Source organism: Ascaphus truei, chromosome 3 (assembly GCF_040206685.1).
Source record: "Ascaphus truei isolate aAscTru1 chromosome 3, aAscTru1.hap1, whole genome shotgun sequence".
NCBI classification, from domain to species: Eukaryota; Metazoa; Chordata; class Amphibia; order Anura; family Ascaphidae; genus Ascaphus; species Ascaphus truei.
In genome coordinates this window covers 312,049,381-312,121,469 of record NC_134485.1, presented here as the reverse complement: position 1 = coordinate 312,121,469, position 72,089 = coordinate 312,049,381, and the positions used below count along the sequence as shown (strand labels likewise).

Here is a 72,089-nt window from a genome sequence, read left to right as displayed (position 1 = left end):
TGGGGCCAACCCAAGAGATGTAAGAACTGTCAACAATATGGACATTTGGAAGAGAGATGTGGGGAGGTGGGAATGGTGTGTCACAACTGTGGTAAAGAGGGTCACGTGGCTGCAAAATGCAGAGTACAAAAGAAATGTGACTTTTGCTATGAGTCTGGACATTTGGCGAGAAAGTGTTTAAAGAAGAGTGAGATTTGGTGCACAAAAAGGACAAGTACGATGTCATCAATTGTGGGTAATCATGCTAGACAAATGACGAGACAGAGTCCGGAAAAGACTAATGTACAGGTGCAGAATAGTGAGAAAGGTCAGCTCAGAGGTTATGTCAGTGAGGATGGAAAGGGAAAAGAAGGAGAGGCGGGAAAAGTTTTGGAGTTTGTGAGTGAAATATTGTGTGAGTCTGAAGAGAAGGAAGTATATCAGCTTACAACAGAGGAGAGGTTATTTTGTGACTTTCTGTGTGATTATAAAGAGAATGAAGAATGTCAGCCTAGAGTAGAGGAGGGGGTAGAGGTTGAGAGGGGAAGTAAGAAGGGTCGTTCTATGGAAAGGAAAAAGTTAGTGGAGGAAGACTGTGAGGACGATTGGATAATTAGACATGCAGCAGAGGTAGAAGCAGCATCCTGTAAAGCAAAAGAAGAGGAGAGGAGGAGAGAAGAGTTTTGTTCAGGGGAAGAGGTGGAAAAAGTTTTGGAGTTTGTGGGGATTGTAAATGGGGAGGTAATAATGGAATGGGTGTATGTTAAAAAGCAGGAAAAGCAGAAAAAACAGAAAAAGAAAGCAAAAATAAAGAAAGGAGGTTTAGAAAAGGAATAGAGGTATAACATTATGTAAAGAAATGAAGAGGAAAAAGAGAAAGAATGTAATGAGAATAGTATATATAGGGAGAATATGAGAATCCAGGTGGTGTTAGTTGAAGGTGTGGAAAAGTGGTTTTGTTGTTGTGTGTTTAGAAGGAAAAGCTGTGGAATGACAAGATAAATTCTGACCTTTTTGTAAAGAAAGTAATGTATTTACAGTATGTGTTTTTGAAGAAATGTAATTATGTGATTTATTATCTTTTGGAAAAGTTCTCATTTTCTGTTTGTAAATATATGTGATGTGAATAAAACATTAAAAAAAAAAAAAGTGGTGTGGGTAATGCTCCTCTCGGCCTGCACAGCTATGACCAAATGCAGTACCATCCTATCTGGGGCTTCAGTAGGAAAGGTCTGTGGCAAGCATTTGGCTCTCTAGCTCGTTGAGAGGTGGTGTCCAGGCCCCGGACCACAGAACCCCTGAGCCTTCGGGCTAAGGGGGGGATGGCATTCGAACAACCAGCCCTTCGGGGCTGGGGTGCACCCGCACAACCCTCGAAAGAGGGGAGATGACGCGAACTCCCTTGCGGGCCTCGGGCCAGAGGGAGGAAGAGACGGATGTCCTGAATCCTAACGGAGGAGGGCATTAATGTCCCTGAAGACCTAGGCTTTCGGGCTGAAAACTTCAGGGAACCCGTTGCGAGAGCAGCTCTGACTTCGGTTGGACAGTCCAAGGGCATGCACCCGAACCACTGAAGTGGATTGGGATCTGATGAATGAGAGGGGAGGGTACCCCCCTCGCGGGAGGGTGGAAAAAAAAAAAAGCTGTCTGTGGGTGGGTTTTCTGGGTATGCACCTTAACCCTGGCTGTGCTCAAAGCTGTGACCATGCAGCAAGCTTAAGCCTATAGGGAACCATGTTAAAAATGGTTTTTGAAGCAAAAAGTGTCACTGTGTGCTCATTTGCATGTAGTTTCCCAGAATCCCTTGCTGCAGTGGAAGTGCTGTGTGCTGGGTGATAATGGTGAAAGGTGGGGTTGCAGACCTGCCTAAGACATGCAGATGAGCATACAGTTGTATTATATATATAAAAAGATCACTTGTGAGCACATTCACATGTCTTAGGCGGGTCTGCAACCCTGCCTTTCACCATTATCACCTACCATACAGTGCCTCCATTGCAGTACGGGATTCTGGGAAATGACATGCAAATAACCACACTGTGTCACCTTTTGCTGAAATCCATTTTTACATGGATCCTTGTAAGATAATGCTTTTAAGCACAGCATGGGATTAGATACAAAGCAATGAAACCACTCACAGACAGCTTTTTCAACCTTTTGGGTTTTCAGTGTGAGGTTGGTTGTACTGGCTTTGCCATTTTCAAGGCTGGGTAGGATTTACCATACACATTTTAAGTTATTGAGGGTGAAAAAGGTGCCTTTTTTACCCAAAATACAAAACCCCAGCAAGCTCTTTTTGGGAAACCCTGAGCCCCCACAAAATATATATATATGTATATGTGTCAAAAAGGAGTGCTATTGAGCGTGGCATATGTATAAAACAGATGACAGAGAAGCCCAATGCTACATCCAACATGACAAAAATATACAGTAAAATACTTATTTATTTTCTTTAAAAAGGGTCATTTAGTTTCACCCTTTGGCCAAAGCATTGTAAGCTTGCGAGCCACGACAAGGCAGACCCTGTTCACAAGTCCTAACACTACCAGATAAAATACTAATATACCTCTATTAGGATTAAAATTCTCTTTTACCTCTATTAGGAGGGAGAAAGACCACAGTGTGTCTATATCCAGCAGATTGAAAGGACTTGCAAACTAGTGAAGTTGGGAGGGGCGGGCTTAAAACCTGGGAAGGAGGAGCCACTAACCTCCAACAGCTGAAACAGCTGAGAATGGGTTAACAAAACACAGAAACCCAGCAAGCACTTTTTGGGAACCCCTGAGCCCCCACAATATATATATATATATATATATATATATATATATATATATATATATATATATATATATATGTGTGTGTGTGTCAAAAAGGAGTGCTATTGAGCGTGGCATATGTATACAACAGACGACAGAGAAGCCCAATGCTACATCCAACATGACAAAAATACACAGTAAAATACTTATATATTCTCTTAAAAAAGGGTTGTTTAGTTTAAGCCTTTGGCCAAAGCATTGGAAGCTTGTGAGCCACGACAAGGCAGACCCTGTTCGCAAGTCCTAACACTACCAGATAAAATACTAATATACCTCTATTAAGATTAAAATCCTAATTTACCTCTATTAGGTGGGAGAAAGACCACATTGGATCTATATCCAGTAGATTGAAAGGACCTACTAACTGGGGAAGTGGCGAGGGGCGGGCTTAAAACCTGGGAAGGAGGAGCCACTAACCTCCAACAGCTGAAACAGCTGAGAATAGGTTAACAAAACACAAAACCCCAGCAAGCTGCCGGCCACACCTCTCGCTGGCACGCTCTCCCATTGACTGAGGGGCGGGATTTGCAGGCCGGGGTGACATCACCAACAGGGGCTCACAGGCGATCTTCCATCTTCCTCAGTCGGCTCTTATCCTCCTCACTGTTTGAACCTCCAGGTAACCTCCCCTGGCGCTTCTCCTCCTCACCCCGCGGGCCCCACACGTTCACCGGGGAACGTCGTGGAAAGGGTGAAAGAGCGCCGGGAGGGGGGGGGGAATGACCGCCCAAGGACAGGGGGTGGGGGAACGAGTGCCGGGGACAGAGGCAACAAGCACCGGTGCGCCGGGGACAGGGAGGGACCGGTCACCTCTGCCGCTGCTTTCCTCACCCTGAGGGCCCCGTATATCCTAAACCCGCTGTAAGTGCCGGGGCCGGGGGGGGGTGGAGGAGCATGGGGTTCTGGGGGGGCATGGAGGGGTGGGGTAACGAGAGCACCGGTGCGCCGGGTACAGTGGGGGTGGGAACGAGCGCCGGCGATAGGGGGGTGTATGAGCGATGGGGATAGCGGGGGGGGGGGGGGTGAATGAGCGCCGGGGATAGCATGATTGAGCGCCGGGGATGGGGGGGGGGGGGAAACGAGCACCAGGGATGGGGGGGGCAATGAGAGCCGGGGACGGGGGGGGAACGAGCGCCAGTGACAGGGGGGGTACAGTGGGGGAGAGTGATGTGAGGTGCAGGGGGGGAGAGTGATGAGAGGATCAGGGGGGGAGAGTAATGAGGGGTGCAGGGTGGAAGAGTGATGTGAGGTGCAAGTGTGGGAGAGTGATGTGAGGTGCAGGGAGGGAGAGTGAAGTGAGGTGCATGGGGGGAGAGTGATGTGAGGTGCAGGGGAGGAGAGACTGATGTGTGGAGCTGTGAAGGAGGGGAACAGAGCTTAATGGGGGGGGGTGAATGGAGCTGTGACGGGCGTGGGCACTCAGCTGTGAATGAGGGGGGGATAGAGGTGTGCAGGGGGGGAACTGAGCTGTGAAGGGGGGGAATGGAGCTGTGAAGGGGAACAGAGGTGTGAAGGGGGGAACACTGCTGTGAAGAGGGGGAATCGGAGATGTGAAGGGGGGGCCACAGCTATGAATTGGACAGAGCTGGGAAGGGGGGGAATTGAGCTGTGCATGCGGGGAGAGGAGCGGAGACAGAGGGGGAACGGGAAAATTCAATCCCAGGCAACGCCGTGTATCTCAGCTAATATATATATATATATATATATATAGCCCGTTTTCCCCGGTGTCAGGACGTCTATGTGTGCTGCTAATAAATGCACAGCAAACAGGAGGCCTGATCCTTCGCCACGGGGACCCTGGGGTGTGCCTCCACCAGAAAAGGATCCTTATGCAGTAGGGTGGCCCCTCCCAAGACAATATACACAGTAATACACACACAAAGTATGGGTAACAGTATTTACTGGAAGGTACTAAACAATAACCATGAACACACAATATACATATTCAGTATAGCTTATACGAACCCACGGTGTATTCCCCATGTAATTGGGGGTACCAGTGTCCCAGTGTCCAGACCACGAAGGCCTATCCCGCCCCAAGTGTGAGACAGTGCAGCACCACGATGTGTTGTTGCACTTGTGGAAAATACCTGCCTGGAGCTCCAGCCCCGAGGGTCACTGAGTAAGGCCAAGTTACGGTCAGTCTGTTCCACCGAAGATCCGCATCTGTGTGGGGTGGCCTACAGCCTAGATAGTCTCTGAGATGAGGGCCTGGTCTGGTCCCTGATTCAGGCCATGCACACTGTGTGCATCTATCACCGGTATAAGGGTACCAGCACTAATAGGCTAAGGGGCTCGTCCCTATCTGAGGGGCCTTCCCTATAGCACCACAAGCTAGAGATGGTCGGGGTATAGCTGAGACCAGAAAGAGGGATACTCTGGCCTAGTCACTTCTCTCTGGACCTTTCCTATCCCTTTGCTGTCCTGCACCCGACTGACTAACTGCTCTAACTGTCCTAACTGTCCTAACTGTCCTAACTGTCCTAACTATCCTATTGGCTGCTGTGGATCATGTGGTATAGCAGTGCCGGAGGCTGCTGGGAACTGTAGTTCCCTTGGAACCTATTCCCCTGGTGGCCGCCGCTCTTAGGGACACTCTGCGCATGCTAACATCGTATTTATCCTGCGCCAACCCAAATATGTCCACCGCTGCCTCTAGCCGCACTGCACATGAGCAGCCACATTAATATGGTGGCACACTGCTGCCCCGCGCCACTGCAAAGTCTCGGTGACCGGGTCGCCAGACCGTCCGACGCCACGCTCCCTGCCCATCTCCCTGCCTGACCAGCGGGTCACCTTGATGTCCGACGGTACCCACACCGGCCACAGCCTCTCACGCGTCAGAGGAGGTTAGTGGGGAACCAGTGGGTCCAAGGACCAAGGGGGAAGCCCAGAGGGGACCTGGGCTATACATATACAGTATATATATATATATATATATATATATATATGCATACATACATATCGCCCGAAGAAGAGATTACTGTATCTCGAAACCTCGCACAAATAAAAGCATTTAATGTATATAATATCATTTTTGCTTGTTTGTTTGTTGAAAGCATGTAAGATAAGGATGATAACTTTAATAGCTAACTGATGTTATAGGAAAATAGCAAGACTTCAGAATCACTAATGTCCCTTCTTTCAACTTCTACTGTAACACTTGGCAGAATAAGGGACTTTAGTGATCCTAAAAGCTTGTTCTCTTCTAACATCATTTAGCAATTAAAATATATAATGTTCCCCCTAAATTTGTTTTTATATGAGAAACTATTTTTGTTAATGTTGTTACACTAAGGGTAAGCGGTGAAAAAGCAGCACTGTGTCTTTAAGAACTACAAAGAAATTAAAGTGGTTTTCTAGATGTACAAACAAACAGCTTGTATAATAAATAAATTGTGTAAACAGTCCCAAATACAGTACAATCTATTATGTGTGAGCTAATATATTTTATTGGGGTGACACAAAACTTACACATATATGCTATACTCAACCCTTTCAGAAACTGTATGGCCCCAGTTTGGAGCACGATTTATGAATATGAATATGTCTGTTAGGCCCTTATTCAATATAGTGAAAAGCAGGGTAAATCACATTAACAAAGAATTATCCTGAAAATCAAAGTTGATGTTTCATTAACTGCAGATCCTGATTTTCATCATATTGTATAAGGGAGTTAGTGTTGTTCCATATAACCCTCTCCTCTAATACATTTAGCCATTATGGAACATTTTTGAGCAATCATTAATATTCTTTTAGTTTAAAAAGGTCAGCTTCCTATGACACGTTACAAAGGAATGAATAAGTTGGACAGGGCAGTGAAATAAAGGGAATATTTACAGTATGTGAAATATCACATCTTATGCCATGTATAACTGTAATTCAACTAACTGAATTAACTACTGCATTTAATACACTTAAGGCTAAGTATTAACTTTTACCAATGCTCATGTCTATTTTCCTTGCACTAATTATTGTATTGCATTGCAATAACGACTATTTTGATGTTTTGTAAAACAATTCATAGATTGGTCATCACTTGAGTCTAGGCGCAAAGTTCATCTTTCCTGTCTTGCCTTCAAATACATTCTGGGCAAGCTATCCGCCTATCTGAACAAGCTCCTCATCCCTACCACATGCAGCACTTATCATCTGAGATCTGACTCCAAAAGACTGTTCATGGTCCCAAGGCTCAACAAAGTATCCGGCCGCTCCTCCTTCTCTTACCGTGCACCCCAAAACTGAAACAACCTACCGGAGACTCTCACATCCACCACCAGTTTAAGTTCTTTCAAAACTAAAGCTGTCTCACATTTTAATCTGGTCTGTAACTGTTACATACGCCTATAATATATATTTTCTTTAACTGTGCATGCAATGTCTTGTATATAATGTATGCCCTCCTCACTTATGTAACTTTATTTGTAACCATGTATTATTTGTCAACTCTGTGCCCAGGACATACTTGAAAACTAGAGGTAACTCTCAATGTATTACTTCCTGGTAAAATATTTTATAAATAAATAAATAATACATGGTTGGCCCAATGAATAACTAACGACACAAATACATACATGAAGGCAGATATTATATGTACAATTGTAAACTATTATTTCTCATAGCAATACCAAAAGTGCAGAATACTCAACATTTTAAGATCATCTAGGAAAACAAACTAATTATTTTATATTCAACTACTGGGGATTGAGATTGCAGTTTTACACCTCACGCCAAGACCATATGTCCCTTATCTCATTGCTATGTGATAATGCAGAGTTAATGAGATCTCATATGCCAATTGTCAGGAACAGATACCATGTGGCTATGATTTAAGAGCTCTCCCTTAAATTTAGTGTTCTGCTGACATCAGTGTTACATCGAAATGCTGCAGTTATATTGAAAGCAGCTTTTTATAAAAGTTGTACTCTAGCTTTGCCTCAGGGAAAATTGCAAACAAACATATATTTGTCATTGAAACAGAATCAGTTTATTTATAGAAGCAAACACCAGTTACAAAATGAGTCAGTTCAGCTCCGGAGTCTAATACCTCCTAATCTGTGCAGTGGAGAGCATGCAGAGGACATTGGGGATGTTTAAGAAAGTTAGGTAAAAAATTTGAGATTTCTTAACGAAATAGTAAGCAAATAATGGTGGGTATCATACAGTACTACTCCCTCTCCCTCCTTTGTTACTACATTAACAAAATGGTGTGAAAATAGAGGATATATATTTCCAACATAGGTATTATTCCAACATAGATCTTACACTCAAAAGATAATTCCAATAATTCCAATATTTGCAAAGAAACACCCCACCCTATTTATCTTTAAAATGAGAATTATTCATGTGGTCCGATTCTTTACTGATTTCTATTGACTACGTGTGATTCTTTACTTCCATTTTAAACAGTAGCATTTGGGAGATACACACTTTTAAACCTTTATTTTATTTGTATTTATTTATTTATAAAATGTTCTACCAGGAAGTAATACATTGAGAGTTGCCTCTCGTTTTCAAGTATGTCCTGGTCATAGAGTTAAGATGACAAATAATACATGGTTACAAATACAGTTACATAAGTGAACAATGGTATACATTATATACAAGACATAGCGTGCAGAGTTAGAGATAATATAATATAGGCGTATGTAACAGTTACAGACAAGATTAAAATGTGAGACAGCTTTAGTTTTGAAAGAACTTAGACTGGTGGTGTCTGTGAGAGTCTCCGGTAGATTGTTCCAGTTTTGGGGTGCAGAGTAAGAGAAGGAGGAGCGGCCGGATACTTTGCTAAACCTAGGGACCATGAACAGTCTTTTGGAGTCAGATCTCAGATGATAAGTGCTGCATGTGGTAGGGGTGAGAAGCTTGTTCAGATAGACAGGTAGCATAGTGAAAAGAAGGGGGTGCAATCAGGCGCTCCTAGTGTACAAGTGACAGTGTGAATAACGTGATAATAATGATAATAATAAAAGTGAACTCTTCTAATAATATCACATAAAATAAATAATAACCAAATCTGTACAATATGGCATCAACCACCACCAATAGTGAATACGATTTAAATGTGATAGAAATTAGGTAGCAGCTACAAGAATAGATCTGTTCCAGAGGCACAGAAGACAGGTAGCATGTCCAGAAAGTATTTGAAGGCAAGACAGGAAAGATTAACTTTGCACTAGACTCAAGTGATGACCAATATAGTTCTTTGAGCATTCCACAGTGATGTGTGTTGTAGCTGCATTGGAAAACAAAATGGCATATTGAATTGTAGAGCGTCAAGTTTGCTAAGGTGGGTTTGGGGTGCCGAGCCATATACTATGTCCCCATAGTCTATAATTGGCATTAACATCTGCTGTGCAATATACTTTCTGACCAGCAGACTTAGGGTGGATTTGTTCCTATAAAGTACACCTAGTTTGGCATAATGCTAAATGGGAGTCTAACCATATGCCCAAGTATTTAAAACTAGTAACAGGAGTTAGGGTGGTTTTTGCGTTGGTTTTAATATGGAGCTCAGTCATTGGAAGCTTTAAAAATTTAGCCTTGGTCCCAAATACCATTGTTACAGTCTTGTCAGTGTTTAAAAACAGTTTGTTTTGGGAAATCCAATTTTCAAGTCTCAACAAGTCAGATTGAAGTATAGTAATATCCTCCTTAGTGATATTACTTGGTTGTTGATGGCTAGAAGGCTGGAATATATTGTTCATAACAAAACAAAATTGTGATAAACAGCACTTTTCAAAATCCGACAGCTGTAGGCTAAATCCAGGTTGTAGACAAGGAACAAAAGAAGGACCCGATTTCCTCCTAATCAATTAATAAAATATTAATAATAGTTTCAAAAATATATATTTAATACAAGCACAATGTATATACATGGAGCAGTGCGACACAAACAAAATTATTTAGCACAAAAAACTCAAAACATAGGTAGCATAGGGACATACCCCAGGGATAGGAAGTGTAAAACAAGGGTAGATGGGGGGGGGGAGGGGGAAGGGGGGGGGAAATGAGGATAATAAGGGGGGCAGCGTTTCAGAGAAAACCCCTTCCTCAGGCCTATTCCCTCATGACCCAAAAGGACATAAACACAAGAACAAAAGAGCTCTATGGTGCTCTAACACAGACCTAAAAGGCTGCCAGGCTTCTTATGATGTAATAGCCATAATTTTATATCCTTGAAGTGTCCCACACTATGAATAGACCATCTATGAAATGATATACCACATCCAATAACATCAAAAAACCGGAAGAGTAACACCTCTTGATTGGTGAATACTCACACTTGCTTGTGTCCAGCTATTCATTGACTAGGATTCCTGTGGTGTGTAAAGGAGCAAATAACTCACTATTCTGTAGACTGGTCTTCAGTGGGTCTTTTCCTTCACAGGCGTGTGCTGCCGGTTCTCCAGAGGTTTCAACAGGTTCGGCGAGTGAGAGATGGAGCACTACTAAAAGATACAATTGCTAGAGAGTGGGTCCCCAATAAAAAGGTTTAATGGATCAGATCATGGTACAAAAAATGAGCCCTAGGGCCCCCACCAACGCGTTTCGAGCTTCCGCTCTTTCACAAGGTGCATAATGATCTAATTAACCCCCTTACCTTATATACGTTCATTTTCCCGCCATTCACCATCACTAACCCGTAGCTTAGCCGCGTCACAGGTGGCGCGCCATGTTGCCAGGACGCGCCACGAGTTGTGCGCATCGCGCAGGGTAGAGTGGTGACATCAGCGCGTCTATGAACAAAACCAACTTTATTAGTATCTATATGGCTAACAACAATAAAAAAACTTTAAAACAACTTTATTAATACTTAAACTGTAGACAATAAACATAATCTCCATTGATTTCGGAGTAACATTTAATAACATACATTTAAAACAACAATTCAGAAAGAAATTCTTGAAGAAGTTTTCCTTGTGAGTTAAAAAGATCTATAGAATAGTTATATATGACTCCCTGTTTTATAAAGCTGAAGCCTACATGCATATATGCAATTAGCATTGAAACGTTTGTAGAATTTATCAATCTCAGAAGAAAATAACAATTGTCACATTCTATATGCATGTATGTTCAATTTACAATAGTTGATCTGGGGTCATATGTTCAAATTGTTCTGAACCAATGTATATATAGAACCGAAGATGTATGGACCGATAAACCTTTATTCATTATTGTTTATTTATTTTATTTTATTTTAATCCAATATTATAATTTATTATAATTTTCTATGTTCTAATATTCATGATGTATTTATACAGTAGGTACAAATATTGGATATGTGACATTAATTACCCAGTGTTTTCATAAACAAAGTCCTACATTGTCATCATTATAGGACATGCAGTTATCATGGATATTTGACTCATATTAATTGTTTGGTCTCATTATTTTATTTAAGAAATGGACCTAGATCCCAATCTGAATTTAAACCGAATGGAATCCTGGTATTCAGTGTGAAAATCCATCAGTGTTCCCTTTTGTCCAACAAATCTAGCCTGTTGCCACCCCTGTAGGGTTTCTCTATATGTTCAATTCCTCTGTACTTTAGTTTAGTAATATCCCCAAACTTACAGTTGGTAAAGTGTTGAGATACTGGGTGTGTGAGGTCCGATAGTTTGATCAATCTAATATGCTCTCTCATTCTCACCTTCAAGGCTCGTGTAGTGCGCCCAACATACTGTTTGCCACATCCACAGTCCAATAAATAGACTATGAATGTGGCATTACAGTTTATGAAGGACTTGATGGGATATGATTGTCCTGTACTAAAGGATACAAAGTTGGGAGATGGCATCATGTACACACAGGAAATACATTTTAGACATTTGAAACATCCTTTCGGGAGATTTTCATTTTGGGTTTGACCTGAGGATGAGAAAAGGCTTTTCGAAACATAATTAGCTATTGTTTTCGCTTTTTTGAAAACAAACCGTGGGCCTTCCAAATACACTTTTTTCAATAACGGGTCTGCAGACAGAACATTCCAATGTTTTTTAACAATATCCTTGATGTTATTAACTTGAATGTTATGTTGTGTAATAAAAATTGGATTGTTTGCATCCCATGTTTTTTGTTTTTTTCGATTTCTTTGCTTATTCAGGAGATCATCTCTATTCATATCCCTACCTCCTCTAGTGACCTCTTGAGACTGGACTTTGAATAACCCCTCTCTTCAAATCTTTTTAGGAGTTCATTGGATTGAATTATGAAGTCTTCATTTTTTGAACATATTCGTTTCAAACGTATTAATTGTCCCTTCGGAATTGAATTTAGGAGGGATTTAGGATGGCAGCTGTCAAATCTTAAATATGTGTTGCGCAAATTTATTTTTCTATATACATTTGAATTGATTTTCATATCCATATCGATAAACAAAAATAAATCCAAATAATGTAGGTGATGATAATCATAAGTGTAAGTGAAATTCAAATTTAGCTCATTGTGATTAAGGTGATTAATAAATAATAAAAGTGAATCTTCCCCTCCTTCCCAAATAAATATCAAATCATCTAAGAACCTTCTGTAAAAAGTGATAAACTGTCGATAAGGGTTGTTGTCTCCAAACACGTGGACCGACTCCCACCAACCTAAAAATAGGTTGGCATATGATGGAGCAAAGCTGGCACCCATAGCGGTTCCACGTGTTTGGAGATAAAAAGTGTCATCAAACAGAAAATAGTTGTGTGTTAATAAAAAATCTATACAATCTAAAATAAAGGTGCTCTGTGTTAGTGAAAAAGTGGAGTGATCAAAGTAAGTTTTGACAGCTGCCATACCATGTTGGTGTGATATGATGGTGTATAAGGAGGTTACATCTAGTGACATCCAGATGTAACCTTCTCTCCAATCTATACATGTGAGTTTGTCCAAAAAGTCACCACTGTCTCTGATATGTGATGGCAAAGCACATACAAAATCCTGCAGAAAATTATCCACATATCTAGAGACTCCATCTCCCAAAGATCGAATACTAGAAATTATTGGTCTCCCTGGAGGGGAGTCCAAAGTTTTGTGGATCTTTGGGAGATGGTGGAAGATGGGAATGATAGGATGTGTCTGAAAAAGGAAATCACACTCCCTCTGATCTAGAACTCCCAGGAGGGAGCCCTCATCTAAGAGAGACCTGAGCTGTTTGAGGAACATTGGAGTTGGGTCGCCACGTAGTACAGTGTAGGACGATACATCAGATAGTTGTCGAATAGCTTCTTGTCTATATTGTGTCCTACTCTGCACTACAATGGCTCCCCCTTTGTCTGCACCCTTTACAACTATGGCTTTATTGCTTTTTAACTTTTGTAAAGCATCTTTCACTGACTTGCTGAGAATAAAGGTTTATCGGTCCATACATCTTTGGTTCTATATTTACATTGGTTCAGAACAATTTGAACATATGACCCCAGATCAACTATTGTAAATTGAACATACATGCATATAGAATGTGACAATTGTTATTTTCTTCTGAGATTGATAAATTCTACAAACGTTTCAATGCTAATTGCATATATGCATGTAGGCTTCAGCTTTATAAAACAGGGAGTCATATATAACTATTCTATAGATCTTTTTAACTCACAAGGAAAACTTCTTCAAGAATTTCTTTCTGAATTGTTGTTTTAAATGTATGTTATTAAATGTTACTCCGAAATCAATGGAGATTATGTCTATTGTCTACAGTTTAAGTATTAATAAAGTTGTTTTAAAGTTTTTTTATTGTTGTTAGCCATATAGATACTAATAAAGTTGGTTTTGTTCATAGACGCGCTGACGTCACCACTCTACCCTGCGCGATGCGCACAACTCGTGACGCATCCTGGCAACATGGCGTGCCACCTGTGATGCAGCTAAGCGATGGGTTAGTGATGGCGAATGGCGGGAAAATGAACGAATATAAGGTAAGGGGGTTAATTAGATCATTATGCACCTTGAGAAAGAGCGGAAGCTCGAAAACGCGTTGGTGGGGGCCCTAGGGCTCATTTTTTGTACCATGATCTGATCCATTAAACCTTTTTATTGGGGACCCACTCTCTAGCAATTGTATCTTTTAGTAGTGCTCCAAAAGGACATAAGGTACTTCCCTACCCCAGTACCCCCAAATATATTGAGCAATGGATGGGGGATGGGGAAAAGCTGACTGCATACATGTAGACTAATACTCAATGAGCATGTCCCCGTGTGGACTCACAGAGGAGTAGCCATCTTCATGTAATGATCCATCTCTCATATATGGTTGTCCCCCCCCCCCACATCTATCCCAGGACATTTCTTTACTCTACAGGTTGTTGGTTATATACACTTGTCAGGTGGTGCTCTCCAGTCATTTTTCTTTATTAATACGTATTTATGTTTGGACAAAGTTTCACACGATAGAGTTGTTTTAACGTTCTTTATCTATGCTTTTATTTCATTTGATTTTAGGTAGTTCTTCTGGATTACCTGCTTGATTGGACAGTTTCAACTTCTGATGCTTATGATCCTGTGTGGGGCTGGCATGAAGACCACAAAGAAGGTGATTCTGCATAGTATTATGTACCAATGGACATGTGTGGGTGTGGTTTTGAATAGGCCCACCCACTGAGGAGCGTGATCCAGCCCCCATTACCCTGGACTACTTGATTATGCACTGCACATGCGTGCACTTGGTTCAGATGCGCGCGCACAGTTCTCCTCTCCTCAGTAGTTCACACGGGGACTACTACTACGCATGCGCGCACGCAAGACAGATGCGCGCTCACAGTCTGCCTCTCCTCTGTGAGTCCACACAGGGACATGCGCATTGAGTATTAGACTATGTGTATTCAGTCAGCTGTTCCCCATCCCCATCAGTTGCTCAATATAGTTGGGGGTACTGAGGTAAGGGAAGTACTTTATGTCCTTTTGGGACATGAGGGAACGGGCCTGAGGAAAGGGTTTTCCCCGAAACGTTACTCCCTTTATTAGCCCCTTTTTTCCCCCACCTACCATTGTTTTCCCTCTCCCTATCCCTGGGGTATGTCCCTATGCTACCTATGTGTTGAGTTTTTTGTGCTATATCATTTTGCTTGTGCCGCACTGCTCCATGTATATACCTTGTGCTTGTATTAAATATATATTTTTGATTTGGCATTTATCCCACTTTTGAGATTTGTCCTAGTAGTGAGTGAGTGCTGGAACTATTATTAATATTATATTGTTCATAACCTTCCAGAAGTTAGCTGGATTTGATGGATTCTGGTGAAGATTGTCAGAGTAATATTGTGCTTTTGAATGCCTTGTTTGCCTTGTGCACATGTTCCGCAGGCATCTGTAGTTATTAAGATCCTTGGTAGTGCCAGTTACTTTGTAGCTTTTCCACAAGGCATTCCTGAAATGGTACAGTGCTATAAGGTCAGTTGTAACCCACGGAAGGTGGCCCCCCCGTACTCTTATTCTGCTTAGTGGACCATGGGTATCACAGAATTTTAAGAACTCGGATTGGAAATAGTTGAACGCAGAATCAGGGTTGGGAATTAAGTCGATTCTGTACCAAGGGCAGTTGGTAAGATCAGCCAAAAACTGTTGTGGGTTAAAGTTTCTAAATGTTCTAGTGAGGAGAACTTTAGGGTGGTTTAATTTTCCTTACACAGTACACTATTGCATGGTCACTGAAAATGTCAGGAAGGATGCCAGAGGATTGGATTCTGCTGGGATTTGAGGAGAGAATCTAGTCTAGCAAGGAATGGTTGTGTGATTTCAGGTTTGTCCGTGTGGGTTGGTAAATGAGTTGCGTAAGGTTAAGTGACTTGAGTTGTATCTGGATTTTGTGGTTTATAGGGTTGAGCCAATTGAAGTAGAAATTCCCAAGAACTAGCAGCTCACTCTTCTCATTCAGAGAGGAAATGGAGCCAAGAAACTGGGTGATATCAGTCAGGGACTGGAGAGGGGCTTTAGGGGGGAAGTAGATACCAACAACCAAAATAGGCTTAGAAAAGGGAGGCAGATTTTGCCAACTAGGATTTCAAAAGAGGGTGGGTTTGGGGGGCAATTTAACAATGTAAATTGTAAGGTGTCTGCAATATAAAATAACACCCCTCCTCCTCTCTTTGACCTATCTCTCCTAGAAATGGAGTATCAATGAATGACGATAAATACATCGGGGGTTTTAGAGGTTAGCCATGTTTCAGTGAGAACGATGGCTTTGGGTTTATGCATAAGGCACCATGCCCTTAGTTCATTCAGTTTGGGCAGCAGGCTCAGGATATTTATATGGGCGACAGATAGACATTTTTGGAATTTGATGAGTGTATTCTCGGGGGTATGGGACAGAGTTGAAAAGAGAGGGCCTGGATTGAGTTCAATATCACCTGTTAAAGAGAGTAATAGTATGAGTAGAAATTTGAGTAGTTGTTTGCAAGTTGTAAATTTGTGATGTTTGCCATTAGAGTGACTGGTGGTTGGTGTGCTGGTTTTCAGAGTTCTCCACCAACATTCAGTAGATAGTGCAAGGCTTTTGATTAATCCAGGGTGTATGGTGATGTTGGGTGTGGGCCAGGAGGGAGGAGTTTGTAGTGCATAGAGAGAGTAACATTTCCATGAGGTCACGAGAAAGAACAAAGTTGAGGTACATACCATGTTCATTATCACAGAGTTAGGTAATGTTGCATGAAGCTGTTGTGAGCCAAGTGAGTTTGTGCAGACTAAACAGCAGAGGTGTGCCTTTTCCTTGTCAATTTTTTTTCCTGAATTGCAATGCTAGGGCCTATTTAGGGTTTGCAGAGGGTCAAGGGGGTGAGGGTTGAGGAGGGGGCGTGAGGGCAGATGTGTGCAGTCAGTGTTTGGAGAGGGTGCAGTAAAATAAGGTGTAAAGTGGGGGGGGGGGTAAGTGTGCAGGCTAACAAGCATGGGATCATAGTGTGGTCAGAGTAGCTCACCCTTTGTTGCAGTGTGTGGAAAAGTTTGCAGAAAGATGCTGTCCCCAGTCAACCTCTTGTCAAACTATAGTCTAAGTATATATTGTCACTTAAAAATTATCACTTTAAAATCCATCACTTCTTAAGATGCCAATGCTAATGCCAAACCCTGCTAATGCCTCCCTTAAAGTCCTGTACAAGTAGTAGTAATAATAATAATAATAATAATAATAATAATGATCCTTTGCTCATTAAATAATTATTGCATAATTCCCATGGAATATTGGAGAGACTACATTCACCTTTGTATGCATATGATAAAAGTCCCTTTTACAAATTAATAAATGAATTCATCTTCATAATCACTTAATTGTGAATTAAAAAGTGCCATAAGTATTCAAACTTCCACTGTTTTCCACTCTTCTTGTTGTGCTTCATAAAAATTAATTTACTCACAATAAGCAACTTTGATGGGAATACAACAACAACAACTTTGAAATAGCCATCCTCATAGTGATACACAAAAATGCTTCCTCCCCCCCCCCCATAGCATGTTTCTATAAAGTGGATTATCTGCATAGATGGGTATGCAATAATCTATCATATAAAATTCATTACATAAATAGCACATTATGACATGGTAAAACAGAGAAATAGGTAGGAGAGATTAATGATCTCTTCTAGCTAATAAGACCTAAATGTATAAACCAATATAATTGGGAGGTGCATACGTGAACTGGGGATACAGACAAAACAAAAAAGAAAATATTAAGGTATTAACTAAAAAGAAATTCACTAAGTAGCACACCACAAAATAATATAACTTAATAGTACCTTTATTAATAAATGGGTTACATAAAACATATATCTATGTACAAGGAAAACAGGGAATAAAATACATAGTATAAGAGCGTAACTCCAACCACTATATCTTACAGTAACTGGTTGAAAAAATACAGTACCAGTGTAAGAACAAATGATTGTGCACTAGAGTGAGTAAATGACACAATCAAATGAATGTGGCCCAATCATAATAAAAATGGTAATATTGTTGCTCATAAATGGGTCACAGATCTCCCTATAGATGACTCAGTAAATATAGGAAAGGGAGACTCAACATAGGGACTAGTGTCAACTTGCACATAGCAAGAACAAACACAGCCTTGGTGTACACACTACACTCAGCTAGTATACAGCTTCATGTTATGGGCCAAAGGTCCACATATAGATGGCACATAAAAAATAGTAAATGCAGATGCGCATGCGCGGCTGGTTGAGGATGGCTGCATAGACACACAGCTCCACCAACCGCCGGCACAATAAAGCAATTAATCACTAGCAAAACCAGCATTTTCGGAAAAAAAAACATAGCGACGGCTGTCTAAACCCTTACCAGTCAAGATAATAAGCCCCAAAAAAGGATGGCAGCTACAAGACAAAAGACCCGACGCAAGTCAGATGTCAGGGCCTACTTCACCGGCCAAAGCAAGGCAGGGACTGCAGAGATGTCGGCAGTATCTGATTCAGATTCAGCCCAAGACGCGGAGGGCTCCAGAGCGGCAGCAGAGCAAACAAAAGTCATTAAAAAAGAAATATCACGATTATTAATCGATCTCAAATCTTTCTTCAGAGGAGAGGTGGAGGGGCTCAGGCACGACCTGGTACAAATAGGGACGAGGACCAACGACCTGGAGGAGCGCATGGACGCTAGCTCCAATGCCCAAAAGGAGACAAACTCCCGGGTACAGGCGCTGGAACAGAGAGTGGCAGAGTTGGAAGCCAGACAAGAGGACGGGGAGAATAGAGATAGAAGAAACAACCTCAGAGTTCGGGGGATCCCAGAAGAAATTCTGGACCCAGAAGCTTTACTATCCCGCTGGATGGCCTCAATACTACCAGGCAGCCCGGCCTCAGACTTTAGGATGGACAGATGCCATAGGGCCTTACGATCCAGACCCGTGCCCTCCAACCCCCCTAGGGACGTGATCCTCCGGCTCCACTACTTCTCTGTCAAAGAAGAGGTGAGCAGAATAGCCCGTGCCACCCCACACATTACCTTTGAGGGGATTACCCTTCTGATCTTCCAGGATCTGTCCCCTCTAACTTTGGCCAGACGGAGAGCAGTAGGGCACATAACCAAGGCCCTAAGGGACAACGAGGTGCGCTATCGCTGGGCATTCCCATTCGCCCTAGTAGCCATTAAAAACGGCAGACCGCAGGTGCTCAAGCACCCCTCAGAAGGGGCAGCCTTCCTTAAAAAACTGGGAGTGCGGGGACCACAGGACAATGGTGCGGAGGGAGCCCAGCAGAGGAAGAGGACAGACTCCCCGCTAGGAAAGCAGGGCAACTCTCCCACGCCGGAGAGGAGAATAAGCAAGGAGGGGGGAAGAGGGAAAAGCCCGTAAAAGCGAGACACTATAACGTTCGCGAGCTGCAGTTGCGCCGTTGCGCAGTTTAAACACACCCTGACACACAGGCTACGCCAGAAATCCCCCTACCGTGAGACTGCCGAGGATCCAGAGTCGTCCCGCTACCGAAGATGGCAGCATTCAGCAGATGGCCATAGCACATGGGTCCCCAAAATGGCGGATTTCTACCTACTGGTGAAGAAGAAGGACGGAAGGGCGCGAGCTCTACAATGGCGGCGGGGGTTTCGGCGGGAAGGTCTGCTCTGCCGGCTGGATCCGCCCAGGGAGCCTCCCCCGATCCAGCCCTCTCGTCCTGGCAGCCCGCCGCGGAATGAGACTAACACGCCCACACCGGTGACGTCACGGGACCCGTTCTCGCGAGAGCTAGAGGAGAGGCACGGCTAATAGCCCTGGTAGACGACAAGATGACGTCAGATGAGAGGCGACTAGCAGGAAGTGCAGCGATCTCCTCTGGCGGGGGCACGCGAGCTCCTCCGCCAGGGAAGCGACCACGGGGCATGCGGAACTCCTCAGGAAAGACCTAGCGGTGCAGAAGGAGGCTGCCTGGCCGCTTGAGGGGATGCACCTGAACGGGGGGGGGGGGGGCGGGGAGGGGAGGGGGAGGCGAAGGCCCCCATCAGTGACAGGAGGCAAAGGGGAGAAGATAGCATATACATGCATAGCAGTCATACATACAGCATAGTATAGTAGCAAGGTATCGTATACAGAGTATATATAGTATAGAGTAGATGGGGGAAATAGGAACATGAGTGAGGACAGAAGGGTACAGGAGTGATGCAAGCAGAGGACTCCCACTAGGGATAACAGAAATGCGGCAGCGAGGGGCTGGGTATGATCCCAGGGGGAGGGGGAGAGGGGGAGAGCACCCAAGCCTGGAAGCAGGGAGGAATAGATGGGGTGAGGTAGAAGCAGTCAGCGGTCGAAAGAGCAGGAGGAGCACAGGGTGTGAAGTTGTAGTTTCAGTTTTAGATAAAAGATAAGAGCTCACGATTAGAGCTCAAGGTAGTTAAAAGATTAAGTTTGGGTTAATAAGAGTTAATAAAATAGATAGAAGTGAAGACAGTTGCTAGGTTTTGTAACGCACAGAGCGGCCGGCGGGAAGGAGTGCAGCCACCACTCTGCCTGCAGGCATGTGCGTCCGCGCCAGGAGGGGGGTCATATCCCACCTACCTGGTTCTGACCCGGAGATCTGTGGCGAGTTCTGGAAGCCACAGAGAGGGACCAGGGGGGAGGAGGGTCCAGGGAGAAAATATCTCCTCCGGGCATTGAACCCGAGGTCTCTTAAGACCAATACGGTTCTCATGATGTTTATATGTGTTATATGTTTGTATTCCTCCCTCATGTTATTTCCCTTTCCCTCTCCAGTCCCAACAGGTGGTGGGTTGAACAGGCGCTTCTGGAGTCTACACTACAAAGTTCACGAACAGAACATGTCCAGGGTCTGGGGTAAGATCAGATCGGCTTACATATTAGGTCCACACAGACACTACTAAATAAAATGGAGTTAATTTTTATCTCGCAAAACGCCAAAGGGCTCAACAGTCCACGCAAGCGAAGAGTCGCTTTCACTGAGTTCAAGAGGAGAGGGGCTGACGTGGTCTTCCTACAGGAGACTCACTTCAGCTCGCGTAATAATCCGAAATTCCTCGATTCTAGCTTTCGGAAGTTCTTCTTAGCATCAGGGGCAGAGAAAAAGAAAGGTGTAGCTATCCTGTTTCAAAATCACACCCCCTTCCAGGTTGAAAAGGTTAAAAGGGACCCAAAGGGAAGGTACCTGGTGCTGGTCGGGCTCCTTAAGCAGGTCAGAATGACCTTAGCGTGTATATATGCACCAAATGAAGGTCAAATAGACTTTTACAACATATTCTTTCAGAAGCTTCAGCTATGGGCTGAGGGACAAATAATTCTAGGTGGCGACTTTAACACAGTCATGAATGCAAAGGTAGACAGATCTACGTCCCAAAAAAATAATAAGAGAGAAGGGAATATCTCACTACTGAAAGGCCTCAAACAGACTAGCCTGGTGTACATATGGAGAGAGCAGCACCAGGGAGACCGCAGTTATTCTTTCTACTCCCACCCTCATGACAGCTACAGTAGGATTGACCACTTCTTTGTATCGGGCAGAATGGTCCCACAAATTTCCGATACAAGCATACATGATATTACTTGGTCGGACCATGCATCGGTAGAGCTGAGATGCATTCAATTGAATAATGCCAGCCCAGGAGCAAACTGGAAGCTAAATGAATCAATAATCAAAATCCCGGAGATCCAAAACAAAGTGAAATCTGAAATATCAGATTATTTCCGGATAAATAGTGGCAGTGTGGAATCCCACTCACTGTTATGGGAGGCTCATAAGGCCACGATTAGGGGGGTATTAATCGGTATAGCGGCAAATAGGAAAAAGAAAAAGGAAGCCAAATTATCCCAGCTTTATCACAGGTTACATGAGCTCTCTATCCTACATAACCGGACAGGTAGAGATGATGCTCTGAGGGAGTTGAAGGATGTTAGAATCCAGCTAAACCTCCTCCTTACTTCCCGGGCGGAGAAGGACATGAGTTGGACGCAGAGGAAGTTCTATGAGAAAGCTAACAAACCGGACACTATGCTAGCCACCAGACTCCGTAATAGGAAACCAAATTTTAACATTCAATCTATTACGACAGCAGGAGGCCAGAGTTCCTCAAACCATAAAGTCATAGTAGGGGAGTTTGCGAAATTCTACGAACAGCTATATAATGGAGAGAAGGTAGTTCACAATGCTAGGACAAGTAGTAATCTACAGAAATTCCTAGCAGACGCAGCCTTGCCACAAGTAAACAGAAAGGAGAGAGAGGCTCTTCAACGAGACTTCACGAGGGAAGAACTAGAGGCGGTAGTAAAAAACTTAAAAGCATCAAAAGCCCCAGGCCCGGATGGGTTCTCCAACCTGTACTATAAAAAATGTATCGGAGTCTTAGCTCCACACATGCTCCAGCTGTTTAATGGAGTGTTGGCGGGAGAGCCCTTTCCGGGACAGATGCTCCAGGTGTCAATCTCGGTAATTCATAAAGAGGACAAGGATCCCACTAGCTGCCAAAGTTACCGGCCAATATCATTAATTAACACAGATGTAAAAATCTACGCTAAATTGCTGGCCAATAGATTAAATGTAATCCTGCCAGGGCTCATCCACCCGGATCAAGTTTGCTTCATTAGAGGTAGACAAGCGGCCGACAACACTAGAAGAATTGTGGATATAATAGACTTTATGGGAGCCAATGAGATTCGGGGTGTGGCCCTAAGCTTAGACGCGGAAAAGGCCTTTGACAGGATTGATTGTCCATACCTGGAGTCCACGCTTGGCGCATTTGGGTTTGGAGGCAAATTCCAACAGGCTGTCAAAGCACTATATACGGCACCATCAGCCAGAGTAGTTCACCAGGGATTCCCCTCGGAACTATTCCCAATTAAAAGTGGTACGAGACAGGGATGTCCGCTTTCGCCCCTGCTATTCGCCTTATGCATCGAACCACTCGCAGCACAAATTCGGAGTAACGCTGATATCGCTGGGGTACAGATCCATTCGCAGGAGCACAAAGTGGCTCTGTACGCGGATGATATCATTCTAACCCTTGCCAAGCCGCTTATCTCGCTGCCTAATCTGTTCGAGCTTCTAGAGCGTTTTGCCCAGATCTCTGGCTTCAAAATAAATCAAGCTAAATCAGAGGCCTTAAGCCTATACATGCCAAGAGAAATGGAGAAGCTGATAGAACTCAACTTTAAGTTTAGATGGCGTCCATCCGCCATGAAATACCTAGGAGTGCAGATCACAAAAAAGGCGAGCTCCTTATATTCGGCTAACTATCCCATACTGTTGAGGACTCTCAAAAAAGAGCTGCAGGAGTGGAAGGCATATGGTATTTCTTGGTTGGGGAGGATCTATAGTGTCAAGATGAACATCCTTCCCCGAATTCTATACCTGTTCCAAACTCTCCCGGTTGCCGTGGTTAGAGCAGACATTGCAGGGCTCCAAAAAGCTATTTCTCAATTTATTTGGAAAGATAAAAAACCACGGATTAAAGGGAAAATTATGCAAAAAGCCAAGGAAGCTGGTGGTCTAGCAGTTCCGAGCGTCATATCCTACTATAAAGCGGCACAATTGTGCCAAATCACACAGTGGCACGGGGACCCGGGGCTCAGGAGGTGGGTGGCACTGGAGAAGGAGGTGTGCGCCCCGCTTGAGCTCAGGGACCTAATCTGGTACCCGAGGACACGGGTGAAGGATATGCTTATTCCACTATCCTCTGTGCGCAACTCACTCTCAGTCTGGGAGGCTTCCAAAAGTAGCTGCTCTTTGACCTCCAAACACACACTGATGACTCCTTTATATGGCAACCCGGACTTTGCTCCTGGGCTGGCAGAAAAATGCTTCCCGCGCTGGCGGCAATTAGGGATTAGTCGATTGAAGGACCTGGAGGTTAAGGGCAAGATCAAATCTTTTGAACTATAACAGTCAGAAACGGACTTACCTAACACTGATTTTATGAGGTACCTCCAGGTTCGGGCATTTTATAACGCACACCCGGTGAGACCACCGCTGACTAAATTTGAACAGTTCTGCGTGCGCGGATCGGACACGCGGGGACTGATTTCTGCCTTGTACAGAGAGGTGGTGAATACTGACTCAGACAGGACAGTCAAACCCCGCTTCGTGACACAATGGGAAGAGGATCTCCAGACACAACTAGAGGACGAGGACTGGGCTGCGGTGTTCAAAGCTGCGGCCTCGAGCTCCATATGCACGACATTGAAGGAGAATTCATATAAGGTATTATTAAGGTGGTATCTCACCCCAATCAGATTAGTTAAATTCGTCCAGGGGGCTTCCCTGCTCTGCCCCAGGCGGTGCGGGGAACAGGGGGATCTGGTGCACATGCTGTGGTCTTGCCCGAGATTAGTGCCGGTCTGGACCCAGATCCGCCATTGGCTGCAGAGGATCTTTTTAGGGCTCACAATACAGCTGGACCCGTGGCTATTTTTATTAGGTAAACCTACAAACGAGGTATCTAGATCGGGTAACAAGCTGATAGCACATTTTGCTACCGCTATGAGGTGCGAGACCGCAGCACTGTGGAATCAGAATGCAATTCCTTCTATTGATAAAATCAGAAACAGAATTTGGTTCATTTGTAGAATGGAGAAGTTAACGAGTTTAGTTAACGACTCAGCCGACAAATTTGAAAAAGTATGGTCATTATGGCTTGCCCAGACTGATATTCAGGGGATGAATGAGGCCACAATATGGCTTTGATAGTGATAGGTGGGTTCTCCTTGGATGTTGGGCTGGGAGCCGGACGGGACGATCGGACAGTAGGGCTCCCCCCGCGATACAGTGGTGAATCGGCTCACCGACCAACGAAAATCTGATGTGATCCGGATTTGAGCTCCTCTGAGAGGTGAACTGGAGCAGAGCAAAGGCAGTGGTGGTGAAAGACTCCTGCGAAACGTGGAATCAGCGCTTCTCCCAGGCCGCTCCCCCCCATCCCTACCCCCCGCCCCCCCTCCCCCCTCTTTTTCCTTGTCCTTAGATGTTGTCAGTCTGTCTGTGTACTGTCCTGTGGTCCCCCCAATGTTCGTCCGTTACTTGTAAAGTATTCCTGTAAGTTTGGTGTATACCTGATACAATTGACAACATCCTGTTTTCTATGATGTGTATGCACAAAAAACTAATAAAAACAAAGTTGAAAAAAAAAAAAATAGTAAATGCAGAAACACTGTGCCCTGAATATAATTGGCAAGTTGCCAATAGACAGATATATCGGTTGGAGTTACACTCTTTTACTGTGTATTTTATTCCCTGTTTTCCTTGTACATAGATATATGTTTTATGTAAACCATTTATTAATAAAGTACTATTTAGTTATATTATTTGGTGGTGTGCTACTTAGTGAATTTCTTTTCAGTTAATACCTTCGTATTTTCTTTTTGTTTTGTCATTATGACAGGTATAGAAACACAAACATGCATTGAATAAGTATGTTAAAAGTAGACACTTGCTTCTGAGGTGTTATAATCATCAAAGACACGAAAGTGAATTACAGTGAAGGGGATTTAATTATCTGAAACGGTTTTACTAGTATGAAGTAAGTATAGATTCTATTTCTAATATTTTAATGAAGGTCACACATTTAGAAATGACACCTACACAGACACACATATTAATCCTGATTAACATAGGAGATAGGAGCAATTACCCAATCATTTCAAGCACAGTAGCTGAGAGTATAATACCTAAATGTGATGGCAGTGCCATGTCAGTGTAGGAGTCTAAATCACCACTGAATTTACTGTAGGCCTTGAATACAAATTAAATATCAAACAGTAGGGTGATTTCAGTACAATTTCCAACATGATCTGGAAAATATAGATAATGGGGCATCCCTCCTATGACCAAAGTGTACAAATGGCAGTGTCCTGTTTTTGGGGTTATATCTGGGGGATTTATGTTTTTGTTTGTTTGTTACCAAAATCTGTAACCTACAGGCATTTTTAAATGATTTTTTAATGTCAGTATATAACTATGGTGAGCTGGGACTTGGAAGGAGTTTGAAGGAGTTTGATTTCCCCTGTCTGATGTCACTGTGTTTTGAGCAAGTGTTGGCACATTTAGAGAGCCTACTCTTTCCATCTTTTCGACTTTCTGATAAGGACAGGGTGAGATGACACTGGATGGAAAAATACTTCTCCATTCAGAGGCTCCTAAGAAATTCAACTTTAATTAATTTCCATCAAAAAATGAAAGGAGCCAAATCTTTGCTACCAGCAGGGTTATATTGGGTAAGGAAAGTCAAAAGAACTGTTCAATTATATACAGAATACTGTTTTCTAGTCGTCACAGTGGGATTGTACCTTTAAAAATCTGGATGCCTGTTTTGTCCAGGCACCGGTCTGAAACAGAACAGGGGCCCTGAGTAACTATTGTACAGCTATTATTCTATTTGTATTGTAATTTAGCAGCACTGGAGATGTTAATTAGTCCCATAATGGATACCTTGGTCATTTTAGTAAATGAACATAAAAACACAGCCGCAAATAAATATATATATATACACACACATACATACATACATAAATACAAGCAAATGCAACCGTGATATAGTGATGAAGACTATCAAAGATAAAAGAAGATGAAGCAGCAACTTATGATTGGAAGATGCAAATCATTGCATTCAAACAGGATGATTGATCAACAATAAAATACTGTGCACTTATGAAAGAAATTGAGGATTTACACGTGAAATTGTATGAGAACACAGATAACACGGGGCTTAATCCAGCAGAGGAAGAGCAAAAAGAAACCAACATGTACCATGTGTCTTAACAGAAGAAGTAGAAAAGGCAATCAAATCCATGAAGAATGGGAAGACATCTGGGGAAGATGGAATTACAGCTGGAATCTTGAAGGAAGCTGGGGAAGAAGTAGAGAAAATCCTTGCAATCCTTCAGATGCTGCGAGATGAACAGGAAAATTCCAGAACAATGGAACAATAATTATAATATTTTTTTGTGTGGCTCTTTCAGTGTACGCAGAGTGCATATAGAATTTTTGAAGGTACCTCTCCCATAAAGCTTACATACTATTTTTTTTAGTGCCGAGGCATTGGGAAATAAAGTGACTTGCCCAAGGTCACAAGGCCATAGTTATCCTCATCCACAAGAAATGAGACAAAAAAGACCACTAGAACTACAGACAAATCAATGCACTTCCAATTACTTCCAAGATTTTTAACCTTATGGGGTGCATATCAAAATGGATTTGAAGAAAAAGTTGACATTATGTGCTCATTAGTATGTCATTTCCCAGAATCCCTTGCTGCCGTGGAAGCACTGTATGCTAGGCGATAATGGAGAAAAGCTAGGTTGCAGACCTGTCTGAGGCATGTGAATGTGTAATTTCATTTGCAAGATTTTTAAGAAGCAAGTCCACTGGTGCAACAGACATTATACTTTTCCCAGTCTAGAAAACAATTGGGATTTCAAAGAGGATACAACACAATAGACCACATTCAAGCAAAACAAGAAGGGATTTCGCATAGTAATTAGTATGATTTACCACTAAGTTTAGGATTCATAGATTACGAAAATCATTTGATTCTGAGCCTCAAGAGGAAAGTTTTCAACCAGTGTATTCAGTCTGTGCTCACATATGGATGTGAAACAGATATAACTCAGGAAGAAATAACCATTGTTGGACAAAGATGATACTGGACTGGATTCCAATGGAAATGGAAAGACACAGATGACATCAAAAGTAAGATGGGTGGATGAAATCAGAAAATTTGTTGGAGTAACATGGAGGCTTGCCACTGCTGTACCTGAAAGACATTGGGGATGCCTTGACACAGCAGTGGATCGATAAGGGCTGAAGTGTTTGTCTATATATTATATATATATATATATATATATATATATATATATATATATATATATATATAAATCCAATAAATAATATCACTTGTGAGCACATTCACATGTCTTAGACAGGTCTGCAACCCTGCCTTTCAACCATTATCACCTCACATACAGTGCTCCCACTGCAGCAAGGGAATCTGGGAGATGACATGCAAATGAGTACACAATGTGTCACCTTTTGCCTGGAATATCCATTCACATGCCGTTAAAATAACAGCACAGGTATGTCAGCAAATATGTGGCCTGAGTGCTACAGCAGTGACATGATACTATGCTCATGAGGTTATGCTATATCCCCTTGGTGCTCTTGTTCATCATTTTCTAGAGGCCTGAGTAAAGACTACTAAAAGTTACAAACATTAGTTTCTTATGTAGATTCAATGGCGTACACACCACTTAATATTATACAATAGTGAATGCAATTTTTCATAATCAGGAATACTCCATTTGATACCGGGACATACTTGAAAACGAGAGGTAACTCAATGTATTACTTCTTGGCGAAACTTTTTATAAATAAATGTATTTATATAGTTATTTATTTATAAAATGTTTTACCAGGAAGTAATACATTGAGAGTTACCTTTCATTTTCAAGTATGTCCTGGACATAGTTAATATGACAAATAAAACATGGTTACAAATACAGTTACATAAATGAACAGGGTATACATTATATACAAGACATTGCATGCACAGTTAAAGAAAATATATATTATAGGCGTATGTAACAGTTACAGACCAGATTAAAATGTGAGACAGCTTTAGTTTTGAAAGAACTTAAACTGGTGGTGGATGTGAGAGTCTCCGGTAGGTTGTTCCAGTTTTGGGGTGCACGGTAAGAGAAGGAGGAGCGGCCGGATACTTTGTTGAGCCTTGGGACCATGAACAGTCTTTTGTAGTCTGATCTCAGATGATAAGTGCTGCATGTGGTAGGGGTGAGGAGCTCGTTCAGACTCAAGTGATGACCAATCTAGTTCTTTGAGCATTTCGCATGATGTGTGTTGTAAATCCATTGGAGAACAAAACGACAAATTGAATTGTAGAGGGTGTCAAGTTTGTTAAGGTGTGTTTGGAGTTATTTAAATAATTATTTAAACAATTAAATAAATAAGCTACAAGGTATACCACAGGCAAAATTAAGACATTTTATAAAAGGAATTCCTGCTCATGCAATAGAGGTAATATAAACCAAATGTACGTGGAGCTACAAAGCACAAATATCAAATAAATGCAAACTACATAATTTAAGTACTTGCAACATTTTCTGGGGCTATTTAAGTCTAGAGACTATTACAGATGCTTACATGATGCAAACTTTGTAGCATTGCCTTTTGAAAGAGTACATTTATTTATTTGCAACTTATAATACATGAACAGAACAGGTACATTGAGATTTAAATTTTGTTTTTTTAGTTTAGTTTAATACAGTGTCACAAAATACAGAAGAAAACATTCTGATAAGCTGAAACCTGCAGTGTTTTGCCACAGTTTTGCAGCAGGAAATTTAGAATAGACCCCATTGTATCCCCATTGTATCTTTGACACTCCATTCTGCTCTGATTGAGGCAATCTTCTAAATGTTGACCAAGCAGAGAAATATGAGTTTAGGAGTACAAATAAAAAATAGGATCTTCTTGCTGCACACTTGACAGCTCTCTATCGGTGTATACCCAGTATCTTTAAGTTGTTTTCTTCATATATAATAAACTTTTTCCAAAGAACATTATTTCTCACTTTTAATTGGATATATCCTAAATAAATATGATCCTGTTTTTCCAGGAGCTCAGATGAAGACAAACTAATTAATTATGTATTTTTTTGCCACCAGCTATCATGCCACTAAAAGGGGATATCATGTATTCCATCTCCATAGAAAAATACAATAATAAATTATTTATTTATTTATTTATAAAATATTTTACCAGGAAGTAATACATTGAGAGTTACCTCTCGTTTTCAAGTATGTACTGGGCACAGAGTTAAGACAAAGAATACATGTTTACAAATACAGTTACATAATGAGCAGGGTATACATTATATACAAGACATTGCATGCACAGTTAAAGATAATTTGTATTATGGGCGTATGAAACAGTTACAGACCAGATTAAGGGGCCAATGCAGTAACTTGCGAGAAGGCTGAATTTGGCTGTTTTATTGCGAGATTGGCATGTAGTATGCAGTTGATGGCGGTATGTGTGCGAGTTAACTGAAAAACGGCATATGCAATTGTTGCCGGAAATCAAGCGCCGGCGAGGTGGCGAGAATGGCTATTTCGCCATATTAAGCAGCACTCAGAATTCAGTAGATGCCGAGTAAGATCTCAGGGGTGCGCGGGAGAAACTCCTTGCGAGAAAAGCGCCAAAAAGCTGCGGCAATACAAGAAGGCACCAACAAGCAGCCGAGAGCCGAAAATTTCAGCTGCTAGTGACATTGTTGTGTCATTGTACTGTTGCTGCTGGCAGCGCAGCTTCAATTGTATTACATGTCATTCAGAACCTGTTACATGTGTTGTTTATAATAAAATACATTATTAATGTTAGCCAAAGGTGTCTGTCTTATGAATGACAAGAAGCAGGTATGTTCCTAAAACTATCTATTGAGGGACAGCGCTGTGAAAGCCTTGCTAATGTCACTAGCAGCAGGAAACACACTGCTGTGAGTAACAGAATGCTTCAAACTATCATGAGGTGATTTTTTCATGTTCAAAAGTTGCCGCCAAATTCTTCTTAAATACAGATGCATGACGTCATCCCCCTCTTGCTGCATGCACGCGCTACAGTACACACAGCAACTCACTGAAATGTAAGCTTTGCAACAGAGTCCAACACACAGACACAAATGTACATGAAATGTCACAAGTCACATGCACACATGTAACACCTCTTCACGTGTCAAAGAACAGAAGACACAACTGTAGCACTGCACCAGGTATGTTTCTAAAAGTATCTAATTAGGGACAGCAGTAAAAGGTTTGCTAATGTCAGTAACAGCAAGACAGTCACTACTGTGAGTAACTGAATGCTTTAAGCAAGAAGGAGGTTTTTTTTATTTATGTGCAGAGGTTGACGCCACATTCAAGTGAAATACGGATACATGCAGTCATCCGCCACTGACTGCAGGAACGCGGAGCGCTGCGCCTTGTACTCGCAACATGTGCAACTCACCAATTTCCCTCACAATCGCCATTTACTGCATTTAGCGGCAAATTCCCGCCAAACACAGGAGATGTAAGCGCGCTGCCGACACACACATATCGCAAATTGCTGCATAGGCCCCTAAATGTGTGACAGCCTTCGATTTGAAAGAACTTAGACTGGTGGTGGATGTAAGAGTCTCTGGTAGGTTGTTCCAGTTTTGGGGTGCACGGTATATGTGTGTAGTCAAATGTAATGTTTAATGCAATACTGTATTACAATTTTGACATGTAGTTGCTTAAATACTTATGGTAAACATTTGAGTAGATATGTAATATATTATATCTACACCCAACTGTCATATTGATTAAGAATTGTTATTTGGAACAATGAGACAACTGAAAAACTTCCAAACACATCTGATCGCATGCAAAACCATATGTCAAACAGTTTAATAAATGACATATAGCAAACAGTGCCATAAGATAAGCCTACTGGGAAACAAAATAATGTACTCCTTTCTTATTTAAACTTTCACTGATTGATACAATGTAGTTCATGGGGATAACTTTACACATGCCCCCACACTAAGCATAAGAACCATGTAAGAAACTATTCCTCCTGCTTCATTTTAAGTCCAAATAAAATTATATGTTTAAAAATTAGGAAAACATTGAAGTTTGAAATATAAACTAAAGCAGTGGGAGTTTTTATTCCCCTTTGAATGCATTTGGTGCTGCGTGTATGTCTTTTGAAATGCAATTTTGTATGCTTATTAACGTGTACAGTAGGATATCATGCTCTCAGCTTCGTCCCCCCTCCCAACTCCCCCTCCCAACTCCCCACTCAACCCTCCCTCCCCCTCAACACACCCTATTGGCATAAAAAGTTTCAGGTTATTCACATTCTTGATAACAAATACATTTAACCCAAGGAAATGTTTTAGGGCAGTAAAACCGAAAGTACTCTATTTAAATCCAGGACCTAACGGAAATGTAAACTATGCGAATTATCCACTTTGCTGCCAGGGGGAGGAAGGGAGTTACAAAGCATTTAACAATAAAAACAATGGCATTTTGGATATATTCATATAGAGTGTTTAGCCTCCTATCCAGGAGACTGCATTTCTTGTACACTTATTACAATGGCAAGCTATAAGGATTTTAAAATATGTGAATAATAAACTTGAAGTCTTCCCCTTAATTGTTTTCCTACGTAGCAGCTGCAGATTTGTATCCCAAAAGCTCAGCTTTCTATTAAGTTAATAAACGCTTTGATACCTTTTTGGCATCGTTAAAATCCTATTTTATGGTCTAATTTACCAATGGCTTGAAGAAATTAGTGTATCACTAGCTCTTGTTTCTGAGACAACAGGGAGCTCTGCGGGGGGCTTTGTCTTGTGTTTCTTTGGCTTGCTGGAGGCAGCAACTTGCCTGATAGCAAATTGCACAAGAGGAACAAATTGCTCTTTTCCTCTCGTGGCCAGATGACACTTTTGTAGTTTATCTGTTGTTTCTTGGTACTCTTTCTAAACAAAATTGATGAATGTCATGTCTGAAGACAGTGCCCCACAAAAGTTTTTCCAACAAAAGTTTGAAGAACTTCGTCTTGCCAAAAGATGCAACGTGTCACATTTGCTTGTTGCTAATAGACCATATGTGAGATGGATCCCCAAATGGAGCATACATGTATATATCAGAAGCATTGCCACATCTCGAGAGTACACACGTTATTTAACCAATCGACTCATTTGGTGTATATCATTTGTGAAACACTGACCAATTCAATTTGTGGAGAAGGCATTTGCAAGTTACCCCATTAAATATCAGGAGACGGCAGGGGGCTGCATCGCAGTTGTAGCCCCTCCGGCATTAAAGTGATCAAAATATGATTTCCATTAAGGAAGTGCAACACTTTGGGGTCAATACATTCCTGATGCGCTTTGACAAGCAAGACTTCTGTTTTAAGAATGTGTGTAGTCTTTTGTATAGGTGATGACCTAAAGGCATTAGGTCTAATTATGTGTTCAGTTCTAATTGATGGATTTGGTAACTTTAGGGGATTACTCGAATCAATGCAGTGTACTGTTTCTCCAAATCAATGTGCTTCTAATATACAAAGATCCCTTCCCATCATTATATAACATGAGACTTTTTTACGCATATGTAATTATATAATGAATATACAGTAACAAATGCCTAGACACACACACACACACACACACACACACACACACACACACACACACACACACACACACACACACACACACACACACACACACACACACACACACACACACACACACACACACAAACACGCTCACACTTATGTATGCTTAGGGCTTGAACAATCATTTCCTTGCCCACGTTATACTCTAAACAATCCTAGTTTATATCTGCACTGGTATCCTAATAGTAGTTTTAACGTTTGAGTACAAGTCCAATACATGTGTCCCAAGGAATGCTACTAATTCATGTAAGCAATCATTTTTTATCCTGGTTGTGTCAAACTTGTTTTCTAATGTATCATCCCGAAAGATGTCTGACTGATCATTGGTTACTATAGTTCCCTACCTGAGCACATATTTGAGACTGTCAAAGTATTGAGGATACATTCATGCAGCTTAATTCAATATAAATGATAACAACAGTGGAACTTTGAATACCATAATTTTCCCTGATTTATTTCTATTAACTGTCGAGTATAAATGAATCTCTTAGAAATATATTTTTCATTAAAAAAAAGGGCTATCTTCCTTTACGTTTCTAAAACATACAATTAGAAAAGCCTATATTAGGGTAGAAATAGGGTAGAATTAGCTTATTTAAAATAGTTGTTATTTTTCATTGCACTTTGACCACCAGATAACACTCTTAAAAACATCTCCATTTGCTAGAATATTGTAACCGACTTTGAAAGCTCTATAATATGTTATTTTGCCCATGTCTTTGGTAAATGAGACAAGATTTAAAATCCTTGGTACAAGGCTCTGTGTCAAGGTTGTGTGTAGTCTTTTGTATAGGTGATGACCTAAAGGCATTACGTCTAATTATGTGTTCAATTCTAATTGATGGATTTGGTAATTTTAGGGGATTACTCGAATCAATGCAGAGTACTGTTTCTCCAAATCAATGTGCTTCTAATAGGCACATGCCCTTCTCATCATGACATAACATGACATAACATGCGACTTTTTCACGCATATGTAATTATATGATGTGTATAACAAACGCCTACACACACAAACACGCTCACACTTATGTATACTTAGGGCTTGAACAATAATTTCATTCCCCATCCTATACATGAAATAATTCCAGTTTATATCTGTACTGGTATCCTATGACCATGGAATTTTTAATGTTTGAGAAGAAGTAAAATAAGTTTGTTCCTCGGAACGCTACTAATTCATTTAAATAATCATTTGCTATCCTGGTTGTGTCAAACTGTTTTTCTAATGTATCATCCCAAAAGATGGCTAAATGTTGATTGGTTACTGAAGTTCTACTGAAGTACTTCTTGTACACATATGTTAGCATGTCTAAGTATTGGGGAGACAATCATCCTTAATTCAACATACGGGATGAAGAAAGAGGGACTTTGAATGCTGCAATTTCCCCTGGTATATTTTTATTAGCAAATTACCTCTTTAGAGATATGATTTTCATAAAAAGGGTATCTTCCTAGTCCTTCCCATTTTGAAGCATACCATTAGCAGGAACCTATACAAAATAGAATGGAAAGGGATTTCCTCTTTATTTTAAAAGAGTTGTCACTTTGCAGTGTGACTATCAGATACCACTCTTAAAAAAAGCATCTTCATTTATATTTGGTAGAGTATTGGAATAGACTTTGAATGCTACAGGATATGTAATTTTACCCCTGTCTTGAGTAAAGGTGAAATGAGAGAAAGTGAGTTGTAATAGGTAGGAATAGTCACTCGAAAAAATAAAACCCTATTTAAAGAGTTATATGTCAAACTTGTTATAGTTTATTCTTGAAGCATATAACGTCAGAAAACCTTTTCCATGTTCTGGATATTCTGCTTAATTGTTCATTACTGACAATTACCCATGTCTGTATTCATTGTTAATCAATTGTAAGATTAATTTAATCTATATGTGTTTTCAGATGAATTATAGTTTGTATCTGTTTATAAAAGTATGGTTTGTATCCTTGCTTGACATTTGTACTTGAAGTGCTTTATAAACGAACAGTGATTTGTTAAGGAGGTGTCAGAGAAAATTAAAGTTTTTAGGAGACTCCAACTGAGATCACTTTAATGACAGTCCCATTAGTTTGCCCTCAGTGACCATTTGCCTTTGAGAAGGAACGGATTGGTGAAGGGGGAGGCTCATTTACATATCCCTGCAGATATAACCCGGGGAGAGACGATACAAAGTAGAAAGCTACACTTTACCCCCAGGACAGAAAGAATCAACTTTCAAAGATTCCAGCTACCGATTGTACAGCTCCAAGACTTCATTGCTGTTATGTTTCTCATCTGCAGGATATAACATCAGGACTATTAACTTTGCGCTATCTTTAGCTTCAATTCCTACATAAATCTCAAAGAAAGATTGAAGATGTTGAATCTTTCAAGAGTTGTTATACTGGCTGTACTGCTACTGCTGGCTATGATTGTCTTACCATCGTTTTGTGAAGTTGTCCATTACTACACCTATGAAGAAGAAGTTCCCGGCACAGTGATTGCAGTTTTGTCTGACCACTCAATGTTTAACTCGACTGACAGACCTGCCAGCAATTTCCGCCTTATGAAGCAATTCAACAGCTCCTTTATTCATGTCGGAGAGAGTGACGGGCAGCTAAGCATCGGGGAGAGAATAGATCGGGAGCAGATTTGCAAGCAGTCTCTCCATTGCATTCTTGCCTTGGATGTGGTCAGCTTTTCCAAAGAGCAGTTCAAGCTGATTCATGTGGAAGTGGAGGTGAGAGACATTAATGACAACAGCCCTCACTTCCCCAGCGCTGAAATACCGGTGGAGGTGTCTGAAAGCGCCTCTGTAGGCACCAGGATCCCTTTAGAAATAGCTGTGGATGAAGATGTTGGGTCCAACTCTATCCAGAGCTTCCAGATCTCAGTCAACAGTCACTTCAGCATTGATGTACAGACCAGGGCAGACGGAGTGAAATACGCAGACCTGGTGCTAATGAAAGAGCTTGACAGGGAAAACCTATCCTCCTACACCTTGGAGCTTGTGGCCATGGACGGAGGAAGCCCACCTCGCTCCGGCAGTGCAGTGGTTAATGTCCGAGTCATGGACTTCAATGATAACAGCCCAGTGTTTGAGCAGAGCGCTGTCACTGTGGACCTCATGGAGGATGCTCCTGTAGGATACCTTTTACTGGACCTCAATGCAGTTGACACCGATGAAGGTGTGAATGGAGAAATCGTCTATGGCTTCAGCACTCAGGTGTCACAAGAGGTACGCCAGCTCTTTAAAATTGATCCAAAATCCGGTCGCCTAACTCTTGAAGGTCAAGTTGACTTTGAGACCAAACAAACCTACGAGTTTGATGTGCAGGCTCAGGACTTGGGTCCCAACCCATTAACTTCTACCTGTAAAATCATCGTGCACATCATAGATGTGAATGATAATGCCCCAGCTATCACCATCACTCCTCTCACTTCCATCAGCGCGGGAGTCGCCTACATTACAGAAGCTGCAGCTAAGGAAAGCTTCGTAGCGCTGATCAGCACCACGGACAGAGACTCTGGGGCGAATGGACAAGTTCACTGCACTCTATATGGACACGAGCATTTCAAGCTGCAGCAAGCCTACGAGGACAGCTTCATGATAGTCACCACCTCTGCTTTAGACAGAGAAAAGATAGCAGAGTACAACCTGACAGTGGTGGCGGAAGATCTGGGTTCCCCTTCATTCAAAACCATCAATCAGTACACAATCAGGGTGAGTGATGAAAATGACAATACCCCCGTCTTTGCCAAACCAGCGTATGAAGTGTCTGTCCTGGAAAATAATGCCCCAGGGGCTTACATCACCACAGTTATCGCCAGGGACCCTGATCTTGGGCACAATGGTAAAGTCATTTACAGACTGGTCGAGACAGAAGTGATGGGAGAAGCAGTGTCTAGATTTGTTGCTGTTGCTACAGATTCTGGGGTGTTATATGCCGTTAGATCTTTCGACTATGAAAAGCTTAAGCAACTGGATCTAGAGATCGAGGCTATTGACAATGGGGTGCCAGAACTCACAACCCGTGCACAGATCAGAATCAAAATAGTCGATCAAAATGATAACGCTCCAGTGATAACATCCCCTCTGCCGTCCAACGGATCGGTGGAGATTATGTTGCCAACCAGTGCTCCACAAAATTATTTAGTTTTCCAGGTCAAAGCCGTGGATGAAGATGAAGGACTGAACTCACAATTGTTCTACACAATATTGCGGGACGCCCATAGACTATTTGCTATGAACAGAGCAACTGGCGAAGTGTCGTTAAGAAGAAGAGTAAACTCTTTAAAAGTTGAGAACTTGAGCATTGTTATTGGAGTGTATGACAGTGGTAGGCCTTCTTTGTTTTGCAACGCTTCAATTCAGATGATCCTCACAAACTCCACTCCCTCTACCGTTGAGATAGTGATAATGCAGACGTCTGCGGAAGAGCAGCAACAACTGGATCTGTCCATTGTCTTTATAGCGGTTTTATCTGGTGGCTGCGGTTTGCTTCTTATTGCCATTATATTTGTTGCATCTACCTGCAAAAGAAAATCTGATCAATTCAAACGTGAACCAGAAGGACAGGGAAGATGCAGGGAAGACCGGCTACTGAACAATACAACGCCTGCTAAATCGACCAGCTCAAACTCTTCTGTATCTCAGTCTGACTCCTGCCAACTTTCCATCAATACAGAGTCTGACGACTGCAGTAAATCGTCCGTCTCAGAGGAGTGCAGAAACTCCGAGGCCTTGCAAAAAAAGAAGGGGGACCTGCACACAAGCTCAAATGTAAGTAGCACTTTTTTATTCTATTTTGCCCACATTAAAAACTAGATTGGTGGAAGATTTTGGTTTCAAAAGCTAACATATTAATTGATCCATTGAAAGGTATTCCAACCACGATTTAGCGTTTTACTGGGTTCAGAAGGGTAGTAGAATTTCAAACCTACTTTTTCACTAAAGCACATTTTTTTAAATCCTTTTTTGCGAGTTTTAATGATGATCAGTGATAATCTAGACATGTAATTTCTTAGCTGTAGTAACATTTTAAACAGTTAAAGGTCACTATTTTAAGACTATTAATGATTTTGTACATTCATGTTTTGAAATTATATTAAACCCTAACTATTTATTTTAGTATATCAGTTGTATGCTTTTGAATTGAAAGGTGAAGCTAAGTTAGAATGCAGTTTGGATCTTGAGCATCAGCTAACATTATTTTGTTTATTACAGGGCTCAGTTTCTGTTCCATCATATCACACATCAAGTTGGAATGAGGAAAAGTCTTCAATAAGCATAAGGTAACAATTATTTCTGTTCTCATTCTTACCAAGCCAATTATCACAAACCAGTATATCTTCTTTTTAGGCTAAGTTTAAGTAACTATTCACTTCCAGCTTTTTAGGACAAGGACCAAAAACAATATAAACAGCTGAAACCACTGTTCACCCTTAATGTACTGTACTTAATAACCCATAATTACCAAGGCTCATATTCAGTATGCTGTGAAGTCATGCTCCAGTGCTCAAGAAGAGCTCACTTCCATTCAAACAGGAAGAATGCTTCACAGCATATTGAATCAGGGCCTCAAAAAAAAATCACTACTGTGTAGAAGGTGTCTCCCTTTGGTAAATACTGTGATATACTGTGTCTGCAGAATTTGAACGGTACCACACAACATAAATGTGGCCGATCAAACATACATGGACTACAGCAATGACTTAACTGTTGTTTAAATTCAACTTAAGCAAATTAGTTTGCACTAAAATACTATGCAGAATGTCAATCATTGGTAGTCATGTGTCTTCTTTTGCGACAAGTCATAGTGGCAAACAAATGATATGTTAAAGTCATTAATGTAACACACATTTTCTCATTGCAGTGGAAATTCTCGTCTAGACCAGTTTAGTGCAAAGGACAGTGGCAAAGGAGACAGTGACTTCAACGACAGTGACTCTGATGCCTGTGGTGAAGGTCGGAAAAAGAGAGGTGACCAGGCCATACAGAAACAGCCTGGTAAGTGTTAATTAGCTTTAATGTAGTTTGGAAATGCCTAACCTTAGTGAATAGTGATCATATGTACTGTTGTATCTCTTTCCTACTTATGTTAAAACACTTGTTAAAATTAATAGAATGACCTGGTAATGCTTACAATACGTTTGTGACAAATAAATCTGATTATTTTAACATCATTGGGGCTTGGGAATATCCTACAGGACTCCTTGGGTACCAAAAGAGAAATGACAATTTAAAATATTACTAGAATTGTTTATTTGAAGCACCAACATATTCCACACATGGTACAATGGGGGATAGAGTTGTGTATATAACATAAACAGTTACATGCAGGTGAGGAAAAACATGCATAAACAGATACAAAGAGGTAATGAGAGTCCTGCTCGTAAGCGTTTACAATCGACATACTTTCTTAATAGTTTTGGGTAATTAAAAATAAATACAAAATATCTTTTACCATACAATGCTGCCACTGTGGCTAGGGATTTTGGGAAATGACATGCAAATGAGCTCTCACACAGTGTCAACTTTTGCTTCATGTCCATTTGAACATGGACCCCTATAAGCATATGCCTACCACATTTACACACATTTTCAGCACAGCCTAGGTTAAGGAAGTGCAAAGCTAGTAAAACCTACTCAGACAACTGTTTCAACCTTTTGGGTTTCATCAGTGTATGTATGTCTTTATTTATATAGCGCCATCCAGGTACATAGTGCTTTACAATACACGTGACATAATATTATAACACAATGGTAATAAGAGCTTCAGACATAAAACAATAGGAAAAGGAGTCCCTGCCCCAAAGAGCTTACAATCTAAGTGTGAGGATGTTTATACTGGCTTTGCAATGTGAAGCTGGAATAGGTTTCATTATACAAGGTATTGTGGGTAAAAAAAGTGACTAAAACCCGCTACCATACAGTATAGTACAGTATATAAAAATATCACTTGTGAGCAATATACACATAAAATAAACTTAGTTGGTATGTAGAACATATATCCTGTGTTCAATTGCATAAGAGAAATTCACGTTGACTGGGTATATCAATGATGGCAATATCTGTTTTCTGAATTGTAATTGAACAGAACTGAAACTCTGAATGTTTTATGAGTGAATTATTGCATTATCTTAATTTACATGTTTGAGAAGGTATAGCTGTGATAACAATCTAATAAATATAACATTTGTATTTTTATAGGTTCTTCATTTGTTGATGAATCAAAGGCACACAGGAATGCAGAAAGTTCCTTTAATCATAGAAGCCAAAAAAACCCTATAAGTGGAAACTTTACAATGCAGTATGGAAAGGGATATACATCTTATTCTTTAGCTCCCTCTTACCACAATACTTACCATCCCAGAATACCCAATATTCACATACAACATCATAACCTTACAGACACATATTACCAAGTCAGCATCCCAAAGACTGAAAGGATGCAGGGAGAATATGAAAGGGTTCTGGTAAATAGAGTTGGGACATTATCTCCACCCAGATTGTCAAGACAATACCAAGAATTAAACTACTATCCACAGATGTCATTAGGAACTCATCCCTCTGAGATAGCTACAACTTTTTAACCTTTTGTATAAAATGTAAGTGTAACCTACAATTCTTTGAAATTAAATTCCTGATCCAACACAAACAAAACAATTTAAAAAAGAAGAAGGGTTTTAAGATATTGTATTGTTAGTCATCTCTCAGCTTTGAATCGGTTGTCACCTGGGTCAACAAGTGGTGGAAATGTGATGATTCTTAATTATACAAAGTATTACAATCTGTGTAAAATTACAATTTGTGTACAAAGTATTACAATTTGTATCTACAAATCTAAACCTTTTCATTTTGGAAAAACAAAAGTGTTTCTCCTTTGCACTCTTATCACTCCTTCTATTGTCAATTGTGTATAAATCCTAGTTTGTATGTATATATGTTCCAAATCTATAACCGATGATGTATATAGAAATGTTTTTATGTACAGTATAGTGTGCTTAACATTTTTCAATAAATATTTATTTTGTAAAAATCAAAAACTGTCACGATTTATTTATTTAATGTTTTTTTTTGCTATGAAAACAATAACCCATTAGTGAGTTAATTAGAATTACTAGTCAACCATGACATTACTTTTCTAATACCTTGCAAAACAATGGTCCAGGACAAGCACAACAGCAGTGATAATGTTCTCATACTCTTGATAGACTAGTCATTGAGGTATATTAGTAATGACAAGGACACATTAGAATTATTCATTTTGCTTGCACGCTACATTTTATGTGTCCTTCAACACCAATATTCCGAGCTCGAGCAATATTAGAAAGAATAAATTATGTGACAGGCCTGTTAAATAATATTTTAGCATGATAAAAAGGAAGCAAAATAAAATAACATGGCATGCATTTTTGTAATTCTAAAGGTGCTGGAATATTTGAAGTACTGTAATTTGTCCTTTACTGTGAACTTATGTTTGTATGTGGAGTCCAGGTAGCAGTTCAGGAGACACTTGGTAATACTGATTCCCTACTATGGGCCTGATACATCCATCTCTGTTAACTTAAAAATGTGGTATTATTGCCCCAAATATTGCATTATTTTTATAGTGCAATATATTAATGTCAAACTGCTATTAACCATACACTTTTTTTGGATCAATCGCAAATACTGGATCCATTAAAAAATTATCATAATACTGCATTTTTTTGTATTATTGTGCCATGCACCTGAATATGAAGAAATACAGCCCTTTTTTCATCACCTGCTCCATGCTGGTGTTACTCCTATCTTGCCTATATATATTATGGGCAATATATTTCCCATTGCATATCTAGGCAAGCTAAATCAGCAAGGAATAGGTGATAATACATTACTTTTAGATACATTAAAGTAAATATTAACCCCTTAGCAGCACAAGTTGTCAACTTGTCAGGTTTCCAGGACTATCTGACCAGAAAGGGCTACAAAGGGATTAATATCAACATTCAACTATACTACCTAACTCCCCCCCCTCCTTATTGGCCCCCTTAATTGAATATCTTGGCCCCCTAACTGGTTAGCTTTACTAACCACTAAGTTAATCAACAGTTTACTACCAAAATCCCCCTCACCCACCCACCAGGTGGCCTACCCACCCTCCACAGGGCAATTCCCCTGCCCCTCATCACCCCATCCCCACCCACTTGACTAATGGCCATTCATCCCCAAATATGAATCCTTTAAAGCAATATAAAAAATTATATATACATATTTTTTTTTAAAGTAATAATCCCCTATGAATGGCATTACTGGCCAATAATGCCCTGACTGGAAGAGTTGACCCAATAATGCCCTGTTCTGAGGGGATTATTACTATTAGACTTTTTTTTTTTTTACATTTTTCATTTTTCATAAAAAAATAGACACTTTTGTAGTCATTGATTTTTACATGATTGTCTACATTCTTTTGCTTTTACTGCAAGTTTATTAAATGGAAATTGTACATACACACAGCCTCCTACTACACACACAAGCACACGCACACGCGCACACGCGCACACGCACACACACACTGTAACCCCCCCTCTATAAACACAAATACACAATGTAACCCCTTCTATTTACACAAACACACTGCAGTTCCCCCTACACACTGTGCACCCTCCCCTCCTCTACACCCACAAGACACACTGCAGCCCTCCTCCACCCTCTACACTCACAAAACTCACAAAACTCACACACAGCCTCCCCTCTACACCCACAAACACACACTGCCTCCCCCTGTAAACCCACAAGACTGCAGAGACACCAAAACACACTCTGCAACCCTCCTACACCCTCTACATCCACTGCAGCCCCACTATGCACCCACAAAACTCACTGCAGACACACAGACACCAACAAAACAGACTCCCCTCTACAACCACAAAACACACACCAGCAGCCCACCCCCCTACACCCACAAACACACACTGCCTCCCCCTGTAAACCCAGAAGACTGCAGAGACACCAATACACACTCTGCAACCCTCCTCCACCCTCTACACCCCCACTATGCACCCACAAAACTCACTGCAGCAACACAGACATCAACAAAACAGACTCCCCTCTACATCCACAAAACACACACCAGCAGCTCCCCCTTCACCCACACACTGCAGACACACACACACACACACACACACACACACACACACACACACACACACACACACACACACACACACACACACACACACACACACACACACACACACACACCACACTTGCACCACTCCTACACCCACAAAACCCACACTGAAGACACACTGCAGCCCCCCCCCCCCCACACCCCCCTCTGCAAAATATTTTTTTTCACCAGTCACATCACAGATCCCAACTTGCAACCTTTGAGGTGGCGAGATCAGAATGTACGAGTTGCATCAGTGATGTCAATCTTGGAGGTACCTGAATAGCTACATTTCTAAAAAAATGTGCATTGGAGCATTTTTTAAACTCTGCTAAGTTTGTCTGAGTGGGAGAAAAATCGATTGGGAAAGAAGCAGGTCTCGAGCGAGTTTGGCACGTTATTGGAGCTTTATGAATAGCTACACATGCAAACTCGCTTGAGAAGTACCCAAAACTGTGGATAATTAACTACCAAAGCTAATAGAATAGGCCCCTAATAATTGTTTGTAAATTTCAGTGACATGCCTTCATGAGATTCAAATGTGCACAGGGTTGGTGCAAGGTTATTTGGCACCCTAGGCGATACTTCAGCTGTGTGACACCCTTCCTTCCATCTCTCCCTCTCCCCCCTTTCCCCCCAGTCTCCCCCCTAATCCTTCTTTCTTCCCCCCCTTCACCCCTATTTCTTTCTCCCCTACCCCTCAATCTTTCGCCCACCCATTTCTTTCTCTCCACCACGCTTCTATCTTTCTCCCGCTCCACCCCTCTCTCTTTCTCCCCCTCCACACCTCTATTTCTTCCCCTCTCCTATTTTTCTGCAAATGAAATTATTAGAATAGTTTACTTTACCATGTTCGGATGCTTTTTGTATGTATGGCACATAATTTGGAGATTAGATTAATAAATGTAAATATATTTTATGTACAATATATTGATTGTAAATAAACCAAATTGGTACTAAAACAGTATTCAGCCTTTCTTAAAAAAAATAATAATAAAAGAAATATATATATATTTATTATTATTTTTTATATATATATATTATCAAGGTTATGGTGGGTAAAAAAAGTGACAAAAATCCTCCACAATAAAGCATAAAGCTACTGTAAATATTACTGTATGTTCATTGGCATGTCTTAGACCCTGCAACCCTGTCTTTCCCCATTATCGCCCAGCATACAGCGCTTCCACTGCAGCAAGGGATTCTGGGAAATGACATGCAAATGAGCACTCAGTGCCACCTTTTGTCTCAAGCTCGTATTACACAAGCAAATCCTCAAGCCAATGCATGCTGTTTTATACGCAGCTTTTAGACAGAGGCTGGGATGAGATGCAAAGCCATTAAATCCACTCACAGACATGTTTCAACCTTGATGGGTATCATCAGTGTGAGGTTGGTTGTAATGGCTAAGCTGGTTTTGAGACTACAGACTCGGTAATAACCACAATTATTAAGGTTATGGTGGGTAAAAAAAGTGACAAAAACCCTCCACAGTAAAGCACTTATAGTCTCAAAACCAGCTTAGCCATTACATGTCATTTCCCAGAATCCCTTGCTGCAGTGGAAGCGCTGTATGCTGGGCGATAAAGGGGAAAGACAAGGTTGCAGACCTGTCTAAGACATGCAAATGAACATACAGTAATATTTACAGTTGCTATATATATATATATATATATATATATATATATATATATATATATATACTACCTGTTCGTCGTGTAGAATTATGGGACTACCGGTAACCTTGTCCCCAGAACCCCTACACAGGTTCAGAATACATTTTTACCCAAATATCCACCTTGAAACTCCCACTCCCAAAATCCCACGTTTATTATGTAGCCCCCCTGTAAAAAGCACGGGCTATATATATCTTTCTCCTACTGTGGTAAGTCCTGTTAAGGGCAAGCGCCAGTAGTAATCATGGGTTTTCCCCCTTCACGTCCTGCCTTGAGTGATAGATGCAGGCCCCTGACTCTGCTGCAGGCATGAGACAGAGGGGAGGTCCTGCTGACATCATGAGAGGTGGGGCTGACTCTATTTAGTAGCCAGTTCCTGTGAGTGACAGTTAGTCGAGTTCGAGTCTAGTTCGAAGTCGAGTTCGAGTCTGTCCTGGGAGTTTGAGGAGAGGAGTAGGTCGAGCTCTGTCCTGGGAGCAGGAGAGAGAGAACTCTGGCCTATTAGTTTGGAGAGTGAGCAGAGCTCCAGTGGACCAATGCCCCTCACCCTGATGAGGGGGTGATGGGGAAGATCTATCCCCACCCAGAGGATACCCTCTGAGGTGGGCATTGGGGTATTGAGGCCCCTCACAGACCATCCTGTCCGAGTGCATCATGGAGGAAAGGAGAGGAGAAGGCCTGTACACCTTTGGAGTGCCTTGTGTGCTGCTGCTGCTGTGTGCTGCCAAGGCTGCTGTGTGCGAGCTAGAAACAATAAAGAGACATTGCTGATTTTACCAAAGAGACTGTGTGTGATTCTGGAGCATCCACCCTTGGACCAGGGTTATTTCTTCTATACGGGTCCTACCCCATATCCCTGGGAAGGTATAGAGGATGGAGGCACTGCACCACCACTAAAGAATGAGGCAACTACCCCAGAAGCCTGGTCCTGTGTCCCCAACATCATCGCAGGAAGCTCAGGCCCTCCTGTTACCGGCAGGTACGCACCACTGAAGCACATGAAGCCAGCCCTCACACACCCTAGATATAGCCTCTGTGTCTGTGTGGGTGGGGGGGAATATGGGTTACAATTACATAACAGGAAATACAGTATTTATATCACATACACAGTGTCCCTGCCTTATGGTGCTTCTAAGCTACTAGGGGTCCACGGTTTTCAGGGGTAACAAGTTAGGCTTCACCTTTATTATGAACACTGGCTATCCTACCATCACAGACATATACATCAAAGATAAATACACAAGCTGTAAAGACAGACAGGCACAATATAAATTATCCGTACAATCGGAGGATATAGGAGAAAAAACAGTGATAGAAAAAATATAAGTGCAGACATATTTCCAGTATTGGAAAAATGCTTCTGTAGGCTTGGCTCTATACACAGCCTACTCACAAGATGGTAGATGTAAAAAGGCGGGAGGTTTTAAATATGGCTTTGGCTGAGGACTCTCTGAAGGTGTGTTGTGGTCAGGAATCCCATCAATTGGCTCAGAGGAAGTAATCCAGCATATAAGGGTAAAGAGAGACTAATAGCACAGATCAATCATATAAAAGTTTTACGTAAGAAATATATAAAAAACGCACTTACAATAGTGCCAATAAAAGCGGGCATTTAGCACATAAATGTGTAAGCAGGGTCAGTATACCGCAGTATCTCTCGCCACCCTTTCTCTTTGTTAGAGGTCTCCTACAATCGACCGGGACTTGGCGTGGGCTGTGTTCTGTCGCACTCGTCAGAACTGTGATGTCAAACGCGCCCTGTCTCTTGCTCCAGTTCCCGCGATAGGATGCCAGGTGGGAGCTGCTCGGTGCTGATCTCCTGCGTGTCCAAACCCAACAGAGGACTCTTCACTCTACGCGTTTCGCCGGGGTGTAGACCGTGGCTTCGTCAGGAGTGTGGCGCCTCTAGTGCCACACTATGGTTTATACAGCCCTCATAATTTAAAAACGTGATATGCTAAACACACAACACATGCTGATCTGCGCTATTAATTAACACATTAGGTGCAAAGAAACAGAGCTGTTAGAAAAATATCTCTTTGCATATTACTGCGGACATACCATATACATATCACATATTCTACTGTTAATGTGAGATGTCATTGCAATAAATGATGGTGAGGCCAACAAAATAATATGGGCATATGGAGCAATATACGACATATGTTAATGAAATCCATGGCAAACGATATCTATATACATACAGTCATGTGAATAAGAAAGACACCCTCTTTGAATTCCATGGTTTTACATATCAGGACATACAGTGGTGGCCGCCTTCAGCCTCGTGCGGCCGTTTCAGCACAACTTTTAAAACCGTGGGCAGATGCAGTGTTCTATTCGGCATGTTCCGGTATTTTTAGGCGCACGGGGGGTTTCATTGTATTAGCGCTATTAGCGCAGTCTCGCCATGAACGCGGCAAAGTGCGTGACATTCGGAAAACATCCCCGAAAAAATTCGGGGATGTAGGAGAATAAAAGATGCCGCAACAGTAATAACAATCATCTGTTCCTTAGCAGGTCTTAAAAATTAGGTAAATGCAACCTCAGATGAACAACAACATATGACATATTACACCGTGTCATTCATTCTTTACCCCTGATGAAGCGCTAGTTTGCGCGAAACGCGTTGAGGGGTTGCTCAGTAGTTTGGTATACACTTCTATCCAGGAGTGTAATACCCGCACGATAGGGGTACCCGTTTTCTGTTTTCTAACGTCACCCCCGCCAGCTATTGCCATTGCTATTGCCGGTGAGAGCCCGCCCACCACTCTCTAGTGGGTAGACTTCCGGTTCTGGTTCAGGAACTCTGCGGGGATTCGCAGTAGGAGAGAATGGTCTTGGCAGGGGTAGTGATGGCGCTAACTACAGATGAACGTGGAAGCTCCATCGTGCACGCAGTTATACCTTATTGTAAGTTTTAATATACAGTGTACTAACAAATAAAATGATGATTGTTTAACACCGAATTTTCTTCTTCTCTGCGCTCCAACTTTTTTGTACACTCAGTTAGCATGTTAAATGTTAAAGTTCATGACAGTACAATTAGAAAAAGACTGAACAAGTATGGTTTGTTGTGAAGGGTTGCCAGGAGAAAGTCTTTTCTCTCTAAAATGAACATGGCAGCATGGCTTAGGTTTGCAAAGTTGCATCTGAACAAACCACAAGACTTCTGGAACAATGTCCTTTGGACAGACGAGGCCAAAGTGGAGATGTTTGGCCATAATGCACAGAGCCACGTTTGGCAAAAACCAAACACAGCATATCAGCACAAATACATCATACCTACTGTCAAGCACGGTGGTGGAGGGGTGATGATTTGGGCTTGTTTTGTATCCACTGACCTGGGAACCTTGCAGTCATTGAGTTGACCATGAACTCCTCTGTATACCAAAGTATTCTAGAGTCTAATGTGAGGCCATCTGTCTGACAGCTAAAGCTTGGCCGAAATTGGGTCATGCAACAGGACAATGATCCCAAGCACACCAGCAAATCTACAACAGAATGGCTGAAAAAGGAAAGAATCATGACGTTGCAATGGCCCAGTCAAAGTCCAGACCTCAACCTGATTGAAATGCTGTGGCTGGACCTTAAGAGAGCTGTGCATAAACAAATGCCCAAAAACCTCAATGAATTGAAGCAACGTTGTAAAGAAGAGTGGGCAAAAATTCCTCCACAAACGACGTGAGAGACTGATAAAGTCATACAGAAAACGGTTACTTCAAGTTATTGCTGCTAAAGGTAGTTCTACAAGCTATTGAATCATAAGGTGTACTTAGTTTTTCACACATGGCTTCTCCATTTTGGCTTTATTTTTGTTAAATAAATCATGACACAATGTAATATGTCATGTGTTGTTGTTCATCTGAGGTTGTATTTACCTAATTTTTAGACCTGCTAAGGAATAGATGATTGTTGTTATGTCCTGATATGTAAAACCATAGAATTCAAAGAGGGTGTACTTTATTTTTCACATGACTGTATATCTAACCCAAAAGGGAAGAAAGGAGAGAGAAAAAACATAATTAGAACATATGTATATATATATATATATATATATATATATATATATATATATATATATATATATATATAGGAGAGAGAAAAGAGAGCGCACGCCCCATAGTGTATAACTGTATATTTAATAAAGGAAATGGAGGGGGGAAGGGGGGGGAAGGAATCGCACTCACAAGGATAAAAAAGTTAAAAGCGTGTCGTGAATAAATCACCACCATCCGGCTCTTGCTTGTCTTTACTTGTCTTTTGATGTTGGACGCATTGAACATACTAAGGGCCAATCATGATATTGTCATCCGACAGGCCGACAAGGGTGGGGGCATAGTCATCCAGGATTATTCTGCGTACCTCATGGAGGCGCGCAGACTCCTGGGTGACATGGCCTCCTACACTGTGTTGGAGTCTGACCCGGTTGACAATTACCAAATGTTGCTGAAGGAACTTCTCACTACTGCACTGGGTGATGGTATTATTTCTAAATTGGAGTATAAATTTTTATTCACTCTACATCCACGCACTCCCATTTTTTATCACTTACCGAAAGTCCATAAGTCCTTTCTCAATCCCCCTGGTAGGCCCATTGTGTCCGGGATCGAGTCGATGATGTCGGGCTTGTCCCAGTATGTTGATTATTATCTTCAACCCTTTGTAGCACAGCTCAGGTCACATATTGGGGACACGCTCCACGTTGTCGACTCAGTCTCGGGCATTAAGTGGAAGCCAACATATCTATGGGCCACATGTGATGTGGCATCTCTTTACACATGTATAGACCATGCCAGGGGGATCAAGGCCATTAAGTACTGGCTTGACAAGGACTTATCATTTCCAGAGAAACACAAACAATTTATTTTGCAAGGTATTCATTTTATTTTAACGCACAATTATTTTTTATTTGATGACACTTTTCACTTGCAAATCTGTGGAACGGCAATGGGCACGAGGTTCGCCCCTAGCTACGCTAACCTCTTCATGGGCTACTGGGATGAGACTTCCATTTGGCTAAACCAACAGCTCGGGGAGGGCCTCGTGTACTACGGCCGTTTCATAGATGACATTATTATTATTTGGGATGGTGAAGAGTCAGTATTTTCAAGCATCCTAAGTTCTTTCAGCGACAATCAATTTGGGCTCAAATTTACATTTGCTATTGATACAATTTCAGCAATTTTTCTTGATTTGGTCCTTACAACAGATTCAGACTTCAATATAATCACCACCACTCACTTTAAGCCTGTGTCTGTTAACAGTTATGTTCATGCGTCCAGTAACCACCATAAGCGTTGGCTCAACAATATTCCTCTGGGGCAGTTTCACAGATTACGTAGAAACTGCACCAGAGATATTGACTTTTTGAGTCAGTCTGATATACTTGGGGAAAAATTCTTGTCCAAGGGTTATGATCCCGCTCTGGTGTCCGACTCCCTCAGTCAAGTAGGTTCTATGGACAGGATGGACTTACTCAACAAGTCCAACATTAGATCTAAGAAATCAACACATACCAGTTATAATGCTCCAAGAGAATCATTTAAGAGAGATTCATCTACTGTTAGGTTTATCACTACTTACAATCAATCCTTTAGATCTATCGATAAAATCCTCAATGATCATTGGAGCATTTTAAAGTGTGATCCCCATCTGGGGTCTCTCCTGTCAGAAAAAGCCTCAATAGTATATAGGAAAGCCAGAAACATTAAAAGTATTCTGGCCCCCTCCAAACTCAAGAAAGCTCAAACTTCCACAATTTCCAGTAAGGGCCCTGTGGGGAATCATAAATGCGGACGTAGTCGATGCATTACATGCAAACACATTTCAAATAAGTCACAATTTTCTTCAGCAATCAGAGGGACTACACATCTTATTACAAGTCACATTAACTGTCTAAGTACATACATAATTTATCTTATTCAGTGTGGTTGCTGCCAACAATATGTTGGTCGCACCACCAGATCCTTGGGTACCCGCTTCCTGGAGCATAGGAGAAATGTCTTAAAAGGATTAAATACACACAGTATTTCACGACACTTCAAATCCAGACATAATCAAGATCCCAAGTCCATGACTATCATGGGACTTGAGAGCATTTCTCCCAGTGTTCTAGGAGGCGATAGATTCAAGACCCTCTGTAGACGAGAAACATTTTGGATCCACCAGTTGGGTACCCTGAGCCCTGGTGGACTAAATGAATGTCTTGATGTAAGCACACTGGTCTGAACCCCTTCGATACTAAGGGAGGCCCTCCCTGTTCTCTGAATTCCTCCGCAGCCCTCTGTCATCCATTTGTCCTGGTCTCTCCTAGACCCTTTTCCTGAACTTGGTCACTTGCACTCGATACAGCCTATAAAATACATTCATGTACAGTCATCATATTTTTTATATACTGTGTTGATTCATTAATCCACAGGACCACTATATCCCCTCTTTTTCATATACACATATAAAATTGTATTTATATTAAAAAATCGCTTATATGAGTCCACTTATATGATTATGTGTATGTATATATATATATATATATATATATATATATATATATGTATATATATATATATGTATATATATATATTGTATATATATTTTTCAGATATATTTTTTTATATATATTTTGTACACATTTTACACTTATAAAATATTTTTCTTTTTTCTTCTTTTTTCTACATTCACTCACATACACATGTGCTTCACAATTCCACAGATTCAATATTATGACGTCAATATGTATCATTAAGTACATCACAATTATGATTAGATATTAGTCAAGAATGGAATAAATATTTTATTAATATTTTAATAATATATACACTCATATATTACACTTCACACTATATATTGAACACATTAATATTATAAACAATAGGCACTTCTATAGTATATCTACACTAATTACTATCTCCCTCTTTTATGAAGAATTAAGTACTCATATACATATATATAGATGAAACCAGACTTGAAATGGGTTAAATATAGTGAATTGATTCTAACATTAGATTAGATTTAACTGATCCATCCACCTCTCCATTCAACTCCTTGTTTTATAATCAGTTTTATAATTAGAGGTATCACTTATGTTATTTAGTAATAGTATATGTCTTGAAATTCATGTTAATACAATTTATAATTTTTAATTTTTATTTAATATTTATTGTGTGTATATATATTTGTTTTGTAATGTAGTCTCTCATTGTTGATTAGCCTTCGTTTTAGCTATCTCGTTTTAGCCATCTCGTTCAGCTGTGTTTTGCGGGCTGTCAGGACAATTTCCTGTATAAATAATGCAGGAGTTCAGCCCCTTCCCTACTACCCTTTGATAAAGTCGCCCGAGAGTGACGAAACGCGTCAGGGAGCGTCATCACGCATCGCGTCACGGACATTGCGTCATCACGTTGCGCATGAACAGGCCGGTTCGTGTGTGAAACAGTCACAGGCCACGCAGCTGAGAGATCTTCAGAGGACTCCATTAATGCCGGTTCCCTTGCTCCACGCTTGAGTTAACACCTTGATGACCAGAGATCGTTTGTAACCTGACAGCAACATCAAAAGACAAGTAAAGACAAGCAAGAGCCGGATGGTGGTGATTTATTCACGACACGCTTTTAACTTTTTTATCCTTGTGAGTGCGATTCCTTCCCCCTTCCCGCCTCCATTTCCTTTATTAAATATACAGTTATACATTATGGGGCGTGCGCTTTCTTTTCTCTCTCCTCTACAGATTTCATAGGATGTGGTTCATCCTTTGAGAGCAGCCGGAGACCCCCTGTATTCAAGCCTAACATCTTTGATGGACTTCATCTTTAAAGGACTGGTTTTCCACTTCTTTTTTATATATTTTTCTATATATTTCATGGTTAACATTTTTTGTTAATAATATATATATTTTTTATTAATTTTTTATAATATGTTTATTCACTTTTTGCACATTATAGAATGCGTTGTTTAAGTATTGAATGAATATATGTTTACTTATCACATTATATCACTATTGACACGCAGGCACTGATACTAATTCATATTTTATTATATATTATATTATATATAATATATTTTTTCATTGTTATATATGCCCTTTGGGGCGCTGCTTTTTTCTGTTTGTTTGCTCATATATATATATATATATACACATATGAACATAATATGTATAAAAGTGGTATTATTTAAGAAAGGGGGCAAGATCTATTTCCAGGTTGAGTCCCCAAGGGGCTAGGGTCCCCAAACTGTGGATCCAGAATGCTTCTCATTTCAGTAATTCAGAATCCCTATCTCCTCCTCTCCAGTGCTGACGGGCATGTTCAATGGCTGTATACTGTAGGCCGGCTGGATTTCCTTCGTGAAATTCTGAAAAATTATTTGGGAAACTGTGCGTTGTTAATCTGTGTTTTATACTACTAAGATGTTCAATATTACGTGTTCTTACTGGTCTAATAGTTTTTCCCACATACTGCAATTTGCAGGGACATTCTACCAGATATATCACGTAATCTGTCCGACATGTAATACATTTCTCTATTTTGAACATCTCACTTGTGATATTGGAACAAAAGTTTTTTTGATTAAATGATTTAAATTGGCAGGATCTACAGTGGTTACAGACAAAAAAAACCTTGTTTGTATTTAACCAACTATTATCTTTGGATTTCTTTTGTCTTAGTGCACTGGGTGCCAATTTGTTCTTTAAATTGCATGCTCTCCTAAATATTATATTTGGTCTATCAGGGATGACATATTATGTTCAAATGTGTATATATATGTTCTAATTGTGTTTTTCTCTCTCCTTTTTTCCCTTTTGGGTTAGATATATGTATATAGATATCTCTTGCCATGCATTTCATTAACATATGTCGTATGTTGCTCCCTATGCCCATAGTACGCTGTATTATTTTGTTGGCCTCACCATCATTTATATGGTATTCTATCGATTTGTGTAATCTTCATATATCTATATTATGTGGTTTGTGATTACAATTTAAGGTTTATATTGCTTGTTCAATTGTTTGATATATTCTACTGTGCTTTATGAGTGACATGACATCCGCACAATTCACGGAGATACAGAAAAAGTATGTATTTTCATTTGTCCATTTTTTTGGACTACTCCACAATCCAGTACCTGCCTGACTGGGTCCAATCTGTTATCCAAAACCATTGACATATATGGTCCACCGACGCAAGTGGACATTCCATATTAATGGGACCTATTATATCAATTTGTTGTTCTTTAGGTATTTTCCCTCTAATAAGTATTAATCCACCTATTAAACAGGTCTTATGGATAAATATTTAGAGGGATGTGTATATTTCCCTTTTAGGGTTAATAATTAGAATAATAGTTCCCCCTGAATGATAAATATGGTGATATTATGATATTCACCGATTGCACAGTTTAGATTGTTAATTACCATATGGTGCTGGTTACGGTCCTCTTTTGGGGTTAATATTGGTTTGCGGCCAATATTGTACATATGTCCCTTGATTTTGAAGACATAATTTATTGATGTAGATCTAGTTTGTCTAAGCCCCTCCACATTATCAACATTGATGACTATTGAATGTATTTTGTTGCTCCCCATGTTTTTATTGTCCGGGTTAAGTTCCTCCTAATTGATGTATGCCCCCCTTTTACCCATGGATTTTTCTCCTATGGTTGATGGAATACATATATGTATTTTCCGCAAATATATATATATATATATTTTTGTGAAGATATACAATTAAGACCATTATTTTCATCATTGAAGAAATATATGGAAAAATATAATTTTTTTTATTGCAGATGACATCTCACATTAACAGTAGAATATTTGATATATATATGGTATGTCCGCAGTAATATGCAAGAGATATATTTTTCTAACAGTTCCGTTTCTTTGCACCTAATGTGTTAATTAATAGCGCAGATCAGCATGTGTTGTGTGTTTAGCATATCACGTTTTTAAATTATGAGGGCTGCATAAACCATAGTGTGGCACTAGAGGTGCCACACTCCTGACGAAGCCACGGTCTACACCCCGGCGAAACGCGTAGAGTGAAGAGTCCTCTGTTGCGTTTGGACACGCAGGAGATCAGCACCAAGCAGCCCCCACCTGGCATCCTATCGCGGGAACTGGAGCAAGAGACAGGGCGCGTTTGACATCACAGTTCTGACGAGTGCGACAGAACACAGCCCACGCCAAGTCCCGGTCAATTGTAGGAGACCTCTATCAAAGAGAAAGGGTGGCGAGAGATACTGCGGTATACTGACCCTGCTTACACATTTATGTGTTAAATGCCCGCTTTTATTGGCACTATTGTAAGTGCGTTGTTTTATATATTTCTTACATAAAACTTTTATATGATTGATCTGTGCTATTAGTCTCTCTTTACCCTTATATGCTGGATTACTTCCTCTGAGCCAATTGATGGGATTCCTGACCACAACACACCTTCAGAGAGTCCTCAGCCAAAGCCATATTTAAAACCTCCCGCCTTTTTACATCTACCATCTTGTGAGTAGGCTGTGTATAGAGCCAAGCCTACAGAAGCATTTTTCCAATACTGGAAATATGTCTGCACTTATATTGTTTCTATCACTGTTTTTTCTCCTATATCCTCCGATTGTACTGATAATTTATATTGTGCCTGTCTGTCTTTACAGCTTGTGTATTTATCTTTGATGTATATATCTGTAACGGTAGGATAGCCAGTGTTCATAATAAAGGTGAAGCCTAACTTGTTACCCCTGAAAACCGTGGACCCCTAGTAGCTTAGAAGCACCATAAGGCAGGGACACTGTGTATGTGATATAAATACTGTATTTCCTGTTATGTAATTGTAACCCATATCCCCCCCCCCCCAGACATGGAGGCTATAGCTAGGGTGTGTGAGGGCTGGCTACATGTGCTTGAGTGGTGCGTACCTGCCAGTAACAGGAGGGCCTGAGCTTCCCACGATGATGTTGGGGACACAAGACCAGGCTTCTGGGGTAGTTGCCTCATTCTTTAGTGGTGGTGCAGTGCCTCCATCCTCTATACCTTCCCAGGGATATGGGGTAGGACCTGTATAGAAGAAATAACCCTGGTCCCAGGGTGGATGCTCCAGAATCACACACAGTCTCTTTGGTAAAATGAGCCTTCTCCTCTCCTTTCCTCCAAGATGCACTCGGACAGGATGGTCTGTGAGGGGCCTCAATACCCCAATGCCCACCTCAGAGGGTATCCTCTGGGTGGGGATAGATCTTCCCCATCACCCCCTCATCAGGGTGAGGGGCATTGGTCCACTGGAGCTCTGCTCACTCTCCAAACTAATAGGCCAGAGTTCTCTCTCTCCTGCTCCCAGGACAGAGCTCGACCTACTCCTCTCCTCAAACTCCCAGGACAGACTTGAACTCGACTTCGAACTAGACTCGAACTCGACTAACTGTCACTCACAGGAACTGGCTACTAAATAGAGTCAGCCCCACCTCTCATGATGTCAGCAGGACCTCCCCTCTGTCTCATGCCTGCAGCAGAGTCAGGGGCCTGCATCTATCACTCAAGGCAGGGCGTGAAGGGGGAAAACCCATGATTACTACTGGCGCTTGCCCTTAACAGGACTTACCACAGTAGGAGAAAGATATATATAGCCCGTGCTGTTTACAGGGGGCTACATAATAAACGTGGGATTTTGGGAGTGGGAGTTTCAAGGAGGATATTTGGGTAAAAATGTATTCTGAACCTGTGGAGGGGTTCTGGGGACAAGGTTACCGGCAGTTCCATAATTCTACACGACGAACAGGTAGTATATATATATATATATAGCAACTGTAAATATTACTGTATGCTCATTTGCATTTCTCAGACCTCAGACAGGTCTGCAACCCTGCCTTTCGTCATTTTCACCCAGCACAGAGCACTTCCACTGCAGCAAGGGATTCTGGGAAATGACATGCAAATGAGCACATAGTGCCAACTTTTTTTGTCACTTTTTAACCCATATAACAAAAAATGAACCAGCTCTGAACATACAATATTGAAGGTAATAAAGTGCAATTGATAACTAAATAATGTACATGTAAATATGTGAATCAATCCACAGGAAGGGAGGCAGCTCTTGTAAGAAGTATCACTTCCAAGGGGATAAATCTAAGAACAGTGAAAAAAGAGTGCACACACTGAAGTGCATTAACATATTAAAACACCGTTTGATTGGGGGAGAGGCAGACAAGTGCTCAACTAGAAGAAACAAATTAAAAACAAGCATTGAAATTAGTCCCGATACCGGCAACCAGCTGGATCAAACACCATCATCTGAAGTGATGAATAACTCAATGGTAGCAGCAGCAGAGGTCCCACAAACCTGCACCTCAGTGTACCTATCTCACATACGGAACCATAAAGTCCACTTGGAAGTCAGAAGTGAGTTCACTCAGTAACACGGCATTCGGTATCCGATCAGACCAGGGAACCTCCGCTGATCTGCTGATTCTGGGTGTCCTCGTGCAAGGCTCCACATCGCGATCAAGGCTGCATATTGACGCACATAGCCCTACTTGTTTCATCAGCGAACAGCTGACTTCATTAGGGGGATGCCCAATTATTAGAGAATAGTGTTAATATAGACACATAGTGACATACGATTGGCTAACATGAAGAACACAGCATTGAGGAATAATTAAAACCTCTCAGACTGAGAGTACCATACCCTCATAGGCAAATGAATTTGCCTCAACAATCTAAAAAAAGGTATTTAATAGGTGTTAAATGAAATACATTCACATGTAAATAGATAAAAAGGTATATATATTTTATTATTAAATTGAACCAATGTTACCACTTAAATCATGAATGTAAATGCACCCAGATATGAATTAAAGATTGATATTATATGGCACACAATTTGATTAATTGATCCAAAAATAACACAATTCAACATATATTTTTAAAAACCCTTCCCTCTCTTCTCTCCTCGCCCTCCCTTCCACTTCTTCTCCCTTCCCCCCTCTTTCCACCACAACCCCCCAGCCCCCCCATGATGACCTCTCCACTTTCCTGGTTGCTCTCCCTTTTAGACCATTTTATATATTGATTTTGAATAGATTAATACTCCCATACACATTGATTGCAGTGTTACTGGGTTGTGCACACACAAACACACACACACACATACATATATATATATATATATATATATATATATATATATATATATATATATATAAACACAGGAAAAGAACAGAGGGTCAAAAAGGAGCACTCAAAAAATATATGGTGAAATTAGAAAAATGGATTTTATTAGTAATGCCAAGAAAAAATAACTAAAACATACCAAAACACATACCACATAATAAATGACTGCTTTAAATGATGGAACTTATAATATCTAAACATAAAAACTCCAAACATAGAAAAACCATATAATAAGGGTCCCAATGAAACAAAACAAAACTAGGGGAAAAGAAAATTCCCCTAGAAATGTAATAACGATCGGCCGATCATATGGCCGATCAACTCCAGTTGTCATACCTCCACATCCCCCTGACCCGTGCATGCTCTGTACAGTGTGATGCCTGCGTTTATTCCAACTACATATCCGGACTGATGCTGGGGCGCCCTACGCTTGCTGCTGGTTATTACTCTGTTTTGGGACTGGAACGCTGGGGGTCTGTATTTACTGCACATTGTGCTCCACTTTGGACCTCCTCCTTACCTTACCTATTACATGCCCGCAGTGTGTTATTAGCATCAGGACTCCTAGGTACATCTCAGCATCCTCAGGGTCTCTGTCATCATACCTCTGTTGGCTTTGTTTACACTATTTACCATCGTTATCCAAGCTACCTAGGTTACTGCTGTTTAGCTTTCAATTTTCCCCATGTTAGTACCTTCTTTGCCTCTTATCTCATGTGCTATATTATGCAGCATTTAGTTATTTTCTGGTTGCTTTGCATGTAGGTTTTTGGCTCACAGTGTTATTTTTTTGATTTATTATCTTATTTTTTATTTAGTACTGTGTTATTTGGTTTTTCCATTTATTTTTTGAGTCCCTATCCACCCTATGATCGGCCGATCGTTATTACATTTCTAGGGGAATTTTCTTTTCCCCTAGTTTTGTTTTGTTTCATTGGGACCCTTATTATATGGTTTTCTATGTTTGGGTTTTTTTTTGTTTAGATATTATAAGTTCCATCATTTACAGCAGTCATTTATTATGTGGTATGTGTTATGGTATGTTTTAGTTATTTTATCTTGGCATTACTAATAAAATCCATTTTTCTACTTTCACCATATATTTTTTGTGTGCTCCTTTTTGACCCTCTTTTCTTTTCCTGTGTTTTCATTGTCGTTGGGTCGGTAGCACCGCCAGAGAGTAATATTTACCCTGACGTCTGGTTTTGTGTATTATTTGACTATTTTGAGCTGATTTGACTGCGGCATCTATTTTGTGTGTTATATATATATATATATATATATATATATATATATATATATATATATATATATATATATAGTCATTAGTCTTAGTTAATTATTCCTTTGTATACTTAGATAATGAAGGTTGATGGGTTGAATACCATTCTGGAATATTCGGTTCATATCATTATTCTAACATCCATTGTCAGCATGAAGTAGGTGTGAAAGTAATATGTCTATCAATTCAAACTTTGTCCTTTTGATTTTATTTCCTTTTGATATTGAGCAATATTATATCTTCCATACTGTTTTGCTGCATGTATGGCAGTTTATGATTTAACGGATATTTGCTACTCTTTATAGAATAGACCCATATCCTTGATCTTATTTTACTTACGGTTCTCATTATAGCAATGACTGTACTTGATTTTTTTAATCTTTTACATTTATTGTATTATTGGATTATATATACATGAATTTTTCCCTTTTTTTTAGCTGTCTTGATAGCCATGTTTTGATCCTATGCTCTAATTATACGTTGCATTCAGACAGTTACAGAAATTAGTTACACACACACACTTTGTATTAATACATAATAATATAGATTTATGTTATTTATACATCTGGTCAGTAAGATTCTTCTTTATTTTCATCCTGACATGTGTATTTATGATTATATTGTATTGTAATATTTAACGTTTTTAATTCTTCCACTGTTGTGTTGTTACATTTCAGATACTGAGCAGCAATAACAGATATACATATTATATATATTATAACATCTAGCAGCCGAACATATTGATGTTTATTTACTAATGAGAGAAATGTAGATTGTACCATAACTTGTTTTTAACTTATATATATATTTTGGATTAGAATTTCTCTGAATGGCCGTATTCATGAGTGCACTGCCGGATTGGATGTAAAATGATTTATCCATTATTTCCATTCCGCATTTTCACATTCAGGTGATTTTCATCGCCTATGGTGGTAGACTGACTCACCCAGCGGTTCACCTTGCATATATATTCCAGTGCAGAGAATGTGGCAGTACTCTTTAACAAAGTGCATTTTTTGCGTGAAATGCTTTAGAGTGGTTCTATATTTTCTGGCTGTTATGCTGTTCTTCATTTTGCAATAAACCTGTTTTTACCAGCAAGTTTTCATCTGGATCCCTTTTTTTCTCCAAGGAGCTGTGCTTTCCTTTGCCTTTCACAGATGATTTTCATTGACCCAGTTTTGAGTCTTAAGGTACACTTATAGTGCCGGCGATGTGACGGTGACGGTGATGTCAGGTTACGGTCGCTGGAAAAATGAAATTGAGATGACTTCCAGTGATCGTGACCAAGCCGTCGCTCCGCCGCGCCATCGCGTCACGCTTTCTATAAGCGCACGCGACGGTGGCAATGCATTTGTTTTGATGTTGCGTCGCTGACACCGTCGCTGGCACTATAAGTGCAGCCTTATGGTGCACTGTAGTGCTAGATTATAATGACCTGCTGTAGCAAATTCACACTTCGAATGTGCTGTGATGTTATTTGAAGGATACAATGTTGAGACTTGGCGCCAATATAACAGATGGGGGTGTCGGAACAAGTGTGTATTTTTAAACAATGCGTCTTAAGCCTGCTGCCCCTTTCAAGGCATTAGCAGGTTCTAACACCCGTTAGCAGGTCCTAACACTCCCTGAGTTAAAATTCTTATTTACCTTTATAATTACAGGAAGAATGATCAGCATTGATCTGTCATAACCCAGCAAGATGAAACTGATCTGCCAACTTGGAATGTGGGGAGGGGCGGTAAGCTTAAACCTTGGGGGGGGGGGAGTGGCCCCTACCTCCCAAAAGCAGCTGAGACTAGCTGCACATAGTTAACAAACACACAGATTCCCAACAAGCTCTGAGAAACCCCAAACATTACCACATAATATATATATGTATATGTGTCCAAAGGAGTGCCAGTGGGTGTGGCCAAATGTATACAACAAAGGGTTAAACTAAATGACCCTTTTCAAGATAATATATAGGTATTGCACTGTGTATTTTTGTCACATTGGAAGTCGCTTTCAGTATCTTTGGTTGTTTTTTGTTATATACATTTGGCCATTTTTAAACAATGCGTCTTAAGCCTGCTGCCCCTTTCAAGGCATTAGCAGGTTCTAACACCCGTTAGCAGGTCCTAACACTCCCTGAGTTAAAATTCTTATTTACCTTTATAATTACAGGAATATATAATGTGGTAATGTTTGGGGTTTCTCAGAGCTAGTTGGGAATCTGTGTGTTTATTTTTAGACAAGCAGTAACTATTTTTTTTGTACATTACCTAATTCTGATTACGGATGGGTTATTTTTGTTGAACTACTAACCCACTACTACATATAAGTGGATCTACAAAATGGGTCTATTCCTTGCATAAGCCTGCCCTTATCTACATAAGCAACTTTGCTATTTATTCTATGCCTTATATGATTGCTTTTACATGTATCTCATTCTCTACTGCTTAGAATATTGATTTTGTGAGTTGATTAAGGAACACAGCATTGAAAAATTGTTCAGTACAGTTACAGCTGAGGCCCTCTGCTGCCATCTGGCAGCCATATTTTGAAACAGTACATGGATGATTTGCAGACAGTAACTGAAAACAAACTGGTTCTTATTGAAAAAGCAGCAGAGACAAAAGCAGTCTTCTCAATTTGTGGCGAAAAGAACAATGTAATCTGCAAATTGTTGGTGACGTATGTATTCACCATTGATTTTGATTCCTTTTTCTTTTTGAAAAATGCTTCAAGTATTGCAGTAAAAAGGTTTTGTGATATTGGGTCCCTCTGTCACATTCCCTTGCTGATCCTTATCTTGATTGTATCTTCATGTAATCTAATGGTTGATGAAGCATTTTCGTAAATGATCCTTTTAATATCAGTGTACACTAATATACAGATGTAGCCGACGCTATTGCAAGCATGAAGTATTTACACATAGCAAATTGTTAAAATGTTAACAGCGTACAATTGTTCCATTTCTTTGCCTCACCAAGAGTTCACTGTGTAGTAGCAGGAGGTGTTTTCAGTGGTGGAATACAAACACAGTCAGAATTTTTCTACTAGGGTTCCTTGGAACCCTTGGGTTACGCAGACTAAAAGGTTCCCTGCAATTTTTCAAGTCAAATACAGAAAAATTCACAATGCATCTGATCGCACATTCGCTATTATATAGGTTGTGGTTCCTTATAATGCATCTGATCTCAGACATGCTATTAGAGAGGGTTGGGGTTTCTTACAATGCATCTGATCTCAGACACACTCAGTCAGCAATAATTTAATCAAAGTGGCTCTACTTCTCATCCCTGGCAATAATAGCATTGTTTGCCATCTCCAGATCCGTCATCAGGTCCTCTAACTCACTCTAAATGCAAAGACAATTCACAGTGCACACTAGTAGTTTTCTGTCCCCACAGTTAGTCTTAGTTAACTGAACAACAACAAAAGCCAACAGCTGACCATTTCAGTGGATTGAACAAAGAACAGTTGCACCACCAGTGTGTGTTAGATTGATTACTCACACAAGGTCTAACAAAGAAGCAGCTCCTGGAGCAATTGCTTGCAGAGACTGGAGCTGCTGCTGATGATGCTTCAAAGTCCAGTTAGGACAGCCAGGATGTCCTCACAGTCAGGGCTCTTTTACTCAGGACTGGCATTGATACTAGAGGGGGGGGGGGGATAATTAAGTCCTGTGGACTTGCAACAAGCCCTGCTGGCTCTCTTAGGACCAAATCCCACAGCGGAGGAGTGGGTGGGAGCTCTCAAGTATGTGAGTGTTAGTCTGTTGCAAGCTATAAGCTGCTTTGCATGCAGTGAGACTACAGCCAATTAATGAGATCCTGGTGCTAGTCTTATACCGAGACTCACATAATACATTTCCCCATTATGTGGAAGGAAAGAAGGACATAGATGGTTAACTCTGCTCATTTGTGTAGCAGTGCTATTTACATCGGTTGCCCAAGGAAGAAAGAGTAACATTTCTGTCTTCCCAGCCCAGCGGCCATGCTGCCAAGGCATACAGGGAGATAGACCTTTATGATTCTGGTAACTATGGAGTTGTAAAGAAAGTCTTGCTAGCTAGATACAAGATATCTGCGGAAACCTTCAGGTGGCAATTATTGGGCCTAGAGCAGACCCCCACAAGACTCTGATGTTGAATTAGTGGCCAAGCTTACTTACCACCACTGGGTAGTGGACTGTGGAGTGGACACTTTCCCACACTCCTGGATTTGAATGTAAAAGAACAATTCCTGCTCTTTTGTTTGCCAGATATCAGGGAGTGGGTTGTAGAACACAAGCTAGAGAGCCCAAAAAAGGCTGCAACATTGCTGATGTTTGTGGTTGCACGCCCCAACATTCACCACTGCCCAAAGCACCCGCTTATTCTGGCGCTAAACACAACTGCTAAGCTGAGACGAGATGAAACGAACAGACCCCTTGACATGGAGAGCCTCCTAGCTGACTGCAGCCCCTTTCCCACAAACCACCAAGTTTCTCCATGAGTGTAAGTACTACCTCTGAAGCTAAACAGGGCACATGTGGGTTGACACATCTTCTCACCTGCTTTTCTTCTACATGTTCCCCACCTTTCCCTCTCACGCTTTCCCGTCCCCATTCTCTCATACTGTAACCCCCCACCCCACCTCTTCCACTCTCTCTTTCTCTAAATCCCCACCCCTCACTCTTACTCCCCTCTCTTCACACGCAAAGGCTAACTGGGCACTACTATTGGCCCGGCAAGGCTTGTTCCTGCTGCTTATTGTGGTAGCAGGATGGGATAACGTTGAGTCTAAGCAGGTCCCTACTTCACACCACCCTTCCCTACATTTCACAGGAAAGACAAATAAAGAAGCTGTCACCCAATGTTGCACACTCTGTTCTGCTCTGCGGCTGGACAAAACCATTTGAGTCTAAATATGTAGAACAGTCTGCAGAATATATATAGAGTAACCCTTACAATATCCACAACATGTTACAATATACAAAACAAATTGTAAAAGTTAAAACATGCAGATTAAGGAGTTTTACAATACATTAACATTTACAATGAGCGCTTACCAATTAATATAATACAACAGACGACAGAGAAGCCCAGTGCTACATCTAACATGACAGAAATACACAGTAAAATACTTATATATTCTCTTGAAATAGGGTCATTTAGTTTAACCCTTTGGCCAAAGCGTTGTAAGCTTGCGAGCCACGACAAGGCAGACACCTGTTCGCAAGGCCTAACACTACCAGATAAAATACTAATATACTTCTATTAGGATTAAAATTCTCATTTACCTCTATTAGGAGGGAGAAAGACCACAGTGGGTCTATATCCAGCAGATTGAAAGGACTTGCAAACTAGGGAAGTGGGGAGGGGCGAGCTTAAAACCTGGGAAGGAGGAGCCACTAACCTCCAACAGCTGAAACAGCTGAGAATGGGTTAACAAAACACAGAACCCCAGCAAGCTCTTTTTGGGAACCCCTGTGCCCCCACAAAATATATATATATATATATATATATATGTGTGTCAAAATGGAGTGCTGTTGAGCGTGGCATATGTATACAACAGACGGCAGAGATTTTGACACACACACATATATATATATATATATTTTTTTTGGGGGGGGGGCTCAGGGGTTCCCAAAAAGAGCTTGCTGGGGTTCTGTGTTTTGTTAACCAATTCTCAGCTGTTTCAGGTTAGTGGCTCCTCCTTCCCAGGTTTTAAGCCCGCCCCTCCCCACTTCCCTAGTTTGCAAGTCCTTTCAATCTGCTGGATATAGACCCACTGTGGTCTTTCTCCATCCTAATAGAGGTAAATGAGAATTTTAATCCTAATAGAGGTATATTAGTATTTTAGCTGGTAGTGTTAGGACTTGCGAACAGATGTCTGCCTTGTCGTGGCTCGCAAGCTTACAACGCTTTGGCCAAAGGGTGAAACTAAATGACCCTATTTCAAGAGAATATATAAGTATTTTACTGTGTGTTTCTGTCATGTTGGATGTAGCATTGGGCTTCTCTGTCGTCTGTTGTATACATATGCCACGCTCAATAGCACTCCATTTTGACACATGTACATATATATATTTTGTGGGGGCTCAGGGGTTCCTAAAAAGAGCTTGCTGGGTGGTTCTGTGTTTTGTTAACCCAATTAATATAATCGATTACCACATGTATTACTACTGTGAAGCGCTATGTACATTAATGGCGCTATATCAATAAAGACATACAATACAATACAATTATGAGACAATAATTTATTAACTGCATTTAAATAGTGTGAGTAAACAGGTAAGTTTATGAAATGACATATGCAACACACCAGTTAATGATTAGTGCGTCATTACTCAAAGTCTCTGACCTGCAAAACTGTGATAATAAATGCACCCTATTTAACAAGGAAAAAAATGTTTAGTTGATAAATCTGCTACAACAGTTTCACTGGTTTTGGCTACATTATGCAGCTATTATGTAGTAGACTTTAATAAATGAATTGCATAGTGTCAAGATTTTGTCCAGTTACATGGTACTCGAGAATGCCAACACTCAAACATAAACATTACAGTTGCATATTCTTTAATGTATTCATTTGTTCCATTGCGCTGCCATCTAGTGGCATGCTGCATTATAAAACTATTAGTTTAAAAGATTTCCCTCTGCAATCTAGGGAAAATGTGATTGGAAAACAGGATTGCTTTGGGTAAAAGCAGGGCTTTTTTCAGGGGGGAATGCTGTGAAACATTGATTATGTACCTATTTCATAAGTCACGCGGTACATTTTATAGCATTCTAGTGATAATCTATATGTATATAGTGAAGGAGCAGCTCAGGGAGTAAAGACACTGACTGGCACTGAGTTTAAAGCAGGGGAGCCTGCCTCAATTCCTGGTGTCAGTTCCTTGTGGGCAAGTCACTTTATCTCCCTGTGCCTCAAGCACCAAAAAAACATAGACTGTAACCTCTACAGGGCAGGGATTGTGTCTGCAAAATGTCTCTGTAAAGCACTACGTAAAATTAGCAGCGCTATACAAGAACATATTAATATTATTATTATATATCTGTTTTAAATGTTTTAGCAAACAACTAGAATGTAAGTTACAAATATAATAACAGATTCAAAACAAATATGAAATGTGAATATGTGTATAATATTCTGCATGTCCAAGAATACATTTCAGCACAGCAATCTGGCAACACTGTGCGGCAGCCAGCATGTGTCAGTTGTGCTCTATGTGATTTCGGGAATTTCTGCATGAGAAGAAAATCTTGCTTGCTTCGTGAGCATCATTCTGCAATAGACACCAATAGCAAACAGCAAAATTGAGACATTAATAACCCTAAAGGCCTGACTCAAATTTGGAGTCTCTTGTGAAACTTATCAAAACTTACACCAATATTTTATTGTATTAATTTTTTTTTCACGTTTTTAAAAAAAAAAACAAATGTTTTATATTTTAAAGGTTTATTTTTTTTTTTGTCAAAATAAGTAACAAGGTATAGAAATAAGAGATCGGTCTCGCTGTATATCTAACACCAGCAAAAAACGTGGTAAGATCGCGAGACTTGGTAACGTAAGCGATATTAGCCTGAATCAAAAACTATATAAGGCTGTGTTGAAAGTAAACAAGCTGGCAGTGCTGTTGGGAGAGAGAGAAAGAGAGAGAACACACTAAGGCCAGAGGCATTGGAAGTTGCTTTTTATTTTTTTTAGATATTTGAAATTACTTGTCCTGTGCAATTTATAGTTTCAAAATGTGTGTGCATGTGTATTATTTGTCTATTGTCATATTTCTAAGTACGTTTTCTTTGTTGTTTCATAGTGTTGTTTAGTTGGGGTGCTCAATTGTGAGTATGTGAATGATGTTTGAGATGGAGGAGGATTGGAGTTAGTGTTGATGAGAGCATGAGAGGAGGAGTGAAGGAAGTGTTGGTGAGAGGAGAAGCAGTAGAAGTGGTGAGAGGAGACATAGTGGTAAGAAGAGATTTGGCGTTGAGAGTATTGGAGGGAGTGCAGTGAGTGGTGGCAGCACCGCCAACAGAAATCATGGGGCCAATGACAAATGAAAGGAGCAGGCCCCCCCCCCCCCCCCGATCTCATAGTGCACCTACCACTAAAAATAATTTTAGTGCGCAACTTTTACTTAACTGTTTTCTTCTTATTGTAATACGGAAAAAAAACATTACAATGCAATCTGTTTATTTTAATATTTTCAACAAAAGACAGGTGACTGCCGGCCTGGGTGGGTGGGTAATTGACTAGGTGGGTGACTAAGTGACTGGGTGGGTGACTGTGTGACTGGGTGGGCAGGTAACTGACTTGGCGGGTGACTGACTAGGCGGGTGACTGACTGGGCGGGTGACTGACTGGGCGGGTGAGTGACTGGGCAGGTGGGTGACTTGGTGGGTGACTGGGTGGGTGACTGACTGACTGGTTGGGTGACTGGGTGGGTAGGTTACTGAGTGGCTGAGTGACTGGGTGGGTGGTGACTGAGTGACTGGGTGGTGACTGAGAGACTGGGGGGTGGGTGGGTGACTGAGTGACTGGGTGGCTGGGGGACTGGGTGACTGGGTAACTTGACAGGGTGGGTGACTGAGTTACTGGGTTGGCTGACTGGGTAACTGGGTGGGTGCATGGGTGGCTGACTGAGTGACTGGGTGGGTGACTGACTGACTGGTTGGGTGGGTGACTGGGTGGGTAGGTTACTGAGTGGCTGAGTGACTGGGTGGGTGGTGACTGAGTGACTGGGTGGTGACTGAGAGACTGGGGGGTGGGTGGGTGACTGAGTGACTGGGTGGCTGGGGGACTGGGTGACTGGGTAACTTGACAGAGTGGGTGACTGTGTTACTGGGTTGCTGACTGAGTAACTGGGTGGGTGCATGGGTGGCTGACTGAGTGACTGGGTGGGTGGATGGCTGACTGAGTGAGTGACTGCCTGGGTGGGTGGGTGACTGAGTGAGTGACTGGGTTGGTGAGTGTGAGTTACTGGGTGGGTGTGAGTGACTGGGTGACTGGGTGACTTGACAGAGTGGGTGACTGAGTTACTGGGTTGGCTGACTGAGTAACTGGGTGGGTGCATGGGTGGCTGACTGAGTGACTGGGTGGGTGGCTGACTGAGTGACTGGGTGGGTGGCTGACTGAGTGAGTGACTGCCTGGGTGGGTGAGTGAGTTACTGGGTTGGTGAGTGTGAGTGACTGGGTGGATGAGTGTGAGTGACTGGGTGGGTGAGTGAGTGACTGGGTGGGTGAGTGAGTGACTAGTTGAGTGAGTGAGTGAGTGACTGGGTGGGTGAGTAACTGAATGGGTGGGTGAAAGAGTGACTGGATGAGTGACTGTGTGTGTGTGTGTGAGTGACTGGGTAGATGAGTGAGTGGGTGGGTGACTGGGTGAGTCACTGGGTGGGTGAGTGAGTGACTGGGTGAGTGAGTGACTGGGTGGGCAAGTGACTGGGTGAGTGACTAGGTGGTTGAGTGACTGGGTGGGTGAGTGAGTGACAGTATGGCTGTATGAGTGACTGGGTGGGTGTGAGTGATTGGGTGGGTGAGTCACTGGGGTGAGTGAGTGGGTGAGTGAGTGACTGGGTGAATGAGTGGGTAGGTGAGAGACTGGGTGGGTGAGTGACTGGGTGGGTGAGAGACTGAGGAGCATGCTGCTTCCTGCTTCCTTGCCCAACAGATGCTAGTTAGGCTCGAGGGGCTTAGGCGGGGAGGCTGGGGGGGAGGGGGGGGGGCGAGACTGGCGGCTAATTCCGCGGCTGCAATACAAAAATAATATAATTAATATAATTTTAAAAAAAAATAATAATAAAATATAATAATAATTATAATAATAAAATAAATAATAATAATAAAATAATAATAATAAAATTATTATTTTTTAATTATATCATGTTTGTATTGATTATAGATTTATATCTATCCAATTTGGTCAATGTTGTAGTTTATATTTATTTTATATTTGTTGACTTACATAATTGCTTTTTAGATGCATTGCTTCTCAACATCGAATATGTGAATGAATTGTGTAGTTTAAGCAATGCAATCAACTTGCATCAATTAGTATCTATGAGACGATTATGGTTAATATTGTATGATTTCTTGTTAATTTTCTTTATCTGTCTATTATGACGTTTATATATTTTTTGTTTGAGCAGTCAGAGGTATAGGTTAGGTAGATTATTGTTAGGTATTATTTTACAACTTTTATGTCAATTATCACATGTTGGTGAGTTTTTTGCTATGAATTAATATGTGGGACTATTTATGAGTCAGGATGGATCTAATTCGTATACAGCAAGCCCCTGAGGAAGCGTAGGTATCCGTGAAACACGTAGGGCGGAGCTACCACATCCCTACGTCATCGCGAACTAGCGTGGACATGTGTGCGCATCAATCTCTTGGAGTACACCCGCACAGTGCCTAGTGGCTTGTTTGGGACTCGTTGCCTACTGCCTGCTTTACGGGAACTCATGCGGGTGCAACTACTTCTGGGCAGGCACTCGGCAGGGAGTCGGACGTCAGTAGGAGGGGAGAACAGCTGAGCGAACCACGCGCTATCTAGCGGCTACCAGCTGGTCTGGCACAAGGGCTGAAAGGACTTCCAGAGGTCTGCGGAGGAGAAACAGCAACCCCCAAGTATATCTCATTGAAGGTGTATTTCCTACTGTCCTCCTGTAAGTAGGATTTCAATTTTCGCGGACGTGAGGAGTGGATTGTACCATGCCAATTGCACATGTTTTTTAATCAATATTAAATGTTCTTTTTTACCTTTCTTTCTGGTTCTCATTTCCTACCTCTGAGGAATTTAATTTTTCTTTATTGTTTTAGTTTAGCCTGCTCTTACTCAATGGTATTATACTATGTTGTGTTTATCTTTTTTTCCCCACATATACTGAGTATCATTGAATCAAGCAATTATGGACTAATTTGGACAGTTATTTACACATTATATTCACGGTGACATTTTTCTTTTTTGTTTCTTAATTCTTAATACTACAGAACTGATTAAAAAAAAAAAACCATAGGATATTGCTTGGATTGCTCCTTTAATCTGTACTATAGTTCATATGAGGAAATTATGAAATAATTGAGGGCATATGTGGATACACAGACACAGGTTTTTATGGACAGGAGGAAGAAGAACCTGGTAAGTTTAGAACAGTTCACCAACACCTTTATACAGTATGCATTGGAAATTGAATTATAATGTAAATTCTTCAAAACCCGGAAAAAAAACAATGGTGCATTAACACATTAAGTAAATTATGATGTATAATTGTTATATGAATAATTTGAGGGAGTAGAGTACACAGTTGTCAATATACAATTACATATAACTTTAAAACATATAATTATACGAATGTATTTAAACCTTACACATAATCACATAACAGAGATACTGGGTTTCATGCAGTAAGCAGCGATAAGCCACTTATCAACCACTTATGGACCAAAATTACTACTCCGATTCAGTAAGCGTAGATAAGTGGGCGATAAATGCTTGAATTGCCAAAATAACTTTTGAACAAAATTAAATCGCTGACTGAGTGGCGATAAGCCACTTATCGACGCTTTTCGGAATGTTCATAAACACGCGCGATTCTAGTAGCCGCGAGTATGTTATCGCCACCTATCACGACCTATCATGGCCCTAGAATGGCGGTTTTCTCCCCAAATCCAAACGCCAGAAAAAGTTGGCAGATTGGTGGTGAGAAGCGTTGATAAGCAGCAATACAGCACTTAGAAAAATGTTTGCCTTTTTCCTACCTCAGATTGATGCCGGGGTCTCCGGAGCTGATAACCATTAATAGCCGCACCGGAGACCCCCGGCATGAATCCGAGGCAGGAAAAATGCATTTACAGCCACTTCATTAACTTAGCGGTTTACCGCTAAGAAAATGAAGGGGTTAACCACCCATGCCAGGCTTATTGTGGGTAGCGGGGATGGGTGAAGGGGGGATTTGGCCCTTAGTTGGTGTTTAGGCCTTGCAGGGGTTTGCGGAACGCTACCCACCCACAAGACCTAAACACCCATCCTTCATCCTCAGGGCTAATACCCCCCTTCACCCACCCCCGCTACCAACAATAAAAAACCATATACACACAAAAGCCGCAAAACCCAGCTCCTAGGACACAATAAACATATCATTATTTAATAAACATCAATACACTTACCCCCCCCCTCCTGTGCCCCCCATAATGTAAAACCATTATTTTTTTTTTAAATACAGGCTTAATAACCCAGGCCTGCGGTAGTCCCCCGTGGGCTCGATGGGTGTCCACAGGCCCCACAGTGCACCAGAGGGTGGTGCCCACAGCATCAGGGGGTCTCCGGAAGGTGCCTGCTAGGTGCTGTGGGCCTCCAGGTTGTCCCCACGGGTCACTGTGGGCCACAATGGGGTCCACAGGTGGGCCTGTGGGTGTCTGCGCGTCCCCGAGTTATCCCCACAGGTGTCTGTGGGCCCTCGGGTGGTTCCCACGGGGGTCTTGGGGCCCTCGGGTAGTCCCTGCGGGTCCACTTTAGGACAATATTTTTGGGGCATTTCTTGCTTTGTATTGATGTTGATTGTTGCGATGTCAGTTTATTATGTGGATGTAATTGTATGGTATTTTGCTGCTTTGTTTAAATAAAATGTTGGCGATTGATTATCGTTTTGAATTAATGATGTGTTGTGTCGGCTAATGCTTTGGTTGTGTTTCAGATTTTTTTAAATAATTAATTTCTTTGTAGCTTAATGTTTCAATTAATTAATTGCTGTTGTATTAATTAATTGTTTTGGTTACTTGTACAATTAATTCATTGCTGTTGTATTAATTAATTGGTTTGGTTACTGGTACAATTAATTAATTGCTGTTGTATTTATTAATTGTTTTAAATGGTTACTAGTTTACTTAATTCATTGTTGAACATCCAAAATGACCACAACATATATATAAGCA

General features: G+C 41.0%; 1 protein-coding gene across 1 annotated transcript; it reads left to right on the top strand.

Annotated features, from left to right (window-relative positions):
* Positions 1-35,079: 35,079 nt before the first annotated feature.
* On the top strand, positions 35,080-40,913 carry LOC142489729 (protocadherin-8-like). Its single transcript, XM_075591049.1, has 4 exons — positions 35,080-37,695; positions 38,140-38,207; positions 38,789-38,922; positions 40,126-40,913. The coding sequence occupies exons 1-4, from the start codon at positions 35,290-35,292 to the stop codon at positions 40,506-40,508; spliced, it is 2,991 nt and encodes a 996-aa protein (XP_075447164.1). The 5' UTR covers positions 35,080-35,289; the 3' UTR covers positions 40,509-40,913.
* Positions 40,914-72,089: the final 31,176 nt, after the last annotated feature.

Coding starts and splice junctions, on each gene's coding strand:
- LOC142489729 (XM_075591049.1), top strand. CDS start 35,290: ATGTTGAATCTTTCAAGAGTTGTTATACTGGCTGTACTGCTACTGCTG. Junction 37,696..38,139: donor ACCTGCACACAAGCTCAAAT/GTAAGTAGCACT, acceptor TGTTTATTACAG/GGCTCAGTTTCTGTTCCATC. Junction 38,923..40,125: donor GGCCATACAGAAACAGCCTG/GTAAGTGTTAAT, acceptor GTATTTTTATAG/GTTCTTCATTTGTTGATGAA.